The following is a 60,852-nucleotide window of genomic DNA, read 5'->3' on the forward strand; positions in this document are numbered from 1 at the left end:
GAGAAGTGCTTCAAACGGTATATACATGTATTAAGTCTACTTTAAAGCTGTTTTTTCTTGTCAATATTTGATAATCCACCAGCAAAACTGACAGATCAAATCTGTCAGAAAATCCTCATCTTGCTGTAATAGAAACCACGTAAAAATTGTCTTTTATGCCAACACACCATGACCTCATATTTACCTCATAATCAGCGTGATGGAAGTTTTAGCTATTTGCGTTTGCTCCTGATAGGGCATCTGCTGCACATAAAAAAAGTACTTATTTCCATGCAATCATGAACATTATGAAAAATTGGGCGGGCATCTGTTTTTTTTGTATTTTTTTTTTTTTTTGAGAAACATGAAAACCACATGTCTAAGAATAAGAAATTTCACTAGTGTTAGGTGAAGAAAGTAATTAAGAAAAATCAACCCTTCGCCATCATTAGATTGTTAAAAAGCTGCACACATTCCACTGCTCGCGTAAGACAAACGTCCGCCTGCTGTCACTTTATTTTACAAACTCCACCAATGAAGAATAAAAATTGTTTATCAAAGATGGAACTGAAGTGATGGAAAAGCAATTTTTTTTTATGTTAGGCTTTGTTGCAACCCTTAAATTAAATATCATTGCACCAGGGATATCATATCTGCATATATATTAATAACTTCTTGCCAGTTGTTATTTAACATTTTATTTTGTTGGGGTCTGTATGTATATGATAAGAAAAAATTTTTTTTATCTATTATTATGTAGATAAAACATATTTCTATATTTGACCGAAAATGTGAGCAGAAATGTTTTTACAATTTCCAATTTCATAATTTCTATGTAAAATTAATCTGTTGATCAAATTAAATATCACTTCATAAATTCATTGTCATCTTTTGTGTTTATCTCTGCTGAGATAATGCTGAGGGCATGCCACCCTGTCACATTATACTGATGCCAGGCCAACCAGTCTTGTTTCCTTATTCTTACCTCTCAGTGGTGAAAGAAGCAGAATTGGCAAGAGTTGGATTTGAGCTCGTGACCTGCCAGGTCAGGAGTGATCAGCTGTGGCCAGAACACCGTTTCAGCCAAATGAGCAAGCAAATACCACAACTATTATTTAGTTATTTGACTGGTGTTTTACGCTGTACTCAAAAATATTTCACTTATACGACGGCGACCAGCAGCATGGTGGGAGGAAACCCACGATCATCCGCAGGCTGCTGACAGGCCTTCCCACGTATGGCCTAAGAGGAAGCCGGTGGAGTCACAGAGAAACCCACAGTCATCCGTAGGTTACCGGCAGCCCTTCCCACATACTACTGGAGAGAAAGACAGGGTATACACATCTTGAACTCGCAGTGATTGCATTGGCGGGAGGCTCCTGGGTCAGTGCTGTGGTAGACTAGAGGCCATGACTTTGTCAAACGGGATATCAACATAACACAAGACTAACATATAGAGCAATGTATTCATCCAATCTGTACAATGATTTCTTCATAGTTTGCTTATCAACTTTGAGGGTTCCAACATGCTTAAGAGGGCTTCAACTTGCTGAAAATTGTTCCCGGTAAGTACTTGTATATAATGCTGCCATCAATAAGGCAGAAATTCCCAAGGCATGTAGTTAGTATTCCTGCGTTGCAATATGTGTATTCTACTATCCCAGACAAAAACTAGGAACATTTCATGTCTGCATCGTATTTAAGCAAACCATCTGACACTAGTTGTTCAATGGACCTCTCCAATAATACTGGATTGAAGCACACAAAAGGCAGCACTCCACACAAATTTACAGAAATGGTAAGAATTGACCACTTGAAATCAAGCCACTGTCATCAGACACATTTCTAACAACTTAAGTTCTTGTCTTTACCTTTAGGTCAATATTGGTTGCTTACCAATGGTTCTATAAAAGGCTTTACATCTCTATAGAACATAGGAATTCAGAATTTTTTCTCTGTTCAAGCCCACCATGATTTGAAAGCCGTCTTCCAGAAAGTTTGAAGTATCCAAACTTTAAATTTACAGACTAGACTTACAGTATTAGAGATCATCTGAAGATTGGCTGATTGATCTCCAATCAATGTTAAAACGTTATTCTAATATATCTTTGCAAAATTGTCGAATCATATTTAAACATAATACATGGTGGAAGTCAACACCTTTCAGAATGAAAATCACTAACAATGTTCTCCTGTTGGGAGGAAAGCAGAGGACAACTGTCTGAAGAAAAGGTTTGTGTAGCTCACACTTTGACGGTACAAAATTGTTTCACTGAAAAAAAAAACAATAAGAAAATCAGAAAAATGTAAAAGAACAAACAAAACCAACCACTTACATGTATAGATGACACAAATATCTGACTGGCAACAAATCTAGTTTGAGCAATGGTTATAGAAAACCAAAAATTAGCAAACTTTAATACAGATTTAATACCTTTTTCTACAATTGTAACACACTTTTCATTTCCACCAATTGCAAAAATATACTTTGGATATGCTGGAAATTTTATGCACTCTAGTGATACGTTTATTCTTTTTTCCAGGTGAAAATTCTATTCCTTCCATGATATTCTGGGTTCCTTGAACCATACACATAATCTTTTCCAATTGCAAAAAGATTCCCCTGTCCAAGTCAAAGGGAAAACATTCCCATTTTCAGATGGAAAAAAAAAAACAAACACCCCATTTTCCAAGGAAACACACACCATTTTCTGCTCTAGTTTCCATTTTCAGAAACAATGTTCAACACTGCTTGGACACTTCTCTCCGGCTGCTTCCTTGTGTGATGTTTAAAAGTGTGTGTTTCACATCTCCTCTTTGCAGTTGCCTCACCCTAAATTAAAAATGCTCCGGTAACTGCACTTACAAAATCCTCAAGTTTTCAAGCAACTGTTGCCAGATCAGCAAATCTTCAAGCTTTCAAGCAGCTGCAGTCACCTTAGAAATCCTAGAGTTTTCAAGCCACGGCAGCCACCTCAGAAATCCTCAAGGTATCAAGCAACTGCAGTCACTTCAGAAATCCTCAAGTTATCAAGCAACTGCATTCATCTCAGAAATCCTCAAGTTTTCATTTTAAATCAACTGCAGCCAGCTCAGTAATCCTCAAGTTTTCAAACAAATGCAGTCAGTTCAGGAATCACAAAGCATCAAGCAACTGCTTGCAAACTGCAAGGTTTCCAGCAACTGCAGCCACTTTTACAGAAAACCCTGAAGTTTTCAAGCAACTGCAGTAGCTTATAAAATCCTTAACTTTTTGTGCAACTGTAGTCACTTCAAAAATCTTCAAGGTACATATATCAAGCAATTGTAGTCAGCTCAAACATTCTCATTTTCGATAACTGCTCACTCGATACAGCACTCACAACCCACGGCTGAGGACAATGTTATGTAGTCAATATACAGAATCTTGTGTGCACTGTTATCAGCTTTTGCTCTTCCCTTTGCCCTTGCCCCGACCTTTGCCCTTTGACTCGCTGGCCTGTTTTCCCTTTGTGCTTCCCCCTCCTGCTGCATTCTTACCACCTGCAGATTTTTTCATCTGAAAAGTTATCAGCAGAAACGAGGGCTAAATAACAATAACATATATTCATTTTTATATTAAGCACTGCATATCTCTGGACACTGCATATCTCATTTAATACAACCCATTTTCAACAATGATCAAAAATGAACAGAAAGATAAAAATCATGATAACCCAGTCTTGTTACAGAAATGAACAACAAAAGGAGTAAAGTAGTTTTGGTACAGGTAGGTAGTTGGCGTACAGATAGGTAGTTTCAGTCGGCTTTTCACTAATAATTAACGCTTTTCTTTTCTCCACCTTTAATCATGTTCAAGTTTAACAGTCTCACCTTGATCATCCCATCTTCAAGGTCATTATCCTCCTCTTCCTCTTCTTCCATCGCCTTGGTTTCCTCACCCTCTTCGCCTAGCAACCCAGACTCATCAGCCCCACCCCCTCTTCCTTTTTTTTTCTTCGTCCCGCCTCCAAGTGAGTATGGCGTGAGATGACTTTCCTTGTTGTAAGCCCGCGTGAAAGATGCTTTGGTCTGAAATAAAGCCAGCCTTGTTAATAACTATCCAAATCATGTTCGAAACAGTCCAAAAAAGGGGCCAAGAAGTCACAATGTGTCAGGTTCCTGAAAATTTCACACAAGTAACAGGCTTCGTACGCTTTTCCTTCCTCAAAATTCAAGGGCTTTTTGACCAAGTGACTTCAGAATTAGACACAAAGTTATATGGCCTCAGAGGTTGCTGGTTCAAAACCCAGACTGGTGCAGCATTAGAATCTGTTCTGTTGCTCTGTATCCAGAAAGTGTTATCTTCAGTATGGAGGATAATAATGAGAACTAGACTTACTTTTGAACTTAGGTTTGAGAATGGATCAGAACTATTCGGCCACTTAGAGACCTCCATGACATTGTCAAAGTCTTCCTTGATGATGTTGTAGCTGTCCATCATTTCTATCACATCCTTCACACCATCATTTTCTCTCTCCACCAGGGGATCTGTTAGAGATTTCCTCATAAAAGGGAGGTAATCCAAATTCAAGCCTCTCTTGTCGGAAGAAATGCTTAGTAGACAAAAACAGTTTTAAAATTATACATGTATACATTACATATTAAGCAATAAAGGTTATGATAAATGACTTAAAATCATGCCTACAAATTTAATCATTGTAGGAAAAAAATGTAATAAAAACTTTCGGCGCTGAATCTTTTCCCATTAGGACGTCATCCTACCATTTGTAGTTTAGAAGTTTTAATCCTTCGATTTAGGAGTGTCTTGGAGTGAGTGCATGGGTTTAACCTTATACTTAACAATTTATCAGTCATATGACGACAAAGGAATCCCTAGAGTGCATATAATGCACCTCCTTGTTACAGGACGCATTTCCATTGCTCTTGTATCTAGTGCTGCTTCACTGAGACGCCTTACCAAAGGCAGGTAAGTCGCGTCGCCCAAGCCATTATATTATATTGATGCGGGTCAAACAGTTGTTGCACCATCCCCTTCATGCTGAACGCCAAGCGACGAAGTTACAACTTCCTCTTTTAAGATCTTAGGTGTGACCCGACCCAGGATTGACCCTGGATCTAGTGCTCCTAAAGCGGGTGCTCTACCAACTGTGCTATTGAGGCCGGCGGAGTGTCTTGGAAGTACGGACAGTGGACCAAAGAAATCGCACAAAGTGTGCATATTTCTCATGGTCATATTTCTTACATGTGCGGCTCTCTAAGCTTAATTTACACACCTGCCACCACTAGACAAGACTGGGCGACATATGTAGGATTGCTTGGGCACAGCCTCACCACTGGAGTCCTCACGCGAAACTGCTTTATCAACAACCTTACTCTAGACCACTGACACACTTACTGTAGACCACTGACACACTTACTGTAGACCACTGACACACTTACTGTAGACTCATGTGAGTATGAAGCTCCTGTAAAATTCTGTCATTTTTATTCTGCGTGGAATTTTTCCCGAGCCAGCTGGGGAAGGCAATCATCTGTGAGATACCACCTCTCATCTCTTCTCCAGGAATCACACTAGCAAAGATCGCCTGGCAATAAAACAATGCTACTTCAGCACATGCAAATCAGTAAACAACATCCAACATTGTCCCACCATATTACCTCCCTTGAGGGCACTCTCCAATATTAATTTTTGAGCATGTTGTGGTACGGTAGGGTTTGTAGAAAATGGCTAAAAAAATATTGTTGAGTTTTGAAAGCTAAAGTGTTAAAAGTTGAGGACCAACTTTCTGATTGGTTTATTGATTTGAATGCTATTTAATACCAGGAATTTTCAGTTGTGTTTTTCAACTCGTTGTGTCCGGAGTAATCCATGGCTCTGACTGCAGTTACTGATAAGCTTGCACACGAACATTGCTCTTTCATGTGCGAAAAGCTTGAGGAATTAGGGTAGCATAACTTAATCATTTGAATGAGAACTTCACAGGTCTCGTGATGCAGTAGGACTGTTTTTACCTTCAATGACAAAAGATTGATTTGATTTGATTGTTGTTTTACGCCGTACTCAAGAATATTTCACTTATGCGACGGCGGCCAGCATTATGGTAGGTGGAAACCGGGCAGAGCCCGGGGGAAACCCACAGCCATCCAAGGTTGCTGGCAGACCTTCCCACGCACGGCCGGAGAGGAAGCCAGCATAAGCTGGTCTTGAACCCACAGCGACCGCATTGGTGAGAGGCTTCTGGGTCACTATGCTGCACTAGCACGCTAATCGACTGAGCCACGGAGGACCCAATGACAAAAGAGGTTCAAACACCAGACTCCCTTAGTGTCACCAAGGAAAGCTCCTTAATATTAACACATTATGCACTCTACCATAGTTTCTTTATTAGTTTTGTACCTACCTCCATGGGAAGCAGACCCCACTTGGATTGAGAGCGTATTTTCTTCTCAATCAAGTCACCGTTACAAATGCTGTCTGCTGCCTTGGCAAGCTGTGACAGATGCCGTATATTGCTGCCCCTGAAACACAAAAGAGAACAGATAGATCTCTTCTTATCTCTGAACAATTATTCCATTATGTCAAATTTGCACGAACTGTTTCTCATGCAAACAGTAAGCCTGCAAATGAGTGGCTGGACATGGACATTGTCTGGCTGATGTTCGTCTCAAGTGTTTTGATGCCGATCAATTTATCTGGTAGAAATTTAGAGATTCATATAAAGAGGAGATACTCAGTTGTGTAACTGTCTCTATCTACTCCTGATCACATTTTCATGGGCTTATTTCGATATTCAGTTCTGTGTAACTGTCTCTATCTACTCCTGATCATATTTTCATGGGCTTATTTCGATATTCAGTTCTGTGCAACTGTCTATCTACTCCAGATCACATTTTCGTGGGCTTACTTCGATATTCAGTTCTGTGCAACTGTCTCTATCTACTCCTGATCACATTTTCATGGGCTTATTTCGATATTCAGTTCTGTGCAACTGTCTATCTACTCCTGATCACATTTTCGTGGGCTTATTTCGATATTCAGTTCTGTGCAACTGTCTCTATCTACTCCTGATCACATTTTCATGGGCTTACTTTGATATTCAGTTCTGTGCAACTGTCTCTATCTACTCCTGATCACATTTTCATGGGCTTACTTCGATATTCAGCTCTGTGCAACTGTCTCTATCCACTCCTGATCATATTTTCATGGGCTAATTTCAATACAAGAACATTCAAATGTCAGTAGTATCGTTTTATTGATGTTTCTCAGTGCAAGATAGCATGCAGTAAACAGCTCTGGCCATTACAGCATTATACATGGTCCAAATTCCGTTAGCTAGCCACTGCACACCCACACGTTACTTGGGCTCTAAACAATAAAACTGCTGTCAAACACGAATCAAATAAATAAATAGATAACAATAAAATGGGTCTTATCAAGCACAGACGGTGTCTTGGCTTCCATTCATTGTCCTAGTAGAATGCAGTGTTTAATGCAGCTAAAAACAAAACAGGGTTAAAACACAGTTAACCTGAGTGTGTGGAAGTGACATCATAGATGGCGCTGTTGTCCACCAGCAGCTGTCCCCACATTATGTGTGCTCAGTCAGTCAGTGGTAAGATTTAGCCATGTCGCATTGGCGCAATATTGTGAAAGTGTCAAATCAGCAGAATCATATGAATTTCCCCTTCAGAGCAGAACTGAGAATATTATTCCACCGGGAAGAAAAACGTAAGGCAAGAAATCTACTGAAGCGAATACCTTATTATACATTTCTACTGTTTTGTCTATTTGCGGTCTGCATTTATTATCTCCCTGAAAAAAATTTTCGGCACAACATTATAAATATTAGGCATGAAGTGATTGGTGCCTGACACATTGTCAGATAGTTACATGTAGTTAACACTATGAATTTACAGTTCACAATCTTACCTGGTTAAGTATGATCTTACATGGATGTGGTTCTCAACCTCATTTAACTGAGTACGGTGTAACAAGGATGTAATTCCCAATCTCACTCAACTGAGTACGGTGTAACAAGGATGTAATTCCCAATCTCACTTAACTGAGTATGGTCCATCATGGATGTAGCTCTCAATCTCACTTAAATGAGTATGGTGTAACATGAATGTAGTTCTCAATCTTGCATGGCTGAGTATGGTGTAACATGGATGTAGTTCTCAATCTTATTTTAACTGAGTATGATGTAACATGTACATAGTTCTCAAACTTACGGGGCTGAGTATGGTGTATCATGGATGTTGTTATAAACATTACCTGAGGGAGTATGTATTTAGTTGTCAATATCACCAGGGTAAGTATGGTGAAACATGTACGTTGTTATCAACATTATCTGGGTGAGTATGGTGTAGCATGTATGTAGTTCTCAATCTTACCTGGGTGAGTATGGTGTAGCATGTATTTAGTTATCAACATTACCTGGGTGAGTATGGTGTAACATAGATTTAGTTCTCAAAACTTACCTGGCCGAGTATGTTGTAACATGGATGTAGTTCTCAATCTTACCTTGCTGAGTATGGTGTAACATGGATGTAGTTCTCAATCTTACCTTGCTGAGTATGGTGTAACATGGATGTAGTTCTCAAACTTACTTGGCTGAGTATGGTGTAACATGGATGTAGTTCTCAATGTTACCTGGCTAAGTATGGTGTAACATGGATGTAGTTCTCAATCTTACCTTGCTGAGTATGATGTAACATGGATGTAGTTCTCAAACTTACTTGGCTGAGTATGGTGTAACATGGATGTAGTTCTCAATCTTACCTTGCTGAGTATGGTGTAACATGGATGTAGTTCTCAATGTTACCTGGCTGAGTATGGTGTAACATGGATGTAGTTCTCAATGTTACCTGGCTGAGTATGGTGTAACATGGATGTAGTTCTCAAACTTACCTGGCTGAGTATGGTGTAACATGGATGTAGTTCTCATGAACAAACAATGGTGCGATGCTGTAATCGTTGAAGAAAAGATCTGACTTGTCTATTAGGGTCATCTTTGACGTCTCCTCTCCGCCCACAAACACCTTCCGACAAACATCAAATGGTCCCTGGAGGGAAAACAAACCAGCAAGGAGATTCTGAGGTAACATGCAAACAGCACCTCAATCCTGTCTCCATCGCTAATTTTTTGAAAAGATGTAAAATTTCTAATAGGTGCAATGTTTCCCACACACCTCTGAAGCCCAGTTTTTGGGGGTGAATAAAACCACCACTCTTTGATAGATTCTGATGAACATCTGGAATTAAAGCAGCAACCAATCTCGCCAGGACTGGATTGTAGCTTGCCTCCTTATTGATCAATACACTGCGTCAATAAGCTGAGTTCTGCAAGTTCATGTGGATATGGGTGAAACAGAATGGAGGTTCTCGCAAACTAACGCAGCTAAAACGCGAAATTTTACCGTGCTTGTTAGAATGAATATACATCTCGTATAGCCCAGTATGTCTGCTGTAAAATCAGGTCTTTTAGCTGCGTAAGTTCGCTAGAGCCCCCACCCTGTCTCGTTTCAATCTGCGTAAACTTCGGAAATTCCTGAAGTGCAGACTCGGCTTATAACAGCACTTCAGCCAGCTAGGGCACTATAAAACGGATGAAGAGTTTATGTCTCTGCTAATAACTGAAGACCCAAAAGGGCAAAGAGTTCATGCACTTGTTTCTTGACCAAAGCACCCACCATTTTTAGATCCTTCTTGGCACGCGTGGAGTCTTCCTTCGCCTGCTCATAGGTCAGAGATTTACTGGTGGCACACCACATAGACAGGTTGTGGATAACCTGTGAGACAAATCCAGCAAACAAATGAACTTAATTAAACCACACTGATTCAGGACATTCCTGTTCAAAAAATGATACTGTGTCAGTTAAACTATCATATTGCAACTACATGACATGACTGATTAACTGATTGATTGATTGATTGGTGTTAAGCAGCACACTCAAGACTTGTTCACTTAAGATCAGCATCCTAATTCCTCAGCCTTTTCGCATTTAAAAGAGCAACATTTAGCGCATTTTACACACATTTTCAATTTGAGTTTGGAGACAAAGCTCCATTGAATGGATTGGCCAACTTAAGGGTTTGAAACAAAGTATAAAACTATCAGGCTATATACAATGATGCCTTCAGAATATGCTTGAATAAACACCTTGCAAATATGTGAAAAGGTTGAAGAATTACAGTACTCGAACATGCGACCTGATTCGTCACGGATCTGACAGTCATCGCACTTTAGACATCAGAGCTTGCGAGGCCACCATGATATATCACATGATATGTCACATGATATTTCTGTTATTTCAGATCAAAACATTATAAACCATCTCATGTTTACAAATGTATTTATTTATTTATTTGATTGGCACCATACTCAAGAATATTTCACTTATACAACGGTGGCCAGCATTATGATGGGAGGAAACCGGGCAGAGCACGGGAGAAACCCACGACCATCCGCAGGTTGCTAGGAGACCTTCTCACGTACGGCCGGAGAGAACGCCAGCATGAGCTGGACTTGAACTCACAGCGACCGCATTGGTGAGAGGCTCCTGGGTCATTACGTTGCGCTAGCGCGCTAACCAACTGAGCCATGGAGACCTCTGTTTGCAAATGTAGTTTGGGTGACTGTTATTATGTAAATGTATCAGATAGTTGTTCCTTTTTGAGCTGAGCACTCAGAGGCGACCACTAAATTGTGCAAAGGTACCTACTAAGACAAAAGCCATAGCCAGAGGTGGTCTCAGATGGTAGTTCAGATATTTATTTTTGAACCAGGACACAGAGCAAGCCACTTAATCGATCAAGGTACATGACAGTCCTACTGAGACAAACGCCAGAGCCAGAGCTGGATTTGAACATGCAACCTCCTTGGTGCTCCAGCTCTGCCGCAAATCCATCCTTCCTTTGTAGACACATTTTTTTCATCATGGTGCGAACTGTCTAGGATAAAATGGTTCAAGGATTTTTGTGATGGGAGACTCACAAACCAACTCTCTTCCCTCAGGAGTGGTTATGAGAGTTACCTGTCTAACATCTTGATTAGCCCCAAGGATGATCTCATTCAATGCTGGAGGGGGGATATTCAAGCCTTCCTTGAATACAATGGACATCATGGCACCCTGAAATGGGGAAGGAGTTCATAGCTTACAACAATGAAATCAAGTTCGGCAAGAAAATTTGAACAGAATTTAAATCCCTTGCTAAATATGCAAATTTTATACGTGGAGCACTCTTTGTTTCCAAGCTCGATCTGAGGGGGTCAAAAAATGAACCCACCCTATTTCTTCTAATTATTGGGACACCTGGTCAGATCTTTTTAGCCAGTATACAGGTAACTGTAGCAGGAGTATTTAGTTTCTTTTTTCTCACATGGTTAGACCATCTAATGAACAACATACTTAAATCTTTACTTTTCCAAAAGCAGGGGAAGAATGCAATATTCTGCTTTCAGCACTACTAACTACATGTTGTGACCATTAAGAATCACAGATTTTCATACTATATCCCAAATTTAGGTACAAGATTGGTCCGAAGCCAAAGCAGCGAGCACTGGATTTGAACACACAACCTAATTAATCACAAGCCTGATAATAGCAGTGATCCAGTGCATTAACAACCAGTACCAGTCTCACTCCTCCAGAGCCATATCTAGAAAAATATTAAAGGTTCACTTTCGTAGTAACATTGTGACATTACTTAAAATTTTTTTTGAAATGCAACGCATGCTTTCTATGAGCTTTTAAGGCTGTGCTAAATTTAAGTTGTAATAGAGTTCTGATACTTTAACACAAAGTGAGAAAAGATTTCTTTTGTAAAGTTTGATTAATTTTTTAAAAGAACTACTTAAGTGTTCCATTAGAAGTATCATTTCAAGGCCATTTTTTCATTTCGTATGTGTCTGAAAGTACATTTTTACACACACTAAACTTCAGGTGAAACACAGAAAGTTTGCAAAGAAAACCATAGGTAAGACAAAGGGAGATAACTGCAGTAAAATAAATGCACAAGACTGTTGGCTGCTGGCGAGAGATGAACATTACCTACATGTACATGCACTAGTGCAAGGTCGTTTACCGTGCGAAAGAAGCAAATATCAGGTGAGAATGTAACCTTTGTAAATAGTGACTGACCCCTGAAATCACTGTACTGCAAGCCTACAAGCAAGCAGCCTGACAGGGACAGTGTCAGGCCTCAAAACCCATTTTTGTCAGGTACAAACTCAATGGTGCCTGACAAACTCTATATGTAAATGACGTAGGGTATCTTCAAAACACTACTTGGATTGACTGGGTTTTGAAACTTGTCAACCATGCATGAAGAGTCAGTGAGTGAGCGCTTGGGGTTTAACGTCGTGCTCAACAATTTTTCTGTCATATAAAGACGTAGGAATGCTTAGAGTGCATGTAATGTGCCTCCTTGTTGCAGGACGGACTTCCACCGCTCTTTTATCTAGTGCTGCTTCACTGAGACGACTTACCGAAGGCAAATAAGCTGCCCCGCCCGAGCCATTATACTGATGCGGGTTAACCAGTTGTTGCACTATCCCCTTCATGCTGAATGCCATTCGAGGAAGTTACAACTTCCTCTTTTAATGTCTTAGGTGTGACTCGACCAAGGACTGATCCTGGATCTACCATTCCCGACCATGCCTGAAGAAGTTATTTCCAGACCTGATACTCTACCTTTATTTGTTCCAGTCTTGGTTTGTAGAAGCGCAGGTCAAAACAGTAGTTGACAAGGGATCTCATTTTCTGATGGTTACGATCATTACAGATGCATATGATAGGAATCTTTGTTTGCTTGATCAACTGAATCAACTCCTGAACAAAGAGAGACAAGATAAGTTGGTATCAGATCACCACGTTGAATATATGAACAGTAGCAATCAAGGCGCGCCTGAGACACACATTTTGTCATCAACAACTTAAATTCTAGCATGGTACACGACTTGAAAATTGATTTCACACAGTCGCCTAGAACATGCCCTGCGTCTTTTCAACATCACTGAAAACTGTTGACTGCTTCTCTTTGCATAATTCCGTCATATTTTCATATTTCATATACTTTCTTAGTTCTTTGATGTTTGTGTGGGAATTCGCATTGCAATTATTGACCTGGAACATCCTTATTGGTTGCCACCTGGTATATAAATGACAGTTTCGATGCAGTGATTTAATGCAGTACTCAAAAATATTTTAAAAATATGAACTTGTTGGGTTGAAAACTTTTAAAGATTATCTTGTTCACAAAATCAGACGAACAGAAACACCGAGAGCATGTATGTGTGTAAGTATCCTCGGTTGACATCATACTTTCTGCCATATGAAGGCGAGTCATTCAGAAAGTGCTTATATACTTTCTTCTTATGCCAGGGTGAGTCTATATCGTCGAAGTGCTGCCACCACTGAAGTACCATGCTGAAGACACAATACATGACGCCAAATCCAGTCACATTTCACTGACACCAGGCCAACCAGCCCTGCCTGCCTGCTCTAACCTTCCAATGCTTAGCACCAAGTGAGCCAAACACAAGTTACCATTTTTAAAATTTTTGGTATGACCTGGCACGGCTTTGATCCCAAGTCTCCGGACTTCGAGGTGGGCGCTCTAGCCATTACGCCACCAAAGTGGTCCACTACGAGCAATTTTCATGGCGACCGATAGTAAGAATGAATACCTGTGTCACACACCAATGACCTATTCTCACCTGAATTCCACCTCTGTCCTCGTTGCCAGCCACTCCGTCCACTTCATCCATAATAATACAGTGATTCTGTCCTGATGGACCTTTGGTGGTCTTCTTCTGATCACCTGGAGGGAAGGAGAAAAACACAGTAGTTATTATTAAGTTTGAAGCACTATAAAATGTTAAAATATCAAACTTTCCATTTCACGCGTAAGTGTATATACAGCAGCACATTGAGCAATTTCAGAGATGTTCGAAAACAAACTTCCCCCTCACAGTGTGATAATACTACTAACACTAGCCCTTGCTGATTTTGTAATCTCAATACCAAAGATTTTCCTGGGGCCGGTTTCATGAAGTGTACTGAGTGTTAAGTTGCCTTTAGCCAAGTGCATTTTATATCAGCCAAGTGCATTTTATTAAAGGTTTACTTAATAAAGTTCAAGGTTTTCAAGGCCCTGTGCAAACCCAAGTGCTATCGAAGTGGGGGTAGGTCTATCATGCCAGGTCTTACCCAGGAAGTCCACGAGTGTCTGGTTGTTAAGAGATTCAGACACCACATTCTCCAGCGTTTTCTTTGAGCGTGTATCTGATGCATTCAGCTCCACATAGGAAAACCCTGCCTCCTGTAAATACAAAATGGCACATACAATCAACTACTGCAAGTTCGAGCATGTCTTGTTTTCCCCATAAGGCCAGGCAAAGTGAAATTCTTGTTTTATGGGTAGAATGAATCTTTTTCCAAAATCATTCATTAAAAATAAAATTTAAAAAGTTGTCTAATTTGTGGGAAATATGGACTGTCCCACCATATTTATATGATTGGAAAGCCTTTAAAAAAAAAAACAGGAAAATAATGAATAATATCCACATTTGAGAAAAAAAAAATTTTCAGTTTTACCTTTTTATACCACAGTTGTCAAAATATGGTAAATGACCTAAAGTTTTGCCCTAGGACTCCTGAAGTGTATCCCAGGATTCATTGCGTTCGCTGTGGTTGTAACTGAATGAGTGCGAGGTGGTCAGGGGACTATACTGACCATTCAAAAATGTAATAAAGAAGTTCACGCTTCACTGAGCAGCAGCCTGTGCTACTACCAACAACAGTTCATGCTTGCCTCAGTTTTAATCATAATAATTTTAGTATATGCATTTCACGACAGGTTGATTGTTTTATTATCACTATCTTGTGATAAATGGGAATTTGGGAGAAAACTGTGTGGAGATTCAGCGTGACTACCCTTTATGCATGTGGAGTGTCACGTCGACTGTCCATTTTAAACTACTGGGCTCTCCGTACACAAAGCTATAGCAGAATTTAGCATACTGAGAATGCAAACTTGCAAACTAGGCCTACCAGCAGATGAGATGAAGGTGTCAAATTGCGATGAAAACAACACCTACACATGTGTGTTTTCACCACAGCAGCTAAACAGTTCTTGTTCATTCTGGTGTGATTTGAAAGACTGTCAACTTTTGCCCATATTTTGTAAACATGAATGCTTAATTTACTTAATCAAGTCACCTGCGGATGAAATTTTAGACATACAGATTGGTTTTATCTACATGTAGAAAGTAGCCGCTTACAATCACTGGACTCGAAATTTCCATGTGTCTACCCATCCAGCACATGCTGGCAAAAAGGCAAAACAATAATCTTATCTGTCGTTGGGGACATGTAAATCATGCCTGGGCAAAACTGTATACAAAAAATCACAAATCATTTTGTTTATTACACCAGTGACGGTGTTGTGCGAACTCCTAATGTGACCGAAGCTCAAACAAATTCTGTCTCCTGATATGCCAAGCTCACACGCAGTGCTACCAAAAGGGGTAAAAACAAAACATGGTAGTTTTTGGAAAGCTCGCGTGGAGTATGTTTTCTGTGTGTAATGGAGGTTCCCCAACATAAAAACGCGGGAAAAGGAACTCTTCTGCAATAGGTCAACAGTTCCAACTGTAAAGAAACAAATGTGCATGAAAACTGACATATTAAATTGGAATTACATGGACACGTGAAGCTGAAGACAATTCATCTTTGAAATTCATTTTTAGCTGAAATACATTTGTGCACACATTCAATGCACAACGAGGGCTGTCAGCTGACAACCGTTTGCCAGATAACGGTGTGAGGCGACTTTCTACATTGGCCTAGCATGAATAGTCGGCAGACTAGGCCTACCAGCATGTACATTCCTTGTTTGGTGTGGTCATGCTTTCAGTGTTTGGAATTTGAAGGTTTGTACAATAAATTGCCTCCTTAACACTACTTCATTCATAGGTATATTTAGGGATGTACAAGTAGGCTTACTAGTTGGGAGACTGCACACCTCACTGTCAGTGACTTAATATCATGTGGCGAGGATTAGCAACCAAAGCTGCTAAGTGCCATGCATGGTAATGATACGAGAGGAGGACTAATCACTCTTTTCTGTCATCTTGCCGTCAACCCAGATCGTGCGAAAGTGAATGACAGTAACTCACAGATGAAACTTCAGGTCACTTACCGTACGCAGAATAAAGCTGGTGTCACCTAACTGTGATGAAATATTATTGAATATCATGCCCAAAATCTCCAAAAACACAAACTTATTGGACTGGCATATCAAGAATATTTCAATCAAACAAATAAATCTGTGAGAACATGCTGACAGCATCACATGACACCTCATCCAGACATCAACTTATCCAGACCAAATGTTTCCACAAAATTAATTTCATCGACATATTTCGTAACCTGCAGAGATTTCAAGTCCCCTGTATGAACCCTGATTTACTGTTATTACTCACCTGACATACAAGTGTGGCTGTGGTGGTTTTCCCCACCCCAGGAGGTCCTGACAACAGCGCTGCTCGGAACCCTGAGCCATCATCCTTCCCAAAAAATCCTCCTACACAAAACAACGCTTTGAATAACTGATTGATAGATACACAGACTGGCTGATGTTAAACACCATGTTCTGTGGAGTGAATTGATAGATACACAGACTGACTGATGTCAAACACCTTGTTCTGTGGAGTGGAAGTTTACAGGCTGGACGGGTTTCACTCCAGGCCATCCTTAAAAAATTCTTCACTGGATTAACCCAACCCTATTAGAAAATATACAGTAGATTGGTTGGTACAATTGTTTCTTTATTTAGGCTAGTGAAAAAGATATGGATTTAAAAACATAAACTGAGAGAAAAATCAAAACAATAAAACCCCATCAACCCCCATTTTTTTTTTTTTTCTTTTTTTTTGATTGGTGTTTTACGCCGTACTCAAGAATATTTCACTTATACGACGGCGGCCAGCATTATGGTGGGTGGAAACCGGGCAGAGCCCGGCGGAAACCCACTACCATCCGCAGGTTGCTAACAGACCTTCCCACGTAAGGCCGGAGAGGAAGCCAGCATGAGCTGGTCTTGAACTCACAGCGACCGCATTGGTGAGAGGCTCCTGGGTCACTACGCTGCGCTAGCGCGCTAACCAACTGAGCCACGGAGGCCCCTTGGAAGGTCAGTGAGCTCACGCCTAATAAACGTAGTTTTAATTATGGCCTGTCTGCCAGCAACCTGCAGATGGTTGTGGGTTTCCCCCGGGCTCTGCCCGGTTTCCACCCACCATAATGCTGGCCGCCGTCGTATAAGTGAAATATTCTTGAGTACGGCGTAAAACACCAATCAAATAAATAAATAAATAATTATGGCCTCATGTCTTATATTATCAGACGCAATTTTGCATGTGGTCTCAGCATGAAATGAATGAATTCTGATGACATTTATTCCATATACCTGCATGCTCAATGATGTCTGTCTGTCTGTCAGTTTGTCTGTTGACAACTTTATGGAAAATATGCAGGGATCTGGAGGACATTTTGTGCACAGATTGGGCGTGGACTAAAGACCAATTCATTACTCCATCTGGGCCGGCATCAGGGTGTAGATCAAGAGATTTTTTTTAAAAGAATTCTTCATCCCTGACACACTTTGTACATTTAACTGTGGTCTTCCATTCTTTAAATTTATTCATTTGTTTTTTGTTAAATGTCAAACTCCAGAACTTGACACACACTCTACATACATGACAGCTGTATTTATTTACTTATTTATTTGATTTGTGTTTTAAGCCGACAGCTGTATGTAATGCAGTGAAAGAAACTTATTTTTTATCTATTGTCTTTAAAGTACTACTTTTTTTCTCCAAAAATCTGAATACAGGCCTATGGGTATAGCAATCTTCTGATGATTTCTAGTTTTAAAACTTCTTGAAGGTTAGCATATTCTCTTAACGTATGTCTGTCTGGGGTTTTATGTCATTCTAATCAAGTTTTCAGTCATATGACAACGAGGAGTCATTAGGTGTGTGCCATTAAGTTCTGCCGCCACTGAAGTATAATGCCAAAGACACCAGACATGACACCCCACCCAGTCACATTATACAAGTAAGGCAGGAAAGAGAACATTTTTTAATGTCTTCAGTATGATGACCAGGGTTGATCCCAGGTCTCCCGACGGTCTAACCATTGGGTCACAAAAGTGGTTCTTTCCGACAATGGTTCCTATGCAAACTGAAAATTCAGAGTTACAACAGCTCCAGTGGCATGAGCTTCACTGCACCTTTACACACTAACCTGAAGGTTTCTTGCCGAGGGCCCTGTTCTTGTGCCAGTTCCTTATCCAATGAATGAGCTTGACAGCATTGCTTTTGTCACCGGTTTGACCAATGATTTTCTTCAAAGAGGTCGGCTTGTACTTGTCTACCCAAAGTAAAGAGGGTTCTGATTGGTCAGATGACACTGACTTCTCTTCTTTCACTGATGCTGATTTGCTAGGTGTTTCAATTTTCTGCAAATTCTTTGAAGATGAGGACTTGAATGCCTGCAGTTTTTCTTCTACTTTAGGCGTGGATGGAGCTGGAGTTTTGGATTTCTCCTGGAAACAAAACACCTTGCTATGAGACTTGAATAATTTTCCTGTGTATCAATCCGGTTTCGCGCAAAAATTTTTTAACAACTGAAGAAAATGTGTGCTGTAGAAAATTGTAAGTTTCAGCACCAAAAAGTAATATTATGTGACATTTATTTGCCCCTACTGGGCAAAATTTTATGTCATTTATGGGTGACAATGCTTCAAGGCCAGCAATCTATTGTGAGCTTTAAGTATGAGTACACAAAAGATCACCATCGCTTGCTCATTGCAACCAATGCACTGAGAACACTGCAAGTTGGGGAATCTTGAACATCCCTGTCCAAGAATGTGACTGAGCACATAAACACGGGTGACCTAGGCATTGATTTATTTATATATTTTTATTGTCGTTTTACGCTGTACTCAAAAATATTTCATTTATACAACGGCCGCCAGCATTATGATAGGAGGAAACCAAGCAGAGCCAGGGGGAAACCCATGACCATCCGAAGGTTGCTGATAGACCCCTAGGCATTGAAAGGTAACTGCCTCAACACCCAGCCGTAACCTCTTCCCTATATGTCCATTTTATACTTCAGTAACTTTATACCATCCACAAAGCATACACAGTGACCAAGGAGCCTATCAGTATCACCAATCACCAGTATCACTGCTCTGAATTCTAAGTCCAGCACAAGCTGGTTTCTTCTCCTGTCATACATAGGGAGGTCTCCTAACAGCCTACAAACGGTACTGGGTTTTCCCTGGGTTCTGCTCGGTTTCCTCCCACTATAACACTGGCCGCCATGCTACAAGTGAAATATTCTTGAGTATAGGCTAAAACTCTAATCAAATAAATAAATAAATAAATTACTCCCCACACATTTATTTCAATTGGAATACCTGGCTACTTAATAAAAATACACATACCTTTTTCAGTTCAGCTTCAGCTTGAATTTCATACTTTGATTTCTTGCCAGGTAAAGTTCTGATGAGTTCTAACATAGAATCTTCATCCAGCTGTTTTGTCTTGAACTGTTCAGCCTGAAAATGATTGTAAGTATTTTGAATGACAGATTGATGGATTTATGCCATGCCCAAGAATTCTTTATGGTGGTGAGGATTATGGGTGGGGGAATAAACTGTCAGCCTTAAGCCTGCGGACTGAGAACCACAGCCAAAACAGAGAGAGCGAGGTTCGAACATGCAACCTAATTTCAAAGAGCCTGATAGTAGCAGTACACCAGTTATTTCAAAGTGCAGAAATAGTCAAATCCATTTACCTTGGTTTTTATACTTTTAATGATTGTCAACCCAAACCCTTTTATGACAAATTTGAGACAGACAAACAGACGCACAGATGGACAGGGCGATGACAAAAACAAAAAACAAAAAAAAATCAGGGATCAGAAGCAAATGCCATACAGTTAGGCATAACTTGACAATGATCTATAATAAAACAGGATGCAAAATTACAGCTGCCCGATTGCCCGGGGCAACCGAAATAAGTAAATAAATAAATCCCTGACTTTCTCCATACCTTACTAAGTTTGGATGCACCTGCGTCTCTTCCCACCACAACATAACTTGTCTTTTTGCTGAGAGATTGCGTGACTTTTGCTCCATATTTCTCTAACAAACTCTTCGTTCGTCTCTCTCAAACGATTCCAGAACACCAGTTATAACAAAAGTCAGTCCTTCTAAACAATTTGGCTCACCCTGAAAAAAAAGACCAAATAAAGCATTAATATTTATTTAATTGATTGGTGTTTTAAGCCGTACTCAAGAATATTTCACTTATAGGACGGTGGCCAGCATTATGGTAGGAGGAAACCGAGCAGAGCCAGGGGGAAACCCACGACCATCCTGAGATTGCTGGCAGACTAAAACATTAATACAAGATACTTTAGCTTGTCACAAAATGTGGTGACTGTGTGGTGTGACTTTCTGTGTTGGCAGACATTCAAAAGTTGAAGAGGGTAATATTAATGATCAAAACCACAGGGTCATATTTCAAATTCTTGACAGAAGCAATACCTCAAATACAACTGATAGGTTAATTGATGTGAAAAAGCGAAATAAATTATAAAAAAGGGGGAAAACATTTTAAACTTTGTCACTGGTTTTCAAAGAGCTTTCCATCTAGAGGTATATATGGTAAAGAGAACAAATTTGACAACACTCAGGTGAAACATTTCTATAAATATAGTGGAAGCACCAGACATTTTATGGAATGCTGCTTGGAACAGATGAAAGCCTTACAATAATACCACTTGCAAAAATGACAAGCAATAAACAAAATGCCATTTTTTAGGATCACTGATCTTTTAAGTTTCCTTTGAATCTGAGAAAACTGAAGAAAAGATCGCTCAAGAATTTCGTCTATGCGCTCCCCACCGGGCACTGTTCTCAAAGGGGCTGTAACGTTACGCTGACCTAATCACCATGATGTTGCATAATAAGGGCATACGATGCCTTGATATTTATGACCAGCGTAACATTACGACCCCCTTTGAGCTGTCTTTTCTTTAAAAAACAGTTTAAAAGGGGGTCTGGTTATTGTGCAGTGCAACTGCAGGATTATACGGTCTTTGCTGCACGAATGACTCCAGCGAGAGCAAAACCTGTAATACTGAACCTAGTGTAAACCTGAATCTCATCCAAACCTTGTGGAGATGCTAAAAAAACACACCACACCGGTACAATCCAAAACTCAAACTACTTTGATAAATCAGTGACAATTTTCACCATCTCAGAAATGCCACGTGTCAAAAACTGGGTCTTCATACTGCCTCCCAATCATTATTATACGCCAATATTTTCAGATCGTATTACATACTGGCAAAATAATGTATAATGACCTATGTATATCATACAGCTACATGTAAACTAGGACCTTACTATCTGATCTTTGACCAATAATACTGCCTCAGTTGTACAATAGCTCAAGTTGTTTCTTGTTTTGAGTATTTGGGCCCAACCTTGGTTTACCAGGAGCATTCGAGACCTCAGGACCATCGCGATGACCCACTGACACATTGGCTGCTCCCACAACTTCCCAAGATATTGAATTTAATAGCTTTTATCTTGTTCGTGAAATCTGCTGGTTCTTGGATTGAAAAGATCATTATTGTCTTATGAAGAAATAATTTTGATTCAGGTTAGAACTGTTTTCTTTCCCTTTAAATACATGTTAAAATCACCTCTGGTACTTCTTTGGAGCCCAACGACTTTGGTCCTTCTCTGTTCAGGTAATTACGGTAACGACACTGCCTTTCCTCTCAACAGGGGATTTCCCTGGAGATGGCGTCTGGAAAAATAAGACAAGACAGCTACAGGTGAAACATGTCACATGGTATATATCATAAGTTGGACACGTCATATTATTAAAGCTTTAATCCATCATCCACAGTATAACCGTGAAGAAGATTTTCATGACCTTCAATGAATATTATTTGCGAAGTTTGCATCACACATAAATCTGACAGCCTTCAAAAATTTGTATTTCTTTGATGAGTGTTTAACTGCTGGAAGGTGGGAGGAAACTGGCATCATATACCCTTTTCACATGGGCAAAGATAAGCCCGGTCACATGGTCAGGTGAACACCGCCTAGCAGTGAGCTTGATCACAGCAGACGCGCGGCAGACAGTTCCAGGAGCCTCTGCAGGTGCCCCTGGGCCCTCGAGGATCAAAGAGACGGCTTCCGTCCACAGAAATAGATCCGGACAAACTATAGTTGTATTCTACATAAGTTTGTATATGTTAGCCTTTTAAAATAGATATGGGTTAACGTACATACTGGTACCCAGGCGGTATCTTTGTCATGTTGTTGTTGTTTCAAAAAGAAGACTTACTGCCTTGAGATACCGGGTGCAATTGGCAAAAGAAATGCTTGTTCGTACACATTATTTTCTTCGTTTCTAATGTATCATCAGTATGTATAGCTTGTGTCATGGCGGTGTAACAGTTGAATTTGGACTACCGCCTAAACACATGGTGATGCCCTTCAGCCTTGCATCAGTGCAGAACTACACCAGGGACTTTATAAGTTGAGGCTCCGAAAGGGATTGTCCAACTACGGAAAACGCAAACAAGTAACAGAATTCGTTGGGGGGACATGAATGATGTAGGCCTATTTATGCACGCTGACAAAACTGGCGATAGTTTTCACTTGGATATACGTGTGAATTTTACTGTCCTAATTTTTCTGTTCACGTGAGGGAAAAGACAGCTCTAGGAAAGTAAACTCACTTAATACTTGAACTGAGTGCAGTCAAGGTCATCTGAAATATAGACTTTGGCAGATATTTTAATGTTCATGCTGGATATTAGAAAGTTATTAGAGGCTCCTTTAGAGAATGACCTTAAAGGAAAAGAAATCTTAAATATCAAACAAATACCACTGAAAAGAGTATGCATTTCCTCGCAGGTGCATGTCATAAAAGAAAATTCTAATATGTATCTCAAGTTGATAAATTATAAATAAATTCAGCGCCAAAATCCGCTGTGGGCGACTCCATTTGGCCTAAGAACTAGTCTTGAAGTCTTCTGTGTTACAAGGAGAATTGCCGTCGGAAACCGGTGAACTTTTCTTCCCAGAAGGTAGCAAAAGGACAGTTCATTCTCCACTTGACGATCGGGAATGTTGCATGTAGGTTCCGAGTTTACACAAACAAGCTGGCAGTTTTAACAACTCCCACTGGCTGAGAGGCAACACACCCCCAGCATAAATTACAGGGTGTTCAAGATGGTGGACGTGATGGACTCAGCGATTTATGCCTGTTTTGCCATTTTCAGGCATTATGTGTATGGCGAGGAAAAATCGCAAAATGATGAAACAGGCACCACCAGATAGAAAAAATGTGCTCTTTTCAGCCTATAGTGTCGTGTTTTGAAGTTTTCTTCTCCTTTAAGTGAACACCAGCCACATTAATTCTACAACTGTATAATCAGATAATCTTCTGATACTGTCATCTCACAAACAAAAGACAACAGAATCTTAACCTGGATGCGTTTCTTCCACATAGGCTGATTAGAGTTCAATGTGCTGTTTGTGTTAAGAGATTAAATGATTAAGAGATTACAGATGAGCCTGAATAGAGATCAAGGTACTTTCCTCCCCTCAGCGTACGACCTGTTAATCCTCCAAGCCGACCAGGAACCCCACCCAGCCTAATCTCTTAATCCCATAAGCAGTATTGACCACATACATCCTTTGTTCTATTGTTGACACTTATTTCTCTACTTGTTATATTTAAATCCAACTGTGTTTTTCATGTGCATTCACTTGATTACGATGTTAGTGACTACATCGAAACGTCGTGTTAATAAACCAAGAAGTTGTATATCTATAAGAATGCCTCGTTCAGTGAATATATCCATAAGAATGACTCGTTCAGTGAATTTATCCATAAGAATGCCTTGTTCAGTGTGCTTTCATCCCAATTTCTAAATGCCCCTCAAACAAGTGATTTTCAAGCATTCAGCTGACAACGCCAAAAATACCACACTGACCATTACCCAGCAGGTGTTTTTATAGGAGATTACCTGGGGCATGAAACGCGGGTAGGAGGCAGGTGACTTGTTCGTTTGATGCGTGCCAAAGGTCGAATTTGTCAGTGACTACGGTAATCTGGTTTAACTGCCCTTGCTAGTAACATGGCTTTCATCCAGTTTCTGGTCTTGGGTCGGTTTATCTCCGTCGTGTGAATAATAACCAGATTACAAGACCCAGATACCTGGAGGTCAGGATGACGTTGGCTTTACTAAACCGAGTTAAATGTGACCATGTGAACGGACAAATCCCTGAACTGGCTTGGCCTCATGGTCGTGTGAACGCATGCATTTTTACAATTGGCTTCGATCCAGATTAACTTTTGGCCATTGTGGTATTGTGAGTGAATCGTTTTTGCACAAATTGTAAATATCAAATTACTCAAATGAATAAATAAAAGAAATATGAAATACTGATTTACTAGCAGTATCAATGTTGTACTTACCTTAGCACTGGCTGGTCCTGCATTTGTTCCTGGTGAAGTTTTCTTTGTTTCTGATTTATTAGGTGTCTGGCAAAGAAATGAACAACTACCACAGTTACTTTCACAGCCTTAACTAAAATAAAATTTACATCTTGGGTTTTTTTTTTCTTTATATCATGCACTCTGTCAAATTTCTACCATTCTATCTTTTGAGAAGGCTCATTCAACAAAACGCAAGGTCCAACAGGACAGGGCATTTTTTCACTTGTTTATGTCTCGCAGGGTTCCAAAACATGAGAAGAAATGTTTCTCAAGGACTGAATGCATCTTGTTTTCCAGCACAGTCAAGATCTATCATGAAAAAAAAATAACTTTTTCAAGAACTTTCAAGATCTGGAACACCTTTCAACAAAATTGTAAGAGTTATCCCAAAATAACTCTTTTTTTCAAGGACTTTCTCGAATATTTTCAATAAAATTCAAGAACTTTCAGCGATTTCAAGGATCAGTGGGGACCTAGGTCATGGACAAGTAAAGATATTCTCTCTCAAGATACATCTTGCTCCATCTGCAATGAGGCAAAAAATGAAAACAGCCACGAACAAGTATTCTGATGTTTTACATGACACCACAAAATTCCCTTCTTTACAGAATATTTCTAAGCAAAAAAAAAAACAAAAAAAAACAAAAACACAATTAACAATAATATTTATTTTCTAAATCTTGGGGAAATTTGTTTTAATCAATAAATCATCACTGTAAGTCAGTCATATACTCAATCAAACTGAATACCCTAAAAGACATAAATTTTCGCCCACAAAAGTCACAAAATATGATTTTAAAATTTTCCAGTAGAATATCATCCCGTGTTCCAAGCAAACCTCAAAACACATTTCCAAAATCAACAGGACTCCGAATCATCAAAAATAGGCAAGTTAGTCATGGTTGAAATTCAAGCTCTTTTAAGGTATGTGTTACTTTTACAGCATAATTTGTTCATAAAAAGCTGTTTTCACAGGTATTTAAAACACACACTGACATCAAAAGGACTAATTTACATGTACCTCATGCTTTTTAGGTGTGACCACAGACTTCCTTGGACTCGATCTTTGGTTAACAGGTGCTGCTTTTGTTTTCTCTGGGGTGTCTTCCACCATTACTTTCGATGATTTCGCCAAAGATGACAGTCTATTCGACAGTGAAGGTTTGGCTGTGGTAAATTAATTTAATACACTTTCATGCAAATGTCGGTGAAATTTGCTATACATTGTACAAGTGCATGACCCTTTAATACACCAGGGGCCTCCGTGGTTCAGTTGGTTAGCGCCCTAGCCCAGCGTAATGACCCAGGAGCCTCTTGCCAATGCAGTCATCGTGAGTTTAAGTCAAGCTCATGCTTGCTTCCTCTCCGGCCGTACGTGGGAAGGTCTGTCAGCAACATGTAGATGCCCCTGGGGTATTAATACACCATAACTCTGCAATCAAACCTGCAGTAACGGCTTCACCTGACTGTAAATGTATTATAGTCTACACCAGCAGGGCTTCCGTGGCCAAGGTGGTTAGAGTGCCAGCACGGGGCAATGATCCTGAAGCCTTTCACCAATGCGGTAGCTGTGAGTTCAAGACAACCTCATGCTGGCTTCCTCTATGGCCATGCATGGGAAGGTCTGCCAGCATTCATCTGCTGGCTTCCTCTCACACCGTACGTGGGATGGTGTGCAAGCAACCTATGGATGATCGTGGGTTTCCCCCCGAGCTCTGCCCCGGTTTCCTCCCACCATAATGCTGGCTGCAGTCGTATATGTGAAACGTTCGAGTATGGCATAAAACAGCAATAAAAAAAATCAGGATAACCCAGAAAGGTGGATGTCCTAATAAAATAGGCCCAAAACTGGGCAAAGGTAAACTAATTTGCTGATTACGAGACAGACGCACACGTGAAGAAAATGTTCAATGTCTTCGGGTACAAGCTGCAGTGAACACGCTTTTTACATTTCCATCAACGACAAGTTGTATCACTGTGTAAACAAAATGGTCTAAAATTCCACCCATTTAAAAAGAAGGAAAGAAAGAAAGGAGAAGAAATATTAGAATGAATTCACCAAGTAAACAGAAAGGACACTATGAAAAGGACGACTAAATAATCTGCTCACACTAACACATGCATGCAGCCAACTTTTTAAACTTTTTCCATCTTTCTAAACAAAAACTATCAAATTTAACAGAAATTAACAACAATAAATATGTGCATCAAGCGATGAAATGCAATCTGTGGTATGTTTTGTCATACATATACTACAAATCACCAGGAAAGTCAAATTCTCAATAGCACAATTTTAGATCAGCAGACACACTGAAAACCGATTTAAGTTAAGATATTTTTAGGGACAGGAGAGTTCTACTCACACGGAGATGTCTCTTTCTTTGGAGGTGAAGACAAAGATTCTGTTTTTGTCTGTAAAGGAAAATATTCATTCATTTAGTGCTAAACTAAAAAGTATGCGACAGCTCTCAGACTTAAGAACTGAGGAAACCAGTGACAACTACCACAGTCTCATCCATGAGGAAACCAGGTGAAGTGAGACATCTTTGAGAGGCATTTAGAAGTTGAGTTGGATAACATAACGAGATATATGGACAACAAATAAATAAACACAAGTCGTTATCCATATATCTCGTTATGTTGTACAGGTGAAGTGAGAACATTAATTTTTATTTCTTCATTCATAATTATTTTGATTAGAATGGAACACCTTACACCTTAAACGGCCATAAATTTCGTGCATGACTAACTTGCCCTTTTTTCCTCATTCTGAGAGTTCTATTGATTGTAGAAAGGTGTTTTGAGGTTTACTTGGACCATGGGATGATATTCTGCTGGGCAAGTTGTAGCACCAAAAAATAGCACCTTGTGATGTTTATTTGTGTCTAAAAATGCATTTTGACCCAAAGTATTCTTCAGTTAAATCATCTTGGTCAAATTTATGGGCAGAGGTGTCCGGAGTGCTTGGAGTATTGTGACAAACCCCTCTTGACCTTACAAAAGATGGCATCTATATAGACAGAGCTGGATTTGAACCTCACTGGCAAAGGTATGATCAGATGTGGAAAGAATGAAGCTTTCATCAAACGAGCCAGCAAATGCCCAACCCGGCAAATATTTATTTATTTATTTGATTGGTGTTTTACGCCTTAATCAAGAATACATGTATTTCACTTATACAATGACAGGTAGCATAATGCTGGGAGGAATCCGGGCAGAAAACCCATGACCATCCACAGGTTACCGAAAGACTTTCCCACGTACGGAGGGGAAGCCAGCATGAGCTGGGGTTGAACTCACAGCAACCGCATTGGTGAGAGGCTCCTGGGTCATTACGCTGCGCTAGCGCACTTACACACTGAGCCACAGAGGCCCCCTACCCCTTAAATAAGCAGCCTAACAAGGACATTGCCTTACCCTCCTGAACTTCTGACTTTGCTGAACTAGCTGTTCCAATTAATGCCGCTATCTTCTTGGACTTCTGACTTTGCTCATCTAGCGGCCCCAATTATTGCCCCTACCTTCTTGGACTTCTGACTATTCAACTAGCTGTTCCAATCATTTGCCTCTATCTTCTTGGACTTCTGACTGTTCAACAAGCTGTTCTAATTACTGCCCCTATGACTTTGCTCACTAGCTGTTCCAATTATTGCCCCTACCTTCTTGGACTTCTGACTTTGCTCATCTAGCTGTTCCAATGTTTTCTCAAAGTCTGCATCCTCATGAATTTCATCGTCAACATTATTTGAGGGTTTGGAATCATCTTCCTGAAAATAAAAGTAAGAACGAAAATTTTCTTTCCAAACCTTATTGACACTGAATTTAACAGCATACTGTTGTCTATATATCTAGCTAGGAACACTCCAAATAAACTTACCAGTTTTCTTTTACTCGCTGGTTTTCTGTCCACTCTCTTGACACTCCCACCTCCAAAGAAATCTGCAGCACTGACAGGAGTTCGCTTTGTTTGTTCTTCCACTTTCTTCTTCACTTCAGCTACAGGTCTACTGGGGGTTTTCTTCATGAAGGCCTTTAGGGGAGAGGCTCTGGTCTTTCTACTACAATCCTCGTCTGAAATGTCAGCATCCACACAAACAGTTATAAAGTCATTGTACAAATTTCAGAGTAAACAGGCCACATTTCCCACAAAGTAGATGACATTTCATTCCATTTTTAAAACAGGGCTGAACTAGAATAGAAATGGATTTATTTATTTATTTGATTGGTGTTTTACGCCATACTCAAGAATATTTCACTTATGCGACAGCGGTCAGCATTATGGTGGGAGGAAACCGGGCAGAGCCCAGGGGAAACCCACGACCATCCACAGGTTGCTGGCAGACAGAACAGAAAGGGAGATAAAATTACTGCTGTAATTTCAAAGCATGTAGGTAAGACAATCATTTTCTACCTATATATGCATCATCAATTTGTGCTTAACAACAATAAATTCTACTTCAGCAGCACCATTTTAATTTAGTGTGTTACAGGTGAGCGAACTCTACAAAATCACATGTAATTGCAAATCCACCTTTTCATTTTTTTTTTTTGCAATCTTAATGGTTTAGAAAACAATTGCGAAAAAGGAAACAGTCCGTATCTCCCCCAAATTAGATGACTTTTTAGTTCTTTTGTTTGTATACTGGGCTGTAACATTGAAAAAAAAAAAAATTTATTCTGACTGTAAAACAATCCGTTAAACTGGTGTGACCTTATGTGAAAGGGGTCAGGTTTATGGGTGGAGGAAACCTCTGCCCTTTGCCTAGCACCTGACAATCCTCCTGACTTAACGCAACAGCTGACCCAGCAACAGGTGCTTCCTCATAGACTGTTTATTGTCACCAACGACCCACAAACAGCGAGTGTTGGGAAACCTACAGTTCCTGTCCGTGCCTGGATTGAACTCACACAGCCCCACTAGTTATGATCTACTGCAAGCACACACATGTATAACACACCTGAGTCCACTATCACCACAGACTGATATTCAGAGCTCTTCCGTTTGGATTTCTTAGGCACTGGGTCCTCTTCAGCTGATGAGTCTGACAACAAGATTGTATTAATTGTCATTTTAGTTGGTGCGGCCCTGTCTCCCTCCCTCTCCAGTTGTCTCTCACCAAACATATAGGAAAAAATATAGCAGGTTTTCTTTTCATAAAAATCTAGTAGAAATTTGGAAATATAATAAGTTTTTAGCAAATATAAGAGGATCTAAAAAATTAAATATAGGATATATAGGAACACTAAGACCTGTTAGTGTTTAACTGAAATATCAATCCAGTTTTAGCTTACATTATGTACATGATTACTGTAGGCTTACAGACAAAGGAAGTCAGAGTAAAAGCACAAAAGTTATCAAATTGCCATTCAGACTATGTATACTGTATTTAAAGGTAATCTTTCTGAGAAATATATATTTATTTATTTATTTGACTGGTGTTTCACTTATACGACGGCAGAGAAGATTATGGTAGCAGGAAACAGTCACTGAGGCTGGGTGAAACCCACGACCATCCGCAGGTTTCTGCATGACCTTCCTGCATGTGGCCGGAGAGTAACACAATATGAGCTGCACTTGAAGTCAGTCACTGCGACAACATTGGTGAAAGGCTCCCGAGTCAATGTAATGTGCTATCACTCTAACCACTAGGCCTATGTTGATAAATATCACTAACGATAACAGTTACAGCTGCACATGAACTCAGAATGGAGCTTTATGTTGACCTATATAACATGTGGGAAGGTCTGACAGCAACCTACGGATGGTCGTGGGTTTCCATTGGGCTCTGCCCGATTTATTTCCACCATAATGCTAGCTGCCGTTGTATAAGTGAAATATTCTTGAGTACAGCGTAAAACCCCAATCAAATATATTAACACATTTAACACATTAATTGAACCACATAACAGCCACAAAACTGCCTCGTACTTAAGGGAGTAGATCACCTGAAGTAAAGTTATTCCGCATCACCTCAAAGGCCATTTCATGCAGTTTTGGAATGTAGTTTTTTAAGTTTGAGATACTTTAATCACTGACAGAAAATCATGAAACCACATCTTGAATCGGCATACTTTATTTCAAAGCGAACTGTTCTTTAAAGGGATACAGGACTGATGCTGATTGACTGACAGTGGAGATAAAATTTCCATGATTAAATCCTGCAGTCTTGGGTCTCACCTGAATAAATCTGGCATACCTAAAATGCAGTTTAGACTAACCACAGTCTGGTCTTGCCTATCTCTTACACCAGCCAATCGGCAACGATTCTGTTTGCCTTTAATTATCAACAAGGACTCACGAATCCTGACTTCCACAGCCTATTTCTCCCCAATCTCATGAAGTTCTCGTGAATCCTGGCTTCCACAGCCTATTTTTCGCACTCTCATGAAGCTCTCATGAATCCTGACTTCCACATCCTATTTCTCCCACTCTCATGAAGTTGTCGTGAATCCTGACTTCCACGGCCTATTTTTCCCCACTCTCAAGAATCCTGACTTCCACAGCCTATTTCCCCCACTCTCATGAAGTTCTCATGAATCCTGACTTCCACAGCCTATTTTTCCCACTCTCATGAATCCTGGCTTCCACAGCCTATTTCCCCCCACTCTCATAAAGAGCTTGTGAATCCTGATTTCCACCGCCTATTTTTCCCATGTCTCTATCAACCTACCTGAATCATACACAATGCCTTTCCTACGGCCAGCTTTAGATTTACGTTTCTTAATGACTTCATCAAACTCATCGTCACTGTCACCAAGGGTAACCTGTGAAGACAAAATCACAAGTACATGTACATTGCATCTACAAACAGTATGACCAAATGATCAACAAACAAGCTCCTGCAAAAATTTGTGATCATCTTGCAAAGTGGTCCCTTGTCATCAAGTAAAACCGGCCCTGATAGCACAGTTGGTACAGCGTCCGCTTCGGGAGCGGTAGATCCAGGGTCAATCCTGGGTCGAGTCACATCCAAGACATTGAAAGAGAAAGTTGTTCCTTCCTTGCATGGTGTTCAGCATGAAGGGGATAGTGCAACCACTGGCTGACCTGTATCAGTATAACGGCTCGGGCTGGTTAGCTTACTTGCCTTCTGTAAGGCGTCTCAGTGAAGCATCAGTAGATAAAAGAACGGTGGATATTCATCCTCAACAAGGAGACATTATATGCACTCTAAGGATTTCTTGGTCGTCATATGACAGAAAAATTGCTAGGTACGAAGCCCAAAGCACTCACTCATTCACTCAAAGTAAATGGCCCATTTTTAAATGTGGAAAAGAACAAATAAACGATGTGAGTACTCGAAGGCTAGTAGGTTGCCCGGCCAGGGCTATTATACTAATACGGGTCAACCAGTCATTGCACCATACCCTTCATGCTGAATGACAAGAGAGGAAGTTACAACTTCCTTTTTTAAGGTCTTAGGGGTGACTCGACCCAGGATTGATCCTGGATCTACCGAATAAACAATATGAACTTCACAGGAAAGAGTGTGTAAACATATCACATATATTGTTTGATTCACCAGTTAGAAGAGAAGAGCATTTCAAAGTAATTTTGGTACAGTAGGTACTGTAAGTTGAGCATTTTTCCAGCGGAATATCTTGCTTGATTCTGACTGATTAATTCAACTTACGGGGCTGTTGCGTTTCTTGTGAAGTTTCAATCATTTACAAAAACCTAAATGACAGCATCAAAAGTATGGCCGTAAGTGGGAAGGTCTGCCAGCAACCTGCGGATGGTCGTGGGTTTCCCCCGGGCTGTGCCCGGTTTCCACCAACCATAATGCTGGCCGCCGTCGTATAAGTGAAATATTCTTGAGTACGGCGTAAAACACCAATCAAAAAAAAAAAAAAAAAATCAAAAGTATGGTTTTAAGGCCTTTTTGTGCTTCTAAAAGTGCATTTTTATGCGCCTGACTTCTCCTGAAATACAGTATTTACAAGTACAAACTGCCCTATAACTGATGAGGCAGCCATTATTCTGTATTTCTGTCCTGTCGTGTCTTACAATGGTGAAGAATCGCTTTAAAAATTCCTGGAACCAGATCACCCCCCAAATTTAAAGGATTCAAAGATCAAATCCCTCCATAACTTCTTCTCAATGAGGGATTCATTCTGTGTAAGTTATGAGAATATTTATTTATTTATTTGATTGGTGTTTTACGCCTTACTCAAGAATATTTCACTTATAAGACGACGGCAAGGTTGGGCGGAAACCAGGCAGAGCCAGTGGGGTAATCCCACGACCACCCCCAGGGTGCTGGCAGACCTTCCCATGTACAGCTCGAGAGGAAGCCAGCAAGAGCTGGACTTGAACTCAGAGCAACCACATTGGTGGGAGGCTCCAGGGTCATTCTGCCGTGCTGGTATGCTAACAACCTCACCTAACCGATGAGCAAATGATGGCCAACCTCTATGAGAATATGGATGAAAACACCCCTCTAGTTCGACCCACGAAAATTTGTACACGTTTGCTGAGATGCTTCACTTGTACAGGGAGTTAACGGATAACATGGATAGCGTTGTGTGAATCGATTCAATGGTTTGTTGTGAACAGAATATACTACCTGAATAGGCTTCTTTTTAGCACTAGACTCCTTATCAGAAGAGTGTTTTCTCTTCTTTCTCGTATTCATCTTCTCTTCTTTATCAGTAACCTTTGTAAACTCCTCACTAGCATTCCTCGACTTCTTATCTCTTTTACGGTCTTCATTTTCACTCTCTTTGTCTCCTTTGCGGTCTTCACTTTTATCCCGATTTTTCCTCTCATCTCTGTGCTTTGCTGAGGAGTTCTTATCAGCTTTCTTCGCCGGAATGCTGTTGTTGTTGTTGTTAGCCTCTTTCACTTTTTCCAACCCACTTGCCTTCTTGACAGGTGGCGACCCAAAAAATTTACGAATATCCTGAAACCAAAAAATGTGATTATATTTCATTCAATTTTGTGAAATTCGTACTTGCCTATGAAAATGTAAACACAGTTCTATAATAGACATACTCCAAGCCATTTATCTACGAGCAAATGGGTGACCACTTCAGTGGCCTAATGGTTGGAGTATCCACCTTGAAGTCAGGAGACCCCAGGATCAATCCCCGTTGGGTCATACCAAAGACTTTAAAAATGGTACTTGCTGCTGCATGGTTTGGCACTCAGCACTGAGAGGTTAGATGATGACTGGTTGGCCCGGTGTCAGTATAATGTGACTGGGTGAGGTGTCATGGCCGATGTCTTTTGGTAGCACTTTGGTAGCATGGACTTGCCCTGCCAGAGGGAGACACAATGTATGCAAACACACACCTAATGACTTATTGTCGTGGTATGACTGAAATATTGCAAAGTATGATGTTAAATCACAAAAATACATACTTACATATGAGCCACTGGAAAGACCACAGCCATAATGACATAGTTTTCACAAAAATTTTCTTAAAAGTTCACAAAAGCTGCATGAAATTATGTATGGTATTCCTTTATGTATGTCATGGCTTAGATCCTTTGATCAGTTGTCAGTCACATGTCAACAAAGGGATCCTTAGAGTGCATGTAATGTGCCTCCTTGTTCCACATAAGTAACACGGGAAGCAGAAAGGTTCCGTATATGTAGATATAGTGTATGTATGCTGAGCTATTGTAATGAAATTTCAAACATGGTCCATGAATAACAGATGATGCTCATGAGTTTTTGTCCAGTGCACACGTGCAAGGCAAAGCATATCACTAAACTGATATACATCAGTCGCAGAAATGGGCAGTGATAACAGACAACCACGTCACGCAGGGGAAGTATGTTGAGGTCAGCACATATAGAGCTGAGGAGTGCTTTCTACGTTTCTACATGATCATAACCCCATGAAGCTAATTGATATGTGTTATGTGATATGTGTTCAATTCAGTGAGCTAAATGATCTACCTCATTATTTAACATTATGACATTTACCCAATATATATCAGAAATATAAACTATGGAGTACTACCGTACTTCCCACGTTGCTGAATTAGTATGCGTTGAGAAAATAGTGGACCACTTCAGCACGGGCAGATAAGATAGAGCCTGGCTGTGCTGCGAATGAGTGAACGTGCGTTTTTCGTCAGTTATGGTAAACCAAGTAATGTCGACAGTTATACAGTCCACGATTAGAAAGTCTGGTCGTGTCAGTGGAATTCCTTTAAAGGATGAATATTAACCTTTCGCGATATGTGATCTTACCATCTTCAACAATTCACGAGATATTTTACTGGGTTGGAAATATCTCTCATTTTCCTTTCATTGAAAGGCAACCATTCCCGCCAAATTTCCGTAAGAGACATGCGCCATGACCTCAGTTTGACCCAGGGAGAATTCGGTAATGAAGTATGATAGTAGCGAATATAATTTATGTACCAGTATAAAAGACCTTTTTTTTTTCAAAAAATTCATGTTTTTCAATTTTTTTGGAACGATTAATTTTAAACTTACATCAAAAATTTATTTGGATCAATGAAATTTAAAACTGATCGCGCCAATTTCAAATTGTATTACGAACTGATCCCAGATCGAGTCGTGACCATTCCTCAAAGCGCCACTTTGAAAGATCTCGAAAATATTTGCCGATGTCTGCTTTCTTATTGATTCAGACGGCAATACATGTTTTAGCACCGGTATAGTCTTTAACCCCTTCCGTGTTTTTAAAAGGACGACTTTTAACTCCTCAAAGTTTTACCCGAGTCACATCGTTTACGCGTTTTAGTCGCTGGACCCTTTATTTGGCTTTGGAAAGGTAACGACAACAACAACGCAGGTGGTTGGATACGAACATTCCCGTTTTCGCCAAACTCAGTTGTCATTAGTATATGGTATTGTATATAGTAAATACTGAAAATACTGTTCTCCATGTCAACTTTAGTTTAAGTTGTTTAGTAAGAGGACAAAGGAGATAATAAATTTTATTAATTTGAAAGTTGTATCAAAAGTAAAGGAACTGTCAGTATACTTCTGGTCTGGTGATGATAGAGTCAGAAACCATGTAGCCTCAACATAATTCTTAAGGTAGAAGTACGACCAAACGTTTTGAATGCAGTAAGGAGACAGAAATGCAAGATTTCTGGAAGCAGGTTTCCCTGGTGGTAATCTCAACATCTTGTTTTGCTGTTATTTTTTACTGTGATAGTCATAAATTTGATTGCTGATAACTGAACTCGTTCAACTAAGGGAACACCTTTTGCTACACAAAATTTTTATGTCATCTTTAGAATGAAGAGACCCATACCTGTCAGGCCGTAAGTTGAAGTGCAAGATGAAAAACCAATAAACTGGTCCTCAGGCTTAAAACTTTGGAACAAGTAGTTTAGCCTTTCTTGGTAATTTTCAGCATCAAGTCACATTGAAAAGGCTGTCGATTCAGGTTCAGGTTCAGCTTGTGCCCCCTTACAACTTGTGCCCCCTTACAACTTTTGCCCCCTTACAACTTGTGCCCCCTTACAACTTGTGCCCCCTTACAACTTCCATTTGGGTCTGCTGTTGGACTGCTAAAGTTAACTATTCTTCAAACCCATGATATCATCCTTTTTGTAGAAGACGACGTGTGAAATATTTTGAGTGTTAGACAAACTTGTAGTCAACTAAATTAAACTTTTATTTCAGGCCTGAAGTGATGTGTCATACAAGCGTTACAACAGTGTAGTCAGAGAAGATAAAATCTGATGACCAGCACAATGTTTGGTACACCATCGTATCCCTCCCCTTTGGACCGCATACGCACCGGGAGACGAGATCGTGCACAGCAGCTGGGACTGACACCCCATCTGGATATCTCCTTTGATGCTAATCAGTCTTTCCCTAAAACCTGTCGCCCCCAGCTGAAGAATGACAGCACACCTATCATTAAAACTAGGAAGTCTCTGTTCAAAGGTACTGCTGCTTTAATAAGACACTTTCACATTTCAGACAGTTTTTTAACCAATGTTGTGAATCTCTCTTTACATGGGAGCTGGGTTCTAATTTTCACTCATCGGTCTTTTTGTTTAAACTAGTGATGGCATGCTCACTACATTAAATATCTGTTTCATGGAAATTCTGTATTGGAAATTGTGTCCCGGTCGCAGTAACTTATAGTAAAAAAAAAATGATAAACTGAACATGCCAAGTAGAAAGTGTTACTTTGAAGTCTTAGGTTTTATTGCATGTGAAAAGCAGCTGGCACCTCGAACTTCAGAGGCCACTGTCTGCGACTGGGTGCTAATTTGACCACGGCTGCTCTGTTGTGGCAGGTATCCTGTGAGTGTCACTTAGTCATGTAGAAACATATTGATGTGATTCAAGTTTTTTAAATACAACAAGCAAAAGATGAGGCTGGAATATGATTACCCACATAAGATCAGATACCCAAGGAATTTTAGAGTTTAAATTTCTTTAAAAAAATCTACCCTAATTCCTCAACATTTTCGCATATAAACGATCAACTTTCAGTCAGATTTCTGCACCTTTTTAATTTGATTTTGAAGGCAAAATTACATTGGTTGAGTTGACCAATTTCAGGCATTCATAAAAAATATAATTTTATCAGTGTACACAAAATAATGCCCTCAAAATATGCTTGAATAAACACTTTGCAAACATGGGGAAAGATTGAAGAATTACAGTGCATGGCTTTGTAGTTTTCATCGCAGAAATCACTGTTACCAACTGACCCCTCCCCCCGCACCCCAAATTTCTGCTGAATGTGCTATTTAGTGTTGAAAAAAAAGTGCAGCTTAGTGGAGATGTTTGACAGGATATGCCTGGCAAAGCGCAGTGGATTACTCCACGCGGACTAGTTTTTGCTAAGCATAACCCAGGCCTCAATCAATTCAGTGAACATTTTCTTGTCAACATCTTGTCAATGTAAATGTTTACCCTCTTCCACAGGTACTGGCCTGAATGATGTGAGCTTTTCGGCTGGACATTCAAGGGGAAGTTTCTCTAACTCTCCTGACCGCAGTGCTAACACGTCTCTCGGAGAAAGCTGGTCCTTCTATAACTATGTGGGTGGAGGACTGTCTGGTATATCGTTCCCGACAGCTCTACGGAATCCCAACAAAGCTATATTTACTATCAATGCTCACACCTCAGAGGTATGGAAGTGGGACAGAATTCTGCTGTTTTAAACACAAAACTTGTGTTTAACATAATTACTATTAGCCCAAACTGTGGATCTGAAATACGGTCTTGCATTCTGAAATGCGGTCCTGTTACCCCTAAATGAAAGCCTGTATTTGTGTAAAGTGTTGAAAATGTTCTTGTCTCAGGTGATGGACATGACCATTGGGTTGCAGGGTCAGATTTCCTGGTTTCCTCTCCAGTTGTAGATGATCAGGCCGTCCATCAGCCTGAGGACATGGTGGATGGTTGTGGGCTTTGCTCGGTCTCTGTCTGGTCTCCTCCTACCATAATGCTTGTTTTTGTTGTATAAGGAAAATATTCTTGAGTACAGCAATGAAATAAATAATTCAATAAATGGTATCTTCCACTAACAACAGTGAGTGAAGAAATACAGAGCCCCAGTGTTAGGAAATTTTTTGAGAAACACTTCATGTTGGACGTTCACGAAAGAACTACGTGCTTAAGCAATTTAGTTAGGAAGTTTTAAGAAATGTGATTTATACCACACATATTGTTGAAATGGCATAAAACCATTATCACTGATTTTCTCAGATTCTGATGGCTAATGAGATGGCCTGTGAGATGTTTGAGTACGAGGAGTCTGAGCTGATTGGGATGCGATTGGAGGAGATGATCCAGCTGAAACACAAAGACCAGCGATCAGTGACTGAGACTCATCTTGAGGCTTCAGGGGATATCGTCGAGATCTGCGGCAAAGTCGTGAGTAGGATTTACTCTGCAACATTTGTCATATTTACCTGCTGCCATAGGAAATCACTTTCCATTGTAATAGTGACAATCTCAATTTACATTCTGTTTATGCAATGGCCATAGTGAATGTCGACTAATAATATTGCATTATAGCTGAAACCATGCGAAAGCTCTGACTCAAGATCAGATGATTTGCCAAATGGTTTTTGCCTGATATCGTCAGCGTTACCAGGCTAAAAATGTTTAAATCGCAAAGTTATTCATTGGAAGTTGTAAGTGAACTCACAGGCCTGTTATGAGATGATTTTGAGGGTTTTTTATTAAACAATTTGAAAAAAAACCATAAAAAATATGATTTCATCAGAATTGGTGATTGCTGATGTAATTTGAAGGTAGGGTAAGACAGTCTTGAGACACCTCAGACTTTTTTCTGAACATTCCTGAATAATGCCTGGTAAAATATGACGCGAATCCAACTAATCTCACCCCTACTTTCAGTCGCATAATCAATCTGTTATTTGTATTTGTTACTTTAGATATAATTTATGTGATTCTCTGCCCGTTTTCCTCCCAGCATAATGCTTGTCGCACATAAGTGAACTATTCTTGAGTACGGTGTAAAACACCAATCAGATAAATAGTTTTGCATGAATAGGAGTCTTAAGAACAGACAGGTGTAAATTTTTTTGTTGGATGTGTCATCCAGGTAGACATTCTTGACTCGTATGGTCAATTGCTCCCTGTGTCACTGTGGGTTAAGCCGCTTGGCTATGAAGGGGATGAGCCACGGTGTCTGGTCGTCATGGAGCCAGTGGAAAGAACCGTGGCAACAGTGGAGTTTGACACTGATGGAACCATCCTGTCATGTGATGACCAGCTGGCCCATCTCCATGGTTATCGTCACCCAGGAGATGTGGAAGGCATGAAGATGAACCAGCTCATTCCATCATTCAAGTGCCCAACAGTTGGCAAGAGGATGTCTAAAGTAAGTCTGACTACCAGGACAAGCTAGACCTGGTAAGTTATGGTGTACTATATTTCGTCAAAAGTCAGGCCTGTAAAAATGCACTTTCAGAAGTACACATCGGCTTTGAAATTATGTTTTTGATGCCAACATTTATGTGTTTCTGATATGAAAACGCGCTAGCGCAGCGTAATAACCCTGGAACCTCTCACCAATGCATTCGCTGTGAGTTCAAGTACGTGGGAAGGTCTCCAACAAGCTGCAGATGGTCGTGGATTTCTGTCGGGCTCTGCCCGGTTACCTCCCACCATAATGCTGGCCGCTGTCATATAAGTGAAACATTCTTCAGTATGGCGTAAAACACTAATCAAATAAATAAATAAATAAAAGTCCTTTCAACTGATAATAGAAGGAATGTAGAATTAATCCAGAAACGCATTTTTACTGAATAGCTGTGAACTGTGTGCTCACATAGGTCATTAAGTGTGTTTTACAAAAGTGATATTGAAAGTACATATATGTATGTGATTGTCAGGATGTTCGTAAGCAGCGTGCCACAGGCAGAACACGTGATGGTGCCACCTTCCCTCTCAGCATAGCCCTCAAGCTTGTAGAAGAATTCACAGACGGAGTTCAGGCAAATGTGAAACGAACACCCCTGCGTACACGATCACAGAACCAAGAAGGTAAGCATAGTCGTTTTGATAGCAATATAAAAACCACAAAAGTGAGATCAGTCAGGACATAATCTTAGGTTACTTCAGGGTCAGATAACTTGATGCTGATGTCCTAATTTCTACTCATAAATAACCTAAAGTGACTAAAATTAGCCCATTTACCATTCTAAAGTGCCCTTTGTGGTCAGAAAAGGGTACCTGCCCTTCAACACCAAGATTAGGAACTGTCAATATTCTGTTTATCAGATTGGTGTTTCACGCCATACTCAAGACTATTTCACTTGTATGACGACAGATGATTGTTATAAGATTTGATTTAGAGTTTACTGTATTGAACACAACACAGATGCAGTTAATAGCACAAGTGGACAAAATTGACTATTAAAACTACTCACCAAGCAAAGCCAAATGCAAGGAATTTTTTTTTTTTTTGTCCATATTGTTATGTGGTTCTCAGCTTTTGCTTTCATTTATTTTTTTAGATTTTTGTGAAAATAGTTAAAGGCATTCAAACATTTGAATTCTAAGGTAAGCTTTATGGGCCATGCTATAAGAGTTGAGGAACTCTGAATAACTGGAATAATGTTCATAAAAATTCCTTTCTTTGGTGAACATCAGGAAAAAGGTGAAAGGACGTTGGAGTTCCTAGATGCCATCAGTATGGCTCATAAAGCCCATCATAGTATTCAGTTGTTTGAATGCCTTTCAACACTGTTAAAAACATCTGAAAAAATAAATGAAAGTATTTTTACGCATAGTTTTCAGTTGTGCGTATGATGAACCTTCATATTTTAACTTTCTTTTACTTTAAAGGCTAAAGAACCCAAATTTAGACTGGACTGAAATTTGAAGTGTTCACTATGATCAGTGTGGTCACTGTGAGTTCAAGTCCAGCTCATGCTGGCTTTCTCTCGTGTGGGAAGGTCTGTCAGCAACCTGGGCTCTGCTCAGTTTCCTCCCACCATAATGCAGGCCGCCCTAAAATAAGTGAAACATTCTTGAGTACGGCATTAAAGATCAATCAATCAAATCAGATCTTTTCTTTCAGGGTGCATACATGCCTGTGTGTCACAACCTTCTGAATAACGATGACCCACTTTGTTTCAATAGGGCGTGAGGGTTTGAAGATCAGAGAGCCTCAGCCATGTGAGAAGGAGGTGTACGTTGGTGTGATTTGGGTGTTTGCAAACATTCAAGGCATGATCACCTTCCTCCCTGACGGCACCATCTACAGCATCAATGAGAACTTTGCCCTCATGCTGTTTGGCTATACACAGCAGGAACTGATTGGCATGGTGAGTGATGCTCTTGCTGAATGGCTGTGTAGGATGTTGGGGCATTGCTCTTGCCCACAGCTGATTGGACCAAAAATACCTTTCTGAACTGTCAGTCAAAAAGTAGCATTTGTCCAATCTTAATTAGTGTTTTTGGAAGTACATCAATCTGATGTCCCACACATAGGTTACAAATGTTCAACCTTTCTGTGACATTTGGGGGCCTCTGTGTCTCAAGTGGCTATCCTTTCACCAGTGTGGTTGCTGTGAGTTTTAGCTCATGCTGACTTCCTCAAAGCCCAATGCGGGAAGGTCTGACAGCAACCAGTGGATGGTTGAGGGGTTACCCCTAGGATCTGCCCTGTTTCCTCACACCATAATGCTGGCTGCTGGTGTACATGTATAAGTGAAATATTCTTGAGTATGGTGTAAAACATCAGTCAAATAAATAAATAAATTCTATGGTGTCATGACATCACTATTGCTTTCACTATGAATGGAATGAATGGTAGCCTTGTCACGAGGATGGTCTTTAAAGGGAGAGAAGACATAAAAATAATGTAATCTTCAATAAAATGTGAAAAAACCTTTATGCTTACTTTTTAATTTTTTTTTTCTCTGAATTTAAATGCAATTCAAACATGTTGTTTAAGAATCGCTATTTTCCTGTCAGCAGGATTGATGCTTACTGTAGGCTTCGTAATCAACGTTGCTTTACTGTACATATAAAAGTGTTCAGAAACCTACAGTAATATTTCGACAGCCAGTTGCATTGCGGACTGCCTACTTTGCCTAGGCATTTTCAGTTAAAAATTGATCAGGCCTTATCAGTGTGCATTTCCTTGTTCGAAACATATGCATGCACATGAACATTCGGATCCAATTTATTCCTTGATGGCCACGATATGGCTGAGATATTGCCAATGTGACGTTAATCATTCATTTACTCCTTGACAGTGTTATACAACAGCAATAAACAGTGAAGGTGAACGGTTATCGATGTGCTTTTGTTGAAACGAACAGGCAGTGGAAAGTCACAGTGGTATCAGGAAGTACTGGCGACAGTAAAAGATGAAGAATGCATATTTATGAAGGGAGGAATAGTTTTGAATAGTTAATTTTGCTGAGTAAATCAAGGTAGTTGACTAAGTGAAGATGAGATGGATTAAGTGTAGATGATTGTATCTTAAGGACAATTACTGTAGCCAAACTTAATTTCTTGTAAATTTTTATTTATTCTTTTCTTTATTTTTACCCAGCACATTTCTGACCTGATCCCAGATTTCATCGAGGTCATCCAAGGAGGAAATGACTCCATTAGCATACCACCCAGTGATGAGGACAGTCCTCAGATTGGCCCGCATTTGAATCAGAGTAAGTACTTCCCTCATTCCCTGCTTATTGTCTGCTCCCAGGTCTATATATAACGGACCCCCAAATTAGAGAAAGAAATGCTTCAAATTAGAGTACATGGGAATGTCTTCCAGCAACCTGCGGATGGCCATGGGTTTCCCCTGGGCGCTGCCCGGTTTCCTCTCACCATAATGATGGCCGCCGTCGTATAAGTGAAATATTCTTGAGTATGGCATAAAACGTCAATCAAATAAATAAATTAATAAATCAAAGTACAGTGCAGCAGATTTACAAAATGGTTGCACAGGTAAACTTTTTGCGGTGCACTTGATATGTGAACATGTGAATGATGAGATGCATGTGCGCACCCATACATCCTTAATTTGGTACCTTTTCCATCTCTTTGGTTTTTCTGTTTGTTAGAATTTTGACGTTGATGGTTTCCTCGCACTGTAAGGCTGGTTGCCGTTGCATAGGTATAATATTCTTCAATACGGCGTAAAACACCAATTGATACTGGCTAAATTTATTCAACTGTGGTTTGAAGCTTAATACTAAAGTCCTTGAGAACTGATGAAGGTTGATGAAGGTTGGGCCATCTGCTCATTTGCTGAGTTTGACCTCTTTTGTCACTAATGGTTAACATGGTCCTACTGCATTATGTGACTTGTTAGAAATGTTAAGCAACCGTCATTGACATGAGTTAAGCAATCCCGAGGCACAAATGACATTCTTTCCTTCACGAACAGTGTAAGTTCACAAACTTCCAACTCCTCATCGTCCATGTTGGCCTACTCTAAATAGCTTTTTGAGAAACTTTTTTTTACATGTTAAAGTATTAAATATGATAAATAATGGTCACATACCCTATTTCTTTGACCTTTTCCTGTATCTCTGCCACCAGTATTTTGAAATATTCTGAGAGAGTTTTGGGGGTAAACTAATAATTTGCACAGTTTTTCTCCAGCTTGCATCTTTAGTGACGCAAAAAAATCATTGTTAGCGTCATTTTTGTAATAATTGTATGCATACATTTCACTGAGAAAAAGGCTTTAGTGGTTGAAAAGGTTGGATATTTACAGGAGTCAAATTTTTGACAGGTCACATGATTATAGTAGGACATTTTACCTTCAACTATATAAGATTTTCACTGATAACTCCCCTGTTTAACTACTGTACTATTTTCTTTGATGTAGGTGACCCTATGGTGAGGTGTTCCCTACCTAACCGGAAAATTGAAGGAGAGCCACGACACAGCCCTATTTCCAGCAATGTCAGCAAGCAGTCCAAATGGGGCCTGGGACCAGCGTCCCTCTTTACTGGCCCTGGGGTGACATCCACACCTTCACGGTCACCTGCCACTACTGCTAAGGGACTGTGAGTAACAAATTACATCTTTGAAACTTGTTACCCTTTTCATGTTGCCTGTGCCCTTTGTTCTGTTGTATTGTTAAAAGGGAATAGTATGGGATAGCCAGGCATTGGTCTGATTTTTTTTTTTCTTCATAACTGAAAGTAAATTTCAGGGTTTTGTCTGATTTTAAAGGCAAAAGAAAAAAACCTAAATAAAGTATTTATTAGGTGACCATTGAACACTATCCAGGAAAAGAGTTTATTTTTTAAAAAAATTTTCTGACTGAAATACATTTAATACATAGAATTCTATGGTGGCCTGTTGGGATCCAAACAGTGACAGTGGCATAACAGCAATATTTGTGGCTTTAAATAGTTTGTTTCAAGGTTCATCTGTTGAACGCATTCATAGTTCTAATTGAAGATGCATTTTGAATGATGAAATATAGTAGCCTGTGTGTGGCAAAAAGTTGAAATTCTGCTAAAGTTGGATCAGTGGTTCCAATATAGCCAGAAAAAGCCCATGTTAGAATCCAAAGTTTTAAATGCGTTTTAATAGGTCGAAAAATATTCTAAAAAAAAAAATAAATAAAAAGTATTTTGCCAGAAAATATTGAATGGTCTTTTATCTGACATGTACTTCATGCTAGTGTATTCTTCGCCCTTTAAAAGAATAACCTAATGCCTAATACAGCATCAAACTTTTCCTGGTCGACTCTGTAGACTTTGCTCATGTTCTGCAAAATGTCAAGTTGTAGACATTTTAATTGTCATAATGTGTCTTGTGCAGTTTTGTTTCTCTTTATACTGATCAATCGTGAGTAAGACTCACTTCACAAGAACAAAGTGACACCAGGCAAATAAGCCATAATTTTATTTCTGTTGGATCAAATTTTTTTGCAAGCTTCTTTTTACATACTGATATAGCACGATTCGTGTAAATCTATTGTTACAAGGTTGTCGATATTCATTGACCTGTTTTTTTTGTACTTGACTGATACATTACTACTCTTCGCAAAGTTGATTTTTATATGTGAAAGTTGGTTAGCGCGCTAGCGCAGCGGAATGACTTAATGGGGTCGCGTGTGAGTTCAAGTCCAGCTTCTGCTGGCTTCCATTGCGCATGGTCATGGTTTTCACCCGGGCTGTGCACAGTTTCCTCCCCACCATAATGCTGGCCGCTGTTGTATAAGTGAAATATTCTTGAGTATGAGTATTGAGTATTCAATCAAATAAATAAATAATTAAATTAGATGTGAAAGCCATTCTGATATGTGCTTATGCTTAACAAAATGCAGTAACAAAAAATAATCTTGTCTTTCTTTTCAAGACACAACACCGATCTACTTTTGAAGGACTGCGTCGGAGATCGTAGGACAGAGCAAGGATGTGAAACCATGTGACCAGCCACCCCTCAGTCTTGACCTGGGCCAATCAGATTCCCCCCACCAGAGTCACGAGAGCTCCGTGTCATCAGACACAAGCTCCAAGACACCCCACGACTGTGCGTGAGAATTATCGTGGTCATCCCAGTCTGAGCAGCCTCTCGCCCATTAGCATGCCCGAGAGAGATTAAGAAAACTACTGCTCAGACAGAAAAACCTGAAAGCCCGGTTTCTCTTTTGAAAAGCACAGAACATCAAAATAAGATTAGTGAGAGAGATTTGAACAAAAACAATCAGCAGGGTGCAGAAAGCCCTGTTTGGAACACAATGGAGCTGTTAGCGGCTAAAATACCAACCCTGGACATTGTTTCCTCATCGTCTGATACGGAATTCGGATCAGATTCAGAAAATTTCAGCTTCAAGGTCAGTCCATTGGTGTTTCAAGGTCAAAGCAAGATGCTGAGAAAGAGGATGCAAGAAAAAGTGCTAACTGTTCAGAGTGGTTAAGTCAAAATGCAAAAGTGTCCTTAAGTGACCCAAACTTGAGACTCAGTTTTCCGGCCAGCCCAGGAAAAACTGACCGTGTAGCCTCTCCACTCTGTGGAAGTAAAATGTATAAGAGACAAAGACGGAGTCATGGAGGTCGCCTACAGAATACGTCAGTATGCGGGTCTGGAGGGCAGATTCCTGACTATGGTCAAAAACGAGTTAGCGGAAGTCTCACAGGCGGGGATGGACGGAGACAGTGGACGATTTTCAATGAGTCAGAACCCCCTGGAAGTGATGGATGGATCTAGATGTCACGCTGACAGGAGATCAACCAATCAACAGGCACCTGGAAAAGAAAATCGCCCAGGCTCAAGCCCTGTCACCAGTCGCAGCCTCCGTTAAAACCAAAATGGCCTCCACATCCTTCTCTGCTGTTCCCCAAAGGATTAACCCACTGCCTGTGGAATTGAATTCTCCAAATGTTTTTCATCAGTCGTTGGACCACGGCAACCAGGCCTGAGGATTTTGAGGTGATATGGCACAAACGCCATGTGCCTTGTGAAGATGATATTGTGCTGGAAAAGCTGAACCAGCGGACTCTGTCACCAAAGGGAGGCAATCGCTATTTTCCTCCCTTACAAAAAGAACAGCCGTGGTATTGTAAGGATTTTTGTCACAGTTCAGTGCTATTCCGGAGGGAGAGTTTTGTTGTCGATGGGCAACACAGAGATGGCACTAGCTTAGGTAAGTGTTGGGAACCTTGGATAGGTTGAAGCACTGGCATGCTGTGTCTATTAGGCCCTTGATGGATATGGTTGCACATTCTAATCTACCTACCGCTTCGGTGGCGTAATGGTTAGAGTGTCCTCCTCGGAAATCGGGGAGACCCGGGATCAAAACCTGGGTTGGGTCATACCAAAGACTTTAAAAAATGGTACTTGTTGCTTCTTCTTTTGGCACTCAGTACTTAGAGGTGAGGGCAAGGAAACACAACTGCTAGGCCTGTTGTCAGTGTAATGTAACTGGGTAGGGTGTCATGTCTGGTGTCTTCAGCATGACACTACAGAGGGTCAGCACTTTGGTGGCATGGACTCACCCTGCCGCAAGAAGATACAGTATATACATGTATACATCTATACATGTATATACACTTACTGACTCCTTATCATCATATGACTGAAAAAATTGTTAAATATGACGTTAAACCACAACCATTCTTTCATTCAGTCTTGTCTAGCTCTTGCTGTTTAGGCTTTACCTGTAAGTCAGCGGGTGTTTGTAAGGTACCTGGCACAAAAAGATCCCGACACTCCAGTTTCCGTCCGCCCATTAACCTACCTGCTAGTGTATGAGCACAGCGGTAAACACCAATCAGATAAATAAATAACATGTGGGAAAGTAAATTCAAGAAGCAGTGTTTATGATGGCAGGTATGGGTATTTGTAACTGATTAAAGGTGAAGAGGCCCATGTTGGCAATCGATGGTTATTGTGCTCCTGCTTTCCACCAATATGACATGATTGGTCACACGTGGATAAATTCGCCTGTAAAACATAAAACTTACTCTTGGGTTTGTCCCTGACACTCAAGGTTCCCCCATTCAAAATATACGGGTTTTGAAAAATTGTTGATTCGTTTATTGAAATTGTTGATTAGTTTATTGAAAATTGTTGATTAGTTTATTGGACCACAGCCTTCAAAAAAAAAAAGGATAGTTCTTTGTTGGCTCATTGAAATTTAGTGGGGTTCACCAGCTCTCTACAAAGGGAAGCAAATCTTGTAACTCATGGAAAAACAGTGCCCTCTACCTATTTGAATAACCATGTCAGCTCACTTATTCATGATTACTGCTGTTGGTATTGAAATCAGTTGTATTGTTATTTAAGTTGGTACGACCACTGCTGTTTTGTGGGTTACAAGATTTGCCTCCCTTTGTAGAGGGCTGCAGGACCCCATTGTAGCTCTCACCCCACAAATGATCAGCCCATGACCAATGAGGTTGTGTGCTCAAATCAAGCTCCTGGTTTGGCTGCAGCTTTATAGCAGGCGATCTTTTAGTGGCAACTCACTTTGCAGATTTGGTTTTTGTATGCATTCTTTTGATTGCAGTTGTATGAGATAAGCTTTCGTGGGTAAGGTTTTGATCTGCAATCCCCAAAAAATAAATCAAAATCGGACGATTAGTATCATTTTTTTCGTTAACATTTTATTTTTTCATTAGTACGTATTGTTGCGCTGATTGTTTCAATATATCAACAACAAAGCAGTTCATTGTCAAGGTAGCTTAAAAAAAAAGGTAGCACCAGACTAAATGTATATTTATATCCCCCATGAAGTTTAAGAAGCATAAATTTGTTGTTGTTGTGGTGTTGCATAACAGAGATATCGCAGTTGAAAGTAAGCAAAAGTGCACACATTGAGAAAATCCAATACTGCTGTGTAATCAGCCTGCGAACGAAGCTGTTTCCATTTAGATTACCTGAGGCTAGTTTACCTTTTAACTGTGTGTGCTTTGGGTACGCATGATGTGACTTTGTGTTGGCAGATGCTCCAATGTCTAAACGCTGCGCATCTCATGGCCTCCATATGAATTCCACATGAGAAAGTGATTCATTGAGATACAACCACATCAGAAAAAAAAAATGGCCATGACCATTTAGATCAGTCTCCTCTTTTTGAAATTACTCAAGTATAATAATTGTTTAAGGAACTTCGTTCTGTGTCAATATATGTTAAGAGCCAATTCTGGCATTGAGTGAAATAGTCTCTGATCTTTGACAGGTATATCTTTTCAATTGAAGCGGGTAGACCTGGAGGGTGGTAACTTCCTCTATGCAATGTGGTTGTCACGTGACCCACGGGAACCTGGGGAAGGTGGCCGCTCATTCGCCAATCTCACTCTGGCCTCTAGTCTCAACAGCACCATGGAAACTGGCAGTTTTAGTCTGGGAGAGGTAAGAGCTCTGAACCACAAAATATATATGAATACACAATATCCGTACGAACTTTGGAGTGAAAGGATTTGAAACATGAAACACTTGTTTTTCAATTCTTGACATGACGTGTAGGATGTAGCCTAACATATTAAAGTACAAAAAAACTTTTCAACTTTGTTATCTTGGCATGAAACAGCTTTAAGCCACAGTTTTCCTCAATTCTGAACAGTCAGTATGGAAATTAGATAGCCTGCTGTGGTGACATCAATGGTGATAGATGTCAAAACAACTTTATTAAGGGGGAGAGCCAGAATTGGGGGCGCTAGGCATTCTCAATATGTATTTCATCAATGATGTCATTTGCGAATATTTCTGACCACTGACTGATGGTAAGCATATGAAACAAAAAGGTTTATTTCCGAATATTTCTGACCACTGACTGATGGTAAGCATATGAAACAAAAAGGTTCATTTCCGAATATTTCTGACCACTGACTGATGGTAAGCATATGAAACAAAAAGGTTCATTTCCGAATATTTCTGACCACTGACTGATGGTAAGCATATGAAACAAAAAGGTTCATTTTATGAATATTCCTGACCACTGACTGATATAACGCATATGAAACAAAGGGGTTCATTTCCAAATATTTCTGACCACTGACTGATGGTTAGCATATGAAACAAAGAGGTTCGTTTTCAGATATTCCTGACTGACTGATAGTAGGCTACTCATATGAAACAGAGGGGTTATTAAGAAATGTGAAACATTCCTGAGAAACGAGATTTTTTTTTTCCTCATTGATTTGGCATATCTTTTTTTTCATTTTCCTGTAAAACCATATTACATCATGTAGCATACTGATATTCCACTGCAAAATGATGTCGCCCCTTTACTGCAGGCTGGGACTGCCATCAGAATTTCTTTATTAACGAGGTATTTAATTTAATTTAAGGGGGCCTGGGTGCAAGATGACATGAAAACCTATATGAGATCTGATTATGACAGCTATTGCAAATTTGCAGTTGTTTCAGTAGTTTTGCCAATTAAATAAACAATTTTATAGAAACTCGTCCTTCAAAATGCTAATAACCAAACCTCCTTTAGGCCTTAGTCGAAAAGGCACAATCAGCTTCTAAAGTTCTTGGAGATGATCCCATCAAGCAGTACCATTACAACATGACGAATGATGAAGATGATGCTGATGTCAACACTTCTATGGAAGAGGGTGTGGTCTCTCTCAGTGAGGGGCGTGGCTTGTACAATGAAAACTACGACACACTACGCTGTATAGGGAAGGGGGCATTTGGTTTTGTGCGCCTGGCACGGAGAAAGGATAATTATCAAGAGGCAAGTGTATAGATTACCAATTTTTTGTCTGCGTGTTATGTATGCACGGGTCTACTAGCAACCTGCAGGTGGTCATGGGTTTCCCCCGGGCTGTGCCCGGTTTCCACCTACCATAATGCTGGCCGCTGTTGGGTAAGTGAAATATTCTTGAGTACGGCGTAAAACACCAATCAAATAAATAAATAAATAAATATATATGTACACCACAGAATTTTCTACAGGTAAATCATAATTTTTTTTGTGTTGTGCATTATTTTGAACTCCCTTGCCAACTAAAAAGTTGTTCTATCTACATGTAGTAAATAACTCAAATTCAACTTTTGTCGCTTCACCTACTTCCGTATTTCAGTGGGCGTGTCAGATTCCTGGCATCTGTAGTCTAGCCAATAGGCCCATGCTTGTTATAATGCTAAGGGAACTGTTTCTCGAAGTGGTTGTAACTTTACGCCGGTCGGAAATACCAAGGCGATGAACAGTATGCAGTGTGATGGTGATAAGGCCGAAGTAGTGCTTCCAACCTTTTGAGAAACAGCCCCCAGGCCAAGCCCCAGGTTTTCCCCGATCTCTGGGTGTTTTCCTCCCACCATAATGCTGGTCACGGTCATATAAGTGAAATAATGTTGAGTAAAACGTAAAACACCAGTCAAATGAATAAATCATTCTTTGCACTCGGCATCATATTGTTATGTGATGTCTTTATGTAATCAGATAAAATTCTATCAACACATAAAAATTCGTCTGATAAGAAGAACCAGAAATGTAAATGATTTCTGTAACTCCTGATTGTAATTTACAAAAGTAGGCAAAAAAGATTGGCCCGAGACCTTTTAGGTTATATTAGGGCAGGACATACAAGTGTATATATTTGGCATGATAAGAATACACTACCCAGTATAGTTAATTAGAAAATGTCTTGTGCAGTAAGACATGTATAACTGTGAATTTGAGTTATTGTTGGAAACAGAGTGTTTGTGCTATATGTTGCAGAGACTTGTTATAATTGTGTTGTTACTTTCTGATTTCTGTCAGGTGGTTGTAAAGTTCATCCGCCGTTCAAAGGTCCTCTCTGAAGGTTGGGTGATCGACGAGGATCTGGGAAAATGTCCTCTAGAAATCAGCCTGCTTTCCCAACTTCATCATGACAACATTGTTAAGGTGTGTCTGTTTGTCCAGCTGTTACCTTTTGGTTTTTTTAGGGTGAATCTGGCTGTCTGTCTGTCTGTTACACTTGGTTAAGGTGAGTCTATCTGTCTGTTACATTTTGGTTTGGTTAAGGTGAGTCTGTCTGACTGTCTGTCTGTCTGTCTGTTACCTTTTGGTTTGATTAGGGTGAGTCTGCCTGTCTGTCTGTTACATTTGGTTAAGGTGAGTCTGTCTGTCTGTTACATTTTGGTTTGGTTAAGGTGAGTGTCTGTTCAGTTTTGGTTTAGTTGTGGGGAGTCTATTCATCTGTAAAGTTTTGGTTTGGTTTAGGATAGTCTGTCCATCTGTTACATTTTGGTTAGGGTGAGTCTGTCTGTCTGTTACATTTTGGTTAGATTGAGTGTCTGTTACATTTGGGTTTAGTTAGGGTGAGTCTGTCTGTCTGTTACATTTGGGTTTAGTTAGGGTGAGTCTGTCTGTCTGTTACATTTGGGTTTGGTTGAGGTGAGTCTGTTTGACTGTCTCTTATGTTTTGGTTTCTGTCCAATAACTTCTTTTTTTTTTTCAAATTTTGTTAGAAAACCAGCCTGATCTGTGCAAAAGTTCTGCATATTTAACCATTTCTTTGGTTCTGATTGGACATTGGCTTTCATTCTATGGATTCCATGTAAGGTGCGATTTCGATATCAAATCAACGTTTGAAAACCGACTCGATCAATACAATACTTAAATTTTATATGTTGAGAGTGGGAATGTAAATTATTCTAAAATAGCTGCAAATATTTAATTTCATGTTATTCAATGTAGGAACATACTAAAGAGGAATTTAATTGCTGTGTTCTTTAGGTGTTTTTTTTTGTTGTTGTTGTTGTATGGATTACTGTAGATATCACTTTAACTGTCTTGCAGTGCAAGAAGATGTAAAATTATCATCATCACTGTGAACTACTTAAATTTCTTCTAGAACTAATTTTTGCAGATTTCAAGCTCAATACTTTATCGTGAAAAATAATTCCAGTATAAAAGAATTCCAATATTGAATCGTATATTACAGGTAGGAGTATTAATGAAGTGAAATGTTTTCCGAGCTGTCATTAGTTTGGATATGAAAGCCTGACAGATCAGCTAAATTTTAACAGCGTTAAAGAAAAATTAGGCTTTGAATTTCAATAAACTCTAGTGATAGGGCTGGGTGGGAATACAATAATAGATATAAAAATAGATAAAAACATCTTTTGTCTAATGAACATCGCTTTGATGCATGCTATCCAATTGGTTGTCTTTCTCCTCTAGACCAATGAGTGAGCTTCTAACAAATTGTGAACTGTGTGCAACAACACAATGGCCTTACAACGGTAAGGTTAGTGGTTTCTGACCGGCTACAGAGAATGATTAGAACCAAAAACAATCCAGAACTAATGGTGTTGCTTGACTGAGTTAATCAAGAATGAATTACTAAGGTTGACAAATTTGTTGTTGATCATCAAAGGTTAGAAAACAAGTGACACCTCTTTGAATACTGCTCACAGTAGGTTCGAAAATAATCATACATAGTGATAATCTATCCCTTGTTGCTTTAATCTCTGATCCAGATTAATAGGATTAAAGCCACCCTTAATAATACCTGTTCGAGATGCTTAAGTAGTTTCAGTTGATATTAACTAAGTAGGGATATTAAAGATTTTCAAGATTTCTGTCATTATTACGCGAACCCATTTTTGAAGTAAATTCACGAAAATAAATTTCAACGAATAATAAGAACTTTACAGTATATTGTATTTTTTATATATATTATATTATATATATATATATTTTTTTTTTTTTTTTGAATCCTTGCCGTGGCAGGTAATAGATGTGTACGACAATGAAGACTTCTACCAGATGGTGATGGAGAAGCATGGCAGTGGCATGGACCTGTTTGAGTTCATCGACCGAAACCCCAACCTGGACGAGGCCCTGGCCAGCTATCTGTTCAGACAGGTGAGACTTGGCCCTTATCATCTTGTTCTTAAAAACTCTGAGGGAATAGAGGTGCCCATGTGGCAGAGTGGTTTGGTGTTTGTACAGCACAATGATCCAGGCCTGGGATCAAAAGGCGATCTTAGATTTATTTTAAAACTTCATCCATTAAACTCTGTATGTTCCTTTCTGTTATTTTAGCTGAAATTTATTTTATAATAACTTTACCATGTCAAGCCATATTTTGACCGTATGTACAAAACAACAATTTTAAAGCAATTTGAAATTTTGACTTTAGTCCGAGATCACGAAATAGTCCATTATCGCTTCGTGATCCCAGGTCCTTAAACGTCTCACCAATTCAGTTGCTATGAGAACTATCCCACCTCTCCAGCTAGAAATGGGAAGGTTTTCCAACAATCTGCAGATAGTCATGGGTTTCCCCAGGGTTCTGCCAGGTTTCTTCCCACCATAATGTTGGCCCCTGGCATGTAAATAAAATATTCTTGAGCAAGGCTTAAACCTCAAATCAAGTAAATAAATTAACAGGAGTACATCTTCGTTTGTAGTGATTAGAGGTGCTTGAAGTTCAATCTGTAGGACACACTAGGCTCAGATTCAAACCCGGCCTTGAGCAGGGAGGTTGTAGAGACTGCCCTTTTACTGTTCACAAGGCCTGGGTGGATAATAAACAGTGGTCAGGGCTCCTGGGGCCATTTGCGCCGTCTACCATTTGTTAACGGTGACTTGTCTTTCTCGAGTATGGTGTACATACCCCTCATTAACAATGGTGTAGCATATTCTTACCTTTTCACTGTACATCCTGTGTTCTACCTGCACAGCTTTGGTGTCCCAAGTCCTTCATGAATATTCATGTCACTGATCCTATGTTTCTGCCTTCCCACTAAGGTGTTGTGACTCCCTCATGAATATTCAATTCACTGGTCCTATTTTTCATATAATGTATTCACAGCCTAGGTTTTGTGATTCCCTCGTGAATATTCACATGGTGTGTTCCTGTTTCAGATAGTTTCTGCAGTGTTCTACCTTCACAGCCTAAGTTTCGTGACTCCATCATGAATATTCACATGGTGTGTTCCTGTTTCAGATAGTTTCTGCAGTGTTCTACCTTCACAGCCTGTTTCGTGACTCCCTCATGAATATTCACATGGTGTGTTCCTGTTTCAGATAGTTTCTGCAGTGTTCTACCTTCACAGCCTAGGTTTTGTGACTCCCTCGTGAATATTCACATGTTGTGTTCCTGTTTCAGATAGTTTCTGCAGTGTTCTACCTTCATAGCCTGTTTCGTGACTCCCTCGTGAATATTCACATGGTGTGTTCCTGTTTCAGATAGTTTCTTCAGTGTTCTACCTTCACAGCCTGTTTCATGCCTCCCTCATGAATATTCACATGGTGTGTTCCTGTTTCAGATAGTTTCTGCAGTTCTACCTTCACAGCCTAGGATTCATGACTCCCTCTTGAATATTCACATAGTGTGTTCCTGTTTCAGATAGTTTCTGCAGTGTTCTACCTTCACAGCCTGGGCATTCTTCACAGAGACATCAAAGATGAGAACGTGATTCTGGATGAGGAGTTCCAGGTGAAACTGATTGACTTCGGCGCTGCTGCCTACCTGAGACCTGGACACTACTTTAAGACGTTCTGTGGGACCCTAGAGTACTGCAGCCCAGAGGTGCTCATGGGGCAAAGGTGGGTGACTCATGGGATTCAGGGTGGACTTTGAGGATATGTGAAATGTACATGTAACTGTTCAGTGCTTAAAAACAAAGAAAACACTAAAATGAAATATGTATCCGATGGATGATCATTAAAAACTGTCAAGGAAAATAAATTTATTGTTGTTACAGTTTGTTTAAGCTAGTATAGTGCATTTGAATATTTTATTCTATGGTGGCCTTTTCTGACCACAATGGGACCAGTGAGGTCACAAGGTTTTTGCTACTTAACACACATTAGACAGCTACATTTCATCATTCTGAATGTGTATACATATAGATCTATGCATGCATTTGCTGATTTGACCTTGAAACAAATTATTTCAGACCAAAAGTATAGATTTGACATAAATGATACCTTTTTTTTCAAAATAAACCACTGCAGAATCTCATCTTTTAACACAGTTTTACTCGTTTTGAAAAATTCTACAAGAAAATAAATCCAACTATTTTCCTGGAAAGTTTTTAATGCTCTTTCATATTATACTTCATTTTAGAATGGTCTTGCCTTGAAGCTACACATAATAAAACAGAAATAAGGAAAGAAATTCCTTAGAAGTTTTTCTCTGTTGGAGTACATTTGCCATCTTTGGATTGCAACAGCGGTTTATGCATATTTTCCTTGAGAACTTTTTCAAAAAGTGACATCAGAGGTTAGGTTGTGAGCTCATTAACTGTCAGACTGATTGATGATGTCAGCCCTATGTGTCTCAGATGCCCCATGAGCCTCGTCACCAATTTGAATATGCAGTCACTGTGAGTCCAAAACCAGCACATGCTGGCTTCCTGTCCGGATGTACGAGGGAAGGCCTTCTAGCAAGCTGCTGATGGTCGAGAGTTTCCTCTGGGCTTTGCCCTGGTTTCCTCCCACCATAATGCTTTGCCGCCGTCGTATAACTGTAACATTCTGGAATACAGTGTAGAACACCAATCAAACAAATATATTAAGAAATTACTGCTGAGAGCTGATAGAGCATTACACTTAAAACCATTTCTACCATCCAAAATGAAAGCTGAAAAGCTTGTTTATACACATTTGACCATATATGTTAGAGCATGATGCTAAATGAATATCAGGTACATATAAAGACAAGAATCCATTAATTCAGTGTAATTAAGGATTGAGTGTTAAATGTGTGGTTAATGTAAATGTACCAGTACTTATCTTTAAATCGCGAGGTCATGATGTCTCCGGTCAGTACCGTGAAGTCTACATAGTTCTCGTACACCCGGTGACCGCTTCAGTGGCCTATTGATTAGAGCATCTGCCTCGAAGTCTGGAGACCCGGGATCAAATCCAGTTCTGCTCATACCAAAGACTTTAAAAATTGTACATGTTGCTGCTTCACTTGGCGCTCAAGAAGATAGAGGAAGGAAACATGACTGGTTGGGCCGGTGTCAGTATAATGTGACTGGGTGGGGTGTCATGTCTGGTGTCTTAGGCATGGTATTTCAGTGGCGGCAGCATGGACTTGCCCTGCCACAAGAAGACACAATATGTGTACACACACCTGATGACTCCCCATTGTCATATGTCATATGAAAAATTGTTAAGTACGATGTCAAACCCCATGCATTCATTGATGGATTGATTTGATTGATTGATTCATTCATTCATGTCACAAGTGGTAAAGTTCGTCGGTACAGCTTGCCTCCAGGCAAACTGGTTTCTTCAACTCATACTTTCTGTCATGACATCAAATGAGTTAAAAACTTGGTCAGACATTTAATATACAACAACAACAATGTAAAATGGTGTTGATAAGGTGGTGTGAATCTTTACATGTTGTTTCAGTTACCGAGGTCCAGAGCTTGAGATCTGGTCATTGGGGGTCACCCTCTACACTCTCATCTTCAGAGAAAACCCATTTTATGATGTGGAAGAGACAATAGAGTGTACCCTCAAACCCCCATTTGTCGTCTCCAACAGTGAGTACATGATCTGTTAGGGAATATAGCCAAGGCATCGGACAGAAATAAGAGTGAAAGTAGACAATAAAGAGTACCCTCAAACCCCTATTTGTCGTCTCCAACAGTGAGTACATGATCAGTTAGACAGGGAATGTAGCCAAGGCTTCAGATAGAGATAAGAGTGAATGTAGACAATAAAGTGTACCCTCAAACCCCCATTAGTCGTCTCCAACAGTGAGTACATGATCAGTTAGACAGGGAATGTAGCCAAGGCTTCAGATAGAGATAAGAGTGAGTGTAGACAATAAAGTGTACCCTCAAACCCCCATTTGTCGTCTCCAACAGTGAGTACATGATCAGTTAGACAGGGAATGTAGCCAAGGCTTCAGATAGAGATAAGAGTGAATGTAGACAATAAAGTGTACCCTCAAACCCCCATTTGTTGTCTCCAACAGTGAGTACATGATCAGTTAGACAGGAAATGTAGCCAAGGCATTGGACAGAAATAAGAGTGAAAGTAGACAATAAAGAGTACCCTCAAACCCCTGTTTGTCGTCTCCAACAGTGAGTACATGATCAGTTAGACAGGGAATGTAGCCAAGGCTTCAGATAGACATAACAGTAAATGTCACCTAGTGATTAGCATGCTAGTGTTGAACGATGAACCTGAAGCCTCTGTTGAATTCAACAACTCCAAACAAATAAATAAATAGATAAAAGTGATCTGATTGTTTTGTCTCCAGCACTCATGCTCCTGCTTTCCTGCATGCTGCGTAAAGATCTGCGTTGCCGAGCAACCATCCAGGAAGTGAACAAACACAACTGGGTGAATCAACCGGTGGACATTTCACAATACAGCTGGGAAGATGTGCTGCCCAATTCAGGTAGATCTTAAACATTGCTGTCTGACAAGAGTGATGATATTTCTTTATGAATTTGAAACAATGACAGAAAAATGATAAATAGTTGATGATAGTTGATAAATGGTTAGATGTATGAGGCGAAATCCTGCCTCTTGTCAATTTTTCTTGTTTAGCGTTTTCTGGCAACTGGCTTCTTGTTGAGGATTTCAGCAGAGAAATTCCCTTTGGCATAATGTTTTCCCAGATGAGCTAATTTACACTCTGCCTGAAGATACCCAAATGGCCTTATCCCGCCGTCTTCACCATAGTGTATGAATCTGTGGCAAAGCATGTTGTACATGGTTCAGTTTAAATGTTATCTTTAATATTGGGAATATAGCTTTGCCTAGACACTATGCAGGATGAGGTTTAGAGCTGTGCAAAATTTGAGTTGCGTGAGCATCGTCTTCGTGGGTTAAAAAAAAGTTCTGGAGAAATCACTTAACTGTTGGGGGAAATGGAGGGGTTGGCTTGCTTTGGGAGTGGGCCAGTTGAAATTAAACAAAAATTGTTTTAGTGAAGTGATGACTTCTGCCCGATGTTCCCTCAGCTTTCACCATTGAAGTCAAAAGGTTCAAATCCAGCTCAAGTTTATTTGATATTTTTCCTTTCCTTTTCCAAATTTCTTGAATGTGGCATTTTATACACCAGTGAAGTGAATAATTAAGTAAATAAATAGATAAAAGGCTATTGAGGTAAGTCAGTATTTATGTCCCCATTCCAGAATTCTATGGTAACACCGCAGCAGACCATCGTGAAGACTCCAGTCCTGCTGAAGTCAACAATTATACGTTTGAGTTCAGTCGGGATAAGTTTGTTTATCACGGAGATCCAGAGGCTGGTAGACATGAAACGGAGGACTTTGATTCAGAGTCAGAGTCAGAAGCAGAAGAACTTGAGACAGAGCTACAGAGGTGCTTGAATCTGTCTGAAATGAACGAATGCAAGGTTTATGTGTATGATGATGATGACGATAATGACGACGATGAGTATGATGTGGATGATGTTGAAGGTGCAGAGCTGTCAGAGGTTCATCATGACAGAAGACTTTTTGGAGACTGCTAAGGCAGCTTTATTTTAAGCCGTGATGCAGAACTTCAGAGTTACAAAGGTGTTTGAAATGAACGAATGCAAGGTTTATGTTGATGAAGATGGTGATGATTATAGGGTATCAAGTGTTCAACATGGCAGAAGACTTAATGGACTGTGCCGAGGCAGATTTATGATAGAGGTTTCATTTAGAAAGTATTTTATACCTTCAGGATAACAAGGATGTTTTAGAAAGCTACGAGCGTAACTTTGTTGGAGAGACATTGTTTGCAAAGAAATCGGCGCCATTTCCATTGCCTTTTTGATGTTTGAAGAAACCTTGACCATCATGTTTAGTACTCTCTATTATCAGGAAATGTTGATTATTTCTCGTCTTTTGATCAAAATCCAACAAGGTGTAAAACTCCGTCAGCAAGGTTGAAATCTTGTGTGACATGCAATATCTTGATTCTGATATATTTTGTGATATGCTCAGAAAGAAATGGCTACCATTGAGTTTTCTTCACTTTAGTGCGAATTTGATCTCTGGGCTCTGATGTCAAGAGATGTTACCTGGTGCAAAATTAGCTTACATGGTGCGTAAAATGCGAAAATTATACCACTGATGGTGCCATTCATTTTAATCAATGCAACCTACATGTATACCTCTGTGTTATGCTACCGGTGCGAATCTTGTGAACCAGATTGGACTACTCAGTAAGTAGTGACAAACTTCTGTTCACTAAGTTCAAAAATATCAGCTAGGCTGGTTATCTGACTTTTTTATTTTGATAATTTTAGTACCTCAATAATCAAAACATTCTCCATACTTTTAAATTAAAGTGGGTGGTGCCTCTGGGCACGAAATACCTCTTATATATGTTAAATTAATACCACCAGTGAAGACATGAAATATATCAGATAGATCCTTTCTGCTTTATATAACAGTTGGAAAAGGTGAGAGACCAGTTAGATATCTCAACCCTAAGAAAACAAATAGTAGTAAACATTGTTTTGTGGCCCTCAAATTCAGCTCATACATGTGAGGCAGATTTTGTGAAGATAAGTACATCATGTTGGACAACAGCTTGGCTGGGACCAAATTAAATCTCTCTTTAGAGTGGGATGTCATATTGTAACCTGGGCTGAAAGTCATCAGGAACTGTGATGAAGGGATTGAGGTAAATCCATGAATAGTAAGGCGTGAACTGTCACTGATTGCTGCGCACGTAGGACCAATCCACTCCTAGATATTGAAGCGGTTCACTGATATTCAGCCAAACATCAATACCAGCACATTGATGTCCAGCCAATCCTAAGTATCCATACAATGACTTCCAGCCAGTCATCAATACCAACACATTGATGTCCAGCCAATCCTAAGTATCCATACAATGACTTCCAGCCAATCATCAATACCAACACATTGATGTCTAGCCAATCCTAAGTATCCATACAATGACTTCCAGCCAATCATCAATACCAACACATTGATGTCCAGCCAATCCTAAGTATCCATACAATGACTTCCAGCCAATCGCTCATACCTACACATTGATATCCAGCCAGTCAAAATTACTGGTACACTAATGTCTAGCTGATCATATATGTCCTATTAATCATTAGTACCGGTTCATCGATCACTTCAGTCCAGCCAGTCAGATTGTCATATGTCTCACTTGTGTTGATGTATCATTCAACTTGGTTACCAATTTCACGAGAAATCCTAAGTATCCATACAATGACTTCCAGCCAATCATCAATACCAACACATTGATGTCCAGCCAATCCTAAGTATCCATACAATGACTTCCAGCCAATCATCAATACCAACACATTGATGTCTAGCCAATCCTAAGTATCCATACAATGACTTCCAGCCAATCATCAATACCAACACATTGATGTCTAGCCAATCCTAAGTATCCATACAATGACTTCCAGCCAATCATCAATACCAACACATTGATGTCCAGCCAATCCTAAGTA

General features: G+C 39.9%; 2 protein-coding genes across 2 annotated transcripts; one reads left to right on the forward strand and one right to left on the reverse strand.

Annotated features, from left to right (window-relative positions):
* Positions 1-3,400: 3,400 nt before the first annotated feature.
* On the reverse strand, positions 3,401-34,871 carry LOC135463383 (replication factor C subunit 1-like). Its single transcript, XM_064740642.1, is given in 27 exon segments — positions 3,401-3,544; positions 3,832-4,029; positions 4,340-4,553; positions 5,401-5,546; positions 6,363-6,480; positions 8,873-9,027; positions 9,655-9,753; positions 10,999-11,094; positions 12,658-12,795; positions 13,683-13,786; positions 14,176-14,287; positions 16,452-16,552; positions 18,277-18,577; positions 19,484-19,597; positions 20,094-20,200; positions 20,203-20,272; positions 21,757-21,818; positions 21,821-21,863; positions 24,555-24,620; positions 25,597-25,742; positions 26,939-26,987; positions 28,235-28,342; positions 28,453-28,646; positions 29,534-29,617; positions 31,247-31,340; positions 33,143-33,478; positions 34,781-34,871. Coding segments are annotated over 27 exon segments (3,402 nt in total). The 5' UTR covers positions 34,784-34,871.
* A 258-nt stretch (positions 34,872-35,129) lies between these two features.
* LOC135463384 (PAS domain-containing serine/threonine-protein kinase-like) lies at positions 35,130-60,513 on the forward strand. The gene is made up of 19 exons (XM_064740643.1): positions 35,130-35,330; positions 36,194-36,460; positions 37,457-37,662; positions 38,243-38,410; positions 39,108-39,386; positions 39,901-40,051; positions 41,153-41,337; positions 42,576-42,690; positions 43,866-44,046; positions 45,653-45,830; positions 46,373-46,640; positions 48,678-48,850; positions 49,941-50,183; positions 51,213-51,338; positions 53,172-53,306; positions 54,796-54,995; positions 56,817-56,950; positions 57,676-57,816; positions 58,559-60,513. Exons 2-19 carry the CDS (start codon positions 36,253-36,255, stop codon positions 58,897-58,899), a joined length of 3,432 nt encoding a protein of 1,143 aa, XP_064596713.1. The 5' UTR covers positions 35,130-35,330; positions 36,194-36,252; the 3' UTR covers positions 58,900-60,513.
* The last annotated feature ends 339 nt before the right edge of the window (positions 60,514-60,852 follow it).

This window comes from Liolophura sinensis, chromosome 3, assembly GCF_032854445.1.
Source record: "Liolophura sinensis isolate JHLJ2023 chromosome 3, CUHK_Ljap_v2, whole genome shotgun sequence".
In the NCBI taxonomy this organism is placed as follows: Eukaryota; Metazoa; Mollusca; class Polyplacophora; order Chitonida; family Chitonidae; genus Liolophura; species Liolophura sinensis.

Excerpts from the sequence above, each read along its gene's own strand:
- LOC135463384 (XM_064740643.1), top strand. The coding sequence starts at position 36,253 with ATGACCAGCACAATGTTTGGTACACCATCGTATCCCTCCCCTTTGGAC. Across the intron at positions 45,831-46,372 it reads CAGAAAATTTCAGCTTCAAG|CAAATGTTTTTCATCAGTCG; the intron begins GTCAGTCCATTG and ends AATTGAATTCTC. Across the intron at positions 54,996-56,816 it reads GAGGTGCTCATGGGGCAAAG|TTACCGAGGTCCAGAGCTTG; the intron begins GTGGGTGACTCA and ends ATGTTGTTTCAG.